At 46.1% G+C, this 72,089-nt stretch overlaps 1 protein-coding gene across 1 annotated transcript; it reads right to left on the reverse strand.

Moving 5' to 3' along the window:
* Window positions 1–4,243: 4,243 nt before the first annotated feature.
* Window positions 4,244–37,073, reverse strand: ENDOD1 (endonuclease domain containing 1). The gene is made up of 2 exons (XM_061143827.1): window positions 36,750–37,073; window positions 4,244–8,413 (listed from the first exon to the last, which is right to left on the reverse strand). Exons 1-2 carry the CDS (start codon window positions 37,047–37,049, stop codon window positions 7,211–7,213), a joined length of 1,503 nt encoding a protein of 500 aa, XP_060999810.1. The 5' UTR covers window positions 37,050–37,073; the 3' UTR covers window positions 4,244–7,210.
* Window positions 37,074–72,089: the final 35,016 nt, after the last annotated feature.

Below are 72,089 nucleotides of genomic sequence, written 5' to 3' on the forward strand. Positions count from 1 at the left end.
AGGAATTAAAGTTCACAGAGATTTGGAGACTTTCCCTAAAGTGTCGTAGGTAGACTAAAAATCGAACCCAGGTATGCAGAATCCAGAGTGCAGGTTTACAAACAAATAAAACAAAACCCCCACGCGCTATACCATAACTCTCGGAAGAAGCACTGTAGTGTTTCAGGGAAATTTGACCTTGAACTCCTTTTTGCTCTTTCAAAGATGATTGAAATCCTGAAGGCTCTTGTAAGGACAAGCCCTTTCCTGTAACACAGAGTCTTCAGGATGGTTCTAAATAGTGATGTTCCAAATCAGAGTAGCATTGATCCATACAGTCCTGGATGGAACTTCTCTTTGCCCCCACAAAGTTAAAAACAAAAACAAAAACAAATACCTCCACTTTTTAAAACTGCTTATTGGTCCACCTTAGCAAGTGCGCCCTTCTCTATTTGAAACATAAAGAAATATTCCCCAAGGGACTCGACTCCTGCTGTCAAAGGCTAAATGACTGTGGATATACCTGTCAATACTCTGGTGTGTGCAGTGTTCAGGAAGATCAGATGAATTGCTCCAGATGAAAGTACTCTGCAAACTCTAGGGTTCTATGTGGGTGAGTTTCCCACCTTCAGATGAAAAGAAAGCCAATAAACTTGTTCAGATGGGCAAGGAGTGGCCAAACTTATACTTGTATTTAGGAAGAACTTATAGACATACATGAGAATCTTAACGAGAACTAGCTTGAAATACCTCTAGGTATCACCTTGCCTACAAATTATACCCCCATCACAAATTATTTTCTTTATTCTCAATAATGCTTTTTATTAAGCACCAGGGCTTCCCTGGTGGCTCAGCTGGTAAAGAATCTGCCTGCAGTGTGGGAGACCTGGGTTCAATCCCTGGGTTGGGACAATCCCCTGGAGAAGGGGAAAGGCTACCCACTCCAGTATTCTGGCCTGGAGAATTCCATGGACTGTATAGTCTATGAGGTTGCCAAAGAATTGGACACAACTGAGTGAATTAAGCATGAATTATATTTTCTATACTTTTTATTTCTCAAAGCTATGCTTTATTCTGTACACATTTCCACTGTACATCACACATTCTCCTCTTGCTTTCACGGTAAACAAATGTACAGCAGTCCTTTGGCTCAGGTTTTACAGGTCTTCCCTGGAGAAGGGTGTCAGGCCAGTTAGACACATATAACTCTGGGCCAGGCTGGTCCCACTGCCCAGGAGCCTTCAGGTCATGTGTAAGTGCCCAGCAGGCTGGACCCCTGCAGATGCAGCTGCCTGAGCAAATGTCCAGAGGAAGGGGCTCTGGCTGGAAAAGTGATCTCTCTGGGGAGGTAACTAGATCAAGATAAAAAGAGGCAGAACTTGTCCTGAAAGGTCAAATCTTAGAAACCAGGAAGGTACCTAATCAGTGCTTCAGTTACAGTGGTAGGCAGAGGGATGAACAGATGCTGGACAAAGTGGTCAAGAAGTGGGACTTGCCAATGAAAAGGGTTGTTTAAGAGCTAAGTCCACGAGCTCTGGGCATCCACCAGCATGACTAATTTTAATGTTTGAATCAGAGTGATCCACTAAGAGGGTCAAGTTAGGACACGGAAGATACGTAGACCTCTTACAATTTCTTAGTTATTCATCAAAATTATCTCTTGGTTCGTCTGATTAGTATGGATTCTTCTTTATAAAAATAATCTCTTATTTTTAAAAGGTGTGTGATCTTCAGTGATAGCAGGCGGTTGTATAGCCTACTCAAGCCTCCAAAGTCCAAATGTGTTATCAAGCATCCACTTTGGATGGGATGCGATCACCCGAGGATGGCACTTCAGCTGACAGGCCAGGCCTCTTGGAGGTTGTTCCTGGTTCGTGTGAGTTGGTGGGGAGGATGGGCTGCTCATTCTAGGGTAAGATCTAAGGATTAACTGAGGGTATCCAGCGATCCTACCTAATCAATACTCCAGAATCAATTAATCTTTGGGGACAAATGCATAATGCTTTAACTCACAAGAGGCTGACTATAAATAAGGTTGACTATTTACAGGGAAGGTCATCATCCTTTTCAGCCTTAATGTGTACACACTCTCTGGTTAACTCTCTTCGAAGTAACAGGGTTCCTGAGAAACTGAATCTGTTATAAAAGTATGGACTTAGGAAGGAAGGGTCTGGAGGGGATATACTTCTGTAGTCCAGAGACCAGAGATGCTCACGCCTCCCTTCCTGAGCACACGCGCTGTCGTGTCCAACTCTCCGACCCCAGGGACTTCAGCCTGCCAGGCTCCTCTGTCCGTGGGATTCTCCAGGCAACAACACTGGAGTGGGTTGCTGTGCCTGCCTCCAGGGGGATCTTCCTGACCAAGGGATCGAACCCTCATCTCTTCTGTCTCCTGCATTGTCAAGCAGATTCCTTACCACTGAGCAACCTGAGGATCGCTTTCTTAATAGGTGCTAAAAACAAGTGAGTTCTTGTTCTCAGAATCCCCTTTCTAGACTCTAGACCTCGCCAGTCTCTGCAGATACACTGACACCACCAATGAGGCTCTGGATTCCTTCCTTCTCATTCCCGACCTCAACTCCCAGGCTGTACTTTAACCCTCCGCTTCCCAGCTCTGATCCAGAAACGTCCTGATGTCTAAGGCAACTTCGTCATTTCACTCAAGATGTAGAGATATTGTGACCAACAATAGCATTAACATTTACTGGGCACTCACCATGTGACAGACATGGGGATGATGCTTCATCGTCATTAACTCATTGAATTCTCATAACAATTCTCTGAGGTAGGTAGTGATAACTAGCCCCATTGTATAGACAAGGAAGCTGAGGCTTTGGGGAACTTCCCCAGGATCCCCTTCACTTCCAGCAGTGAAGCCTGGACCGTAGCCTCAGTCATTCTGACTCCAAGGTCTGGGCTTACATTAGGCAACACGCCCTCCAGGAGTGACCTTGATCCTCTGCCGAGAGCCTCTCATTATGAACACCGACTGGATGGTACACATTCAATGAAGACAAGTGGTCTCAGTGCTTTCTGGGTTGAAATTTAGGCTTAAAAATAATATTTTATTTAAAATGGATTACCAATAAGGACGCACTGTGTAGCACAGGGAACTCTGCTTAATGTTATGTGATAGCCCGCGTGGGAGGGGAGTTTAGGGGAGAATGGGTACGTGTGTATGTATGGCTGAGTCCCTTTGCTGTCCTCCTGGAACTATCCCAATATTTACTTACTCATTTATTTTCAGCTGTGCTGGGTCCTCTTTGCTGTGAGGGCTTTTCTCTAGCTGTGGCAGCAGGAGCTCCCCTGTAGTTGTGGTGTGCGGGCTTCTCATCGTGGGGGTTCAGTAGGGCAAGAGCTTCAGTAGCTGCAGCTCATGGGCTCAGCAGTTGCGGTTCCCGGGCTCTAGAGCGCAGGCTCAGGAGTTGTGGTAGAAAGGATTTGTCGCTCCGTGGCAAGTGGGAGCTTCCCAGATCAGGGGTCAAACTCACATCTCCTGCATTGGCAGGCGGACTCTTTACCACTGAGCCACCAGGCAAGCCCCCTATCACAACACTGTTAATGAGCTATACTCCAAATTAAAAAAAAAAAATAGGTTTGAAATGTAATTATTAGAAATCAAGCCATGATCTGGGAGAATATACTTAGAGAGAGAAACAATGAGAATCCTGAGAACCCATTTATGAAGGCCAAGGAGTCCACACTATGTGGCTCCTAGTGTAACATTTTGAAAACTCAGTGTGTGACAAGTTTAGGTGAAATGCTGAAAAAGACACCAAATCACACATAAGACCCTGCCCACACTGAGAAGGCAGTCAAGAGCTACTGCCATCCCCACCCTAGCACTGGGTGCCCACTGAAGGCCACAGAAGATCACCTCCCTCCAAAGACTGTGTTGTTTCTCACACTGGGGGGCAGGGGGTTCCTAATGAATAAAAAATTTATAGTGTTCCTGTAACTTCCTATGTGATTCAGAATCAGTGAAGCAGGAGGTTCCTGGGTGCTTCAAATATTTCATGTCCCAAATAGCTTTTCAAAGACATAACATGGAAAAGAAGTTCCAGGGCCTATTTCACTGACCTAACCTCGCTGTTTTCTCATGTATGATTAAAACATTTTAAAAAAAAATCCAGATGGGAGTGGAAATGGTTTGAGTTAATGTCAATCAAGAAGAAAATGGAAAAAAAATAAAAATCAAAGACAACCCCCCAAACCTCATTCCAGGATTCTCCCCCTTTATATATTTTCCAGAAGAGCTGACGAGTTGTCAACAATTATTTTATTGAGCATTGCAAGGTGCACAGCATTGTACATAGCTTGAAAATGTCAAATTGACTCATCACACCCTTTATAAAGGCTTCCCCAACGTCCATGTTTTGTGGGTTTTCCTACTGTGCTCCAGGGATGCTAGTACCATTGCAGGCTTACCACGATGTGGTCCATGGATCAGCTGCACCACGTCCACCCCACTAGATATCTGAACTCCTCAAAGATGGGATGCACATATTGTCGATCTCTGCAACTCTGATGTTCAAATACACACTGGATGGATGAATGACCAGTGTTTCACTCTAGTTCCTTCTCCAGATCCCTTCATCTGCATTCAGGGGCAAGTGCTGATGCTGAGTGAGAAGCGAACACCCAAAAGGCACAGTGGAACAGAGGAGTGTCCGAAGGCGTGGCTGATCCAGACTAGAAAATCAGCTCCACAATGATGAAGAGCTGGCTGACCTCTCCAAGGGCCTAAGAACATAGCAGAGCCACAGAAAAATCTTCAAGCCAGAGATGGAGCTCATCAACTCAAAATCCCACCCCAAAGGCCAAAGGGGCTCACTGGGACAGACCAGCGGTCTGGCCACCTGCCGGAGCCGGTGAACCAGAAGCACAAAGGCCAGCAGTCCAGAGTGGAGGCTCTCAGCCACCTACTAACCTTGGGGATTAGCTTTCCCTTTATCATCCCTTTCCAGATTTCAAAAAAGGCCACACCATAATAAATAAATAAGACACTAAACAACTAGAACTGAAAAGGAAGACATTTTCGAATGGTTCTCGAGAAAAGTTCAGATGCCCTGCTCCTTGCATGGTGCCAAGAGGCTCAAGCTGCCATGGATGGCCCCCATGGGCCTTTCGGGATGCAGATAGGTACTCTGAGGGGACACAGTTCCTCGGGAGGCAGAAAGCATACTGGTGAGCATGGACAGCTAGTTGCTTCATCACATGGGCCAAACCCATTTAATTCATCAGAGTCCAGTTTGTTCAATGGATGATGGAAAAAACCCGGCCCTAGACCAGGGAGGCACAGATCTGACATCTGAGGTGTGAAGGGACCCGAGCAGAAGACCTTGGCTCCTGGTAGACCTAGGGTCAACCATCAGTTAGCATCAGGTGTCAGCTTCCTCATCAGAGGCGGCTTTGGTCAGGCCGAGCTTATCTCCAGTCAGACCATCTCTCTGGTCCCCTCTGAAATTCCTTTTCTTTCATCTGGCAGGATTCTACCTGACCCATCAGTACCAAAGCAAACCCTTCTCCTCCATGGCTCCTCACACTACTGAAATGAAGGAACGCCTGACTGCAGATTTTTATGGTCACCAACAGAAGTGTTGGTAAAATACTGCTTTAGAGTCTTAGATAATCTAGTGCACTGCTTGCTATGACAGGTTCATGGTCTGGTGTCCTACTACCCTGCCTCACGTAACAAACTGATCAGGATGGCAGCTTGCTGGCTGCCCTGCTACTTCGGGTCCAACTCCATTATTTTTCTGCAAAAAGTAACTCTCATCACGCTCACATTTCTTGGGCATCAACTTGATGCCAACAGTTCACCCATCCTTCTCTCCTTGCTGCCTTTCTGGACCCCAGGTCTCTGCACTGAACTTTCAGATGCACGGTGGCCTGCACCCCCAAATCAGTAGCTTACACTGGGTCCTATTCTACCTCACACGAACTCTTTAGAACACTCAGAAAAATCCAGGTGACTCCCTCTGAGCTCTGGAAGGCAGAGCAAAGTTTGAGAACTTCAGCTTCCTCCTGTTATCATTTTTCAGTGCAAGGATTAACATGACAAGTGCTTGATCAAAGAATTGGAGATTAGCTCCCATAAATTACTTGCTTTAATGGGATAGTTATGTTTTTTAGCATCAAACACACTATAAAAATAATTTCCTGAGATAATGATTCTTAATCAAGATTATATACATATAAACTTAGATATATATGTCTATGGATTTTGTTTTCCAAGATGGCCAGAAAAGTTATAATTTTCTGACTATTTTTTATACCTTTATACTAAAACCACCATTTAAGGACAGAAGTCAGAGCATTTTACTGTATTGGGTACTTGCTGGAAGTATAAGAAAGACTGATCTAGTATTTTGCAGAATATGAATTTCTGTATTAGCTTAACATGTAGGTCTTTGAGCTCCATCTTCTCAGCCAGAGATTTAATATATGTCAAGTTAATCCAAGCTTAGCTAAGGATATCCTCAGACCTATGGCACCTATTCAGAGCAGAGGTCTGATCTTTGCACTCCCTTTTTTATACCTGGGTAGCATTCAAGGGGCAAACAATCTTAGTCCTTGCATTCAGAATTTGTTATGCCATATTTGCATATAATGTTTACCATTAACTCAAAGGAAAAATGCAGCAAAATTCAACTTTGGAGAAACAAAACAACCTTACAGATCCTCAGGAGTCATGGAAAGCTAAGGGATAAACAGATTCTATATCCTAAGAGAGCTATTTCAACAAGGAAATGGTCTGCACCTCACCAAGTCAAGCTGAGTTGGGCAGAAAGAGAAGCAAAATGATAACAAATTGGCCAGGAATACTTATATCAGTTTTGTCTTGAGTCTCAGAGAGTAATAGCAGGAATAAATTCCTTTCTACTTTTCTCAGAAACAGTTGGGTTTAAAGTGGTCCTCCTCCAGATTCTCTTTCTGTTATTTTTACTGATCACAAATGAACACCAGCATCTCTCACATGGTCTCCTGTATCAGAGTGACTGACTGAAGTGGACGGCTTGGAAGTTCACCCACATCTGAGCAGGCAACCTACACATAATCCCACCCTGAACATGTCTCTTGGGTCAAGTTGAAACAGGCAGACACCCCCACCAAAGGCCAAAATATAACTGACGTGAACAGAAACCCATAGTATAGACAAAATATTCCAGCTTTCTCTATTAAAAAAAAATCAAATTCACTGGGACCAGGCACTCATTATTTTTTTTTTCTATAACTCCCCAGGATTGTCAAAAGTAATCTTGTAGCCAACCCGCTTGCAGACAGTAAAAATGACCTGAAATAGACCACCCATGGTGCCAAAAGCCGTGTCAAAGAGCAGAGAGAGGATGCCACCAAGGCCCATGGCAATGTCCCTGCAGACGATTGGAACTGCGCCTATGGTGTACACGGGGAACGTGGCCACGTCCACAAGCACCCGGACAGGGACCCCCACGACACGGCAGACCACCTTCAGCAGGCAGCAGAGGATCCGGAGCACAGCCCTGGTGATCCTGACCGTGACTTTGAGGACCTTCCAGGGAATGCTGCCCAGCTCCTCCCCGATGGTCAAGAAGTAGGTGATGGTGGCTGACCCCAGGCGATAAAGGCAACTTTCTAGACCGTTAATCACCTGCTTCGTGACATACCACAGGACATACACAGTGTACTTCAGGATCCCGAAGGCAAGGTAATAAATTAACTGGCAGAGCTTGATGAGTGGGGTAGCGACAAAGCCCAGGAGTCTTCCCAGAAGGCTACTCCCTTCCCCAGATGTCTCGGGAGGTGGCAGGGCGGACCTGGCGCCCCTCATGCCAGAGAGGGTCCCCGAGCCCCTCTCAGAGTCCAGCCTCCGCTCCTCATCCTGGACTTGGTTAACCACTTCCAGGATTTTTTTCATCTTCTCTGTGTCTTGGTCGGTCTCCCCACAGTTGTTCTGGAACAGCTGAAGGGGGAACGGAAGCAGCTTCTCCAGGTCCCTCAGCATCACATCCTCGATGACCTCCCGGTCACCGGTGTGCTTGACAAAGCCCATGGCCCAGCCTCCCGCAGGGACTGCACAGCAGGCCGCCAGCCAGACGAACTCCGGGATGCTCACTCTGTCTTTGACCTTGAGGTCCGAGGGCACGGCGCCCGTGATGATGTAGAGATCATCCCCGCTGCCACACTGCAGGGTCAGAGCTCGCTCCATCAGGCTGTTGAGGTTCACATACCACCTTTCCTGGAAGGACGTGGTCATCGGAGCCGCGTTTGTGAGTGTGAAGGTGGCCGAGTGGGGGTCACTGCTGAGGGAGAAGGGGTAGAGCTGCCCGGTCCGGTAATCAGAACCCAAGAAATCTGCATTCAAGGCTTGGTTGCTCCCCAGTTTGTTCACAGACCTGACGGCCTCGGCCTCATCCGTCACCTCCTCCAGGCTGCTGTTGGGGTCATCAATCTGAAAGGAGAGAGCAAGGTTGAGATGCGTCCCTGTTCACAGCAGACCGGGGACCCTCGGACCGTTCTGCCCAGACTCTAGTGAAGTCCCGACTATACACACAGTTCCAACACTTTCGTTTGAAAGCACATTCACACTTCATCCTAATACCCCACAACCCTAGTGTCTGAAAGCATCTTTCAAGCCAGCTATATCCTCTTCCACTCTCTGTATATTCCACTCCTGTCCTATAGTAATGACCTATCACACACTCACACAAATTGAGAACACCACTTTTCAATCTGCTGTGGGTTTATAAATGTCATATCCTTTTCCAGGAATGTTTTCCCGTGAGATTCAAACTGACTGTAAAAACGAAAGCAAGGGGAAAAGTAAATCTCAGCAGGCCCGTAAAAATCAGAACTGGAATTCAGATAATCAGCCACCAATGTGAGCTGCAATTTAAAGAACGTAGTCTTAAGTGGATGTTGCATATTTTGGGATATACAAAGAGCAATCAACTCTAATCAGAGAATTTAAATCAAATAGGGGGACATGTATAGATTATTGTCAGTTATATTAGATACTTCCCAGGCCAAGATAAAATTAGACCAGCTGCTCTTCAAACTTCATCTCCTCATAATATTTGCAATTATTAACAATGCATTTCCTGTCTAGGCCAATTGTTGAATATCAATAATGACATATATATCTATATCTATATATATCCCTCTTAGTTCTGCTCTTATTCATTTTAAATTCAGCAGTATAATATATATTTCACTTTGCCAATCTGAATAGGTGAAAGCAAAGAGCTCAGGATTGACCCAAAACTCTGTTTTTAGCTCCCAAATTACACTATAAATTCCTTGACACCATGGACCCTGTACATAGGACCCAGTCAAGGACTGACACATACTAGAATCTCAACTTGTTGTTTTTTAGTCACTAAGTCATGTCCAACTCTTTGTGACCCATGGACTATAGTCTGCCTGGCTCTGTCCATGGGATTTTCCAGGCAAGAATATTGGAATAAGCTTCCATTTCCTTTTCCAGGGGATCTTCCCAACCCAGGAATCAAACCCATGAGTCCTGCACTGGCAGGCGGATTCTTTACTACTTGAGACTCTCAAGTCACTCTTTGTTAATCTGAGATCAGTATTAACTGATCACTGCAGTATTTATAATAGCAGGAAGTTGAGCCAACCTACATTTTCAAAAACTGGGAACAGTTAAATAAATGGTGTTATATCCATCAAGGAAATATCTCAAAGCCATTAAAAAGCACTTGTAATGATAGGGAAATATGTGCTATAATTATGAAAGGAAAAGGCAGATTGTAAAATTAAATGATAACAATTTTTTAAGCCTAAAAATGAGCAAGAAAAACGTTTGAAACATGAAAAAGTCCACTATGGCTGATCGACTCCCAAGGATACAAGTGATACATTTTTTCCCCTTGTTTTCTTGTTTCTCTTGGTGCAACTGTTACCTACATCAACCCACAAATTATTTATATGTTACTTTCAAAAGGACAAAAAGCAATGAATTAAAATAAGTAAATTCTTACTAATTGATTCCCTAGAGTTGGTGCCACTTGCTAAACCCAAGAGGGTCAAGGCCATGTGGACTGCTGTACCTCACGTGGGGAGGGCAACCCACTCTGCATTTCTCCAGCTCTGCAACTGCAAATGCAGGCATGCTCATGCACACATGTGTAGCATTAGTGAGGGCAACGGATGAGCAAGGTGGTGTGAAAGCAGGAATAGTCATGAAAGCTAATGGAGTATTCCACAGCCTCACCTTTTAAGGTCGTGCCGTCCCTGCCCCCAGACTTCAAATTAGAAATGATCCTGGATGGTCCCCACTCCCACCACACCCCTACAGGACAGAGATAAAAAGCTCATCCATTTTGCAAAGCTGCCCTTGCTCTCCTATAGCCAGAAGATACAACCCATGGAAATATCTGCCTCATTCCTGAATCATGAGATCAAGATACCACAGAGCCAAGATTGTAGGGTCTTGGGTGGAAGGCCAGGAATTTTAGGGTGCCTGCTTATTCTCCCTGCTTACTAGGGTACTGTTTCTGCATTTAGCCTGGTGTAGCTTCTTTATCCCATCTAGAGGAAGCCTGGAGCTGGGTTTTTTTTTTACTGGTAGCCATGTGACAGAGCATAGGGCAACACACTGGTTCATCTTCTGTCCAAGAGCCACCCAGGGATGAAATAATGCCTCCAAGGACAGAGGGCAGGCTGGAACACAGAGAAGAGAGATTCTTAGATAAAGAAGGGGAAGGAACCAAAAAGGGCCAGGCAGGAAAAGAAAAGGGGAGGGACCCAGAGGGATCGGGTAGAGAGGGAGGTGGGAGGGGGGATCGGGATGGGAAATACATGTAAATCCATGGCTGATTCATGTCAATGTATGACAAAACCCACTACAATAAAAAAATAAATAAATAAAATAAAATAAATTAAAAAAAAAAAAGAAAAGGGGAGGGATAAAAGAGAGAGGGAAGTAAAGAAGAGAGTGAGACTGGGGCGGTGGGGGGGGGGGGGGCGGTGGGCAGTGTGAGCATACATGGAAGAGACAACCTACAACATCGTACTCTTAGACAGAAATCAGGATTGTGGGTTGATTTACTCCCAAACTTCAGATCATGGTCTTCCGTGGCTAAGGTCAGAGGATACTAAGCTGGTTGCTTCCTAGTCCTCTCAGGCCACTTGAGTTCAATGGGCTCCAGATATCTGCAATAATGGAGTCTCTTTTGCCCACAGCTCGCAGGTCCACGGAAGTGGGCCAGGATGAACCGAGGCAACTGCCGAGCACGTCTTCCTTTCCCTTTTCCTGGCCTTCTTCAGAACCCCACATCCATGGTCACTGTATGGTTATGAACCCCAAATTGGCCCCATGGTTTGATGACAAGGTAGAATATAGTGTTTGAAATCAAGGTGGAATGTCTGCATCTGGTACCTATATAGTAATACAGAGGAGGTCAAGGATGAATTTTTCTTAACTACCAATTAAATGATTTCAATATAATGTTACAGAAGGTCTTTTTTTCCTACCTGATTTTACAGGTGGGGAAACTAAAACACAGAAAGGTGAATTTTTCCAAAGTCATCCAATAATTAGCAGGACAGAATCTGAACTGAGGTCAGTCATTTTATTCCTAAGGCACACATTCCTTATGATTAAGCCATGTTTCCCCATTTAACGGACACTGCTCTACCAGTGTTCTATACTAGAGAGTAGAAAACCTAACAAAAAGAGAAATCACAGTCCCCTTTTCTCTCTGTGACGTGGAATAAATGAAATTCCTTAAATCTACAGGGAGAGAAGCCGATGTCTGAGTGCCCTGGCGCTGCAGTCCCCAGAAAGAAGGGAGAGCGGAAAGGAGAGGGTGAATGGGCACGCGTGCAGACCGGCCCTCATGCTCCCTTTCCGCTTTGCCCAGAGCACATGGAGGCAGAGCCTCCAGCCTCACAAGCCAAGGAAGGTGGCCGCTCAGGCAGCAGCAACTGGCCAGAGGAGTTTCCAGCTTGCACCCTTGCGCTTAGTCGCTCAGTCGTGTCTGACTCTTGTGACTCCATATACTGTAGCCTGCCAGGCTCCTCTGTCCGTGGGATTCTCCAGGCAGGAATACTGGAGGGGGTTGCCATTTCCTTCTCCAGGGGATCTTCCTGACCCAGGGATCAAACCCACAACTCTTGCATTGCAGTCAGACTCTTTACCGACTGAGCTATGAGGGAAGCATACTACTACCCTTAGAAACTGGGCAGCTGGCTGGTCTCCCAGAGACACTGGTTCTATTAGCACCTTACTTGGCTACTTGCTTTTTTTCTCTACACCAGCAGCTGTAACAGAGAACAGTGAGCACAGTAAAACTCCACTGAGAAAAACTGCCAGGCATTCTAGGATTGTCTTGCCTGGTCACAGTTCAGTACAGTGTTGTATATAATGTACATAAATCAGTGTGGATGCTACCAGTCAAAATTAAAACAGAAAATAAATAATAGATTTCTCAAGGCTTATCTAACCTAGTCTTATGAGGGAAGTTGCTAAATTGTACCTGACTCTTTGCAATCCCATGGACTATAGCCTACCAGGCTCCTCCATCCATGGAATTTTCCAAGCAAGAGTACTGGAGTGGGTTGCCATTCCCTCCTCCAGAGGATCTTCCCGATCCAGGGATCGAAGCCAGGTCTCCCACATTGCAGGCAGATGCTTTACGTCTGAGCCTCCGGGGAACACAGCCTTAAATCTCTGACCAAAATACCAAAGAATGTTATATGAGAGCATATACTGATCTTCAATGAACTCTCTGTTCTCTCCTCTGAGGATCCAATCACATCAAAGCCTCTCTTTCTATCCTCTCTATCTTTTTTGTGACTTATGTTCTTTTTCATAGTGTTGTGCATTAGTCATTCTGTCATGTCCAACTCTTTGAGATCCCATGTACTGTAGCCCTCCTCCATCTATGGACGCCTCCAGGCAAAAATACTGGAGTGGGTAGCCATTCCCTTCTCCAGAGGATCTTCCCAACCAGGGATTGAAGCCAGGTCTCTTGCATTGCAGCCGGATTCTTTACCATCTGAGCCATTTATATCTTATTAACTCTCTATATTGCATTCCAGGTGAGTCCCTAGATCTGTCTTCCAAGTCACTAAGTCTCTCCTTAGCTATGTTTAGTTTACTACCTACTTTGTTGAGGTTTTTTTCTTTTTTCTTTTTGTTTCTCATTTCAGTGACTCTTCTTTCTTTCCCAGCCTTTCTATTTGGTTCTATTGAAAATTCTGTTGTTTTTCCTACTCTTGAGAAATTCTTTTTTAAAAATCTTCCCGTAGTTTAGAAATTCTTAAATTCCCTTTAAGATCTGTTGTCTATTTTATTCTGCTTTTCAGTTTACTTTGTTGCTCCTATTGGTTGACTTTGGGGTGGTATGTATACTTAAGTGCTCTGCAATTTTTGCCCAGGAGCTTGTCTTCATAAAAGGTCCATGATGGTCTGTTGAAAAAAAAAAGACAAAAATGGAAACAAAAACAAATCTAATAGGACTGCATTTGCAGTTGCCTCTGCTGGAGCTCTAAAGAGTTCATTGATTCTGGACTAGCTTCTGAGTTATTTTCACAGGCTAGGGTTTCCACATGGAGAAAGCAGTGCAAATTTGGACCCATACAAAGGAAAAATGACAGCTTCAAGCTTACTTCTGGAGGTTGACTGTTTCCACTAATGACATGGTGTAGGCAGCTACTTCCTATAATAACTTGCAGGTGGCTTTCCTGCCTGGTTCACCGAAGCTGCGACAGTTTGCTAGCCCCGAGCTTTACCTGGAGAGCTTAGCTCCAGACCCACGTCATGAATGGGTTATGCAACCGTGACTTCTGTCCACAGGCAGTTTAGAGCCCTAGCCCCTAGCTTCCACGTGTCCTCCCACACACAGCTTTGGCTATTGATTTCTTATATATTTCTGGCCCCTGAAAATTCCTTCTTACTTTTTTGCTGAAATATGAATTTAATTTAAATATATAGATAATATTTTTAAAATTCAATATTTCTATGTGATTGCAGTGGAAGGAGAGGAGCCGCACAGCTGCCCAGGAACTTTGTCTAAGGTTATAAAGTTTCTGCTAAAGCATGCCTTGTTTACTTTCATAACTCACTATAGATTTATCATCTCCAAATGTACTTATTTTGCTTAAATCTCCTTTTTTTCTTTTTTGGCCACCTCCTGTTTGGTTTAAGTAGAACAGTACCTTCCAAGACCTTTCTCTGGTGTGTCAAGAACTCACTTTACAGGCTGAAGTCTCTCACTAAGAATAAGACACAAGGACTCCCAGCCCTTTGCCAAAACACACCAGCCAGCTTACAACCTGTTTGGTTTTTATTTATTTTTTTTACTAATTCTTTTGCTTTATCTATTAGCTATAATTCTCTCATCTCTTCGTGTAGATATTTCTCTTATTCAAATTCATTTCCATTGATTTTGTATTAGCAATTTTTGGTTTTTATTTATTTTTTTACTAATTCTTTTGCTTTATCTATTAGCTATAATTCTCTCATCTCTTCGTGTAGGTATTTCTGTCTTATTCAAATTCATTTCCGTTGATTTTGTATTTGCAATTTGGAGTCATTAAAAATGGATATTCCATTATGAAATCACTCTACCATCTCATCATAAAACATATTAAATCCCAGGGCCTTATAACAGTCTGCTAACTGACCTCCACTGGGAGAAACGTCCATCACGATTTCTACTTCCTGTCTTAAAACCTCTTTTTAAACTTATGACAAAACTTTGTTTTGATCTCAAGATGATACAGTTCTAACGTCATTTGTTAAAGAATCATCTGAAAGTTTAAATAGAACCAGTTAAAATAGCTCCCCCCATCATCAAGCTTATTAAACTCTACAGAACAACCATTATGTCTTAGTAGGCTCTCACTTTCTGAAGAAACAGCCAAGTGTGTGTGTAACTAAAATATCTGACTCATGTATGGAAAACTGTACTGAAAACAATAAGAATATTTAAAAGTCGAATGCATTCTTTGAGACACTGTCACATAAAGGGCAGGTGTTTTTTGTTTTTTTCCAGGCTCTCTGCAGACATAGTTTAATGAGCTGGTTACTGCAATTACACTAAATTACCAACAACACTGCTCCCTAAAGACAAAAATACAGCTATGATGTAAGAGGTAATTTCAGATTACAGTTTTTGGGTTGCCCTTGCCCTTTTGCAAGCACCACTAATCTTTCTCTTTGGTTTCTCAGCAGACTCTCTGGGTGAAGGGACAGGTACAAAGCTTTCTGTGTAATTTCCCTCCCTGTTGACGGGTCCTCCTGGGCTGCCAGTGTAATTTGATACAGTTCCTGGGTTTAATGGAAAATCTTTTTTTTCCCCTAATTGCAACTTGTTAGGTAAGTTTTAGAAGAATGAGCACTCCCCAGCCACCAGCATCTTGCCCCATAAATAAGTTTATAATAAATTCCTTTTCAAATTTAATACCAAGAAAAAAACCTGTTTCTCTCAATGAGTTGGTCTGTTTATGTTAGCAGACAGCCAGAGCTACTTAAACCCATGGGATTTTCTTCCCCCTCCTTTGGAATTAAATAAAAGGAGACTTTCAATTTTCCTGCTAATATGCATGGAAGAAAAGTAGACTAAGAGAAAACTGAGAAGGATAATTGGAGGGGAAATAGGCATCCATTCAACAATATGTACTGAGCCTATTTAGGTGTGAGCGCTACTGTAGGAGAAAGCAAGAGAAATGATAATAAGAACAACAACCAGCAACACTTACTGAGTACTACATGGCAGGCACTGTTCTAAGAATTTCACATGTACTAAATCAGTAAGTAGCTCCACTAAGTACTCACTCATCTAAACCCACAAAAACTAGGTACTATTATCATTTTTTGACAGGTGGAGAAACTGAGGCACATCAAGATTAAGTAGCATAGTCAAGGTCACACAGTTGGTGAATGGTGATGTCACAGCGTGAACTCAAGAAGACCAGTTCCACAGCTGCTGCTCTGAATCCCTGCTTCATATGCCTACAAATGGCATCAAGAGACTCACCATCTACTTAGGGAAGCAAGACACAGACACACACAAAACTAAATAGGAAACCAAGGAAAAACCACGATGTACTGCAGATAAAGTTAAGTACCAAATACATGTTTTGATGAAAAAGAGCAATCAGATTCCAGAGGAAGGAAGGACACCATAAACAGTCAGAAAAGATAAGATATCTTTAGCTTTTGGAGAAAACAAAAGCTGAGGCAGGATGAGAAGGATATGCAAGGTTTTGATAAACTTAGAGAAACAGAAAGGTCAGTAGGGCTTAAGAAGGCATCTGCACAAAGGCTTGAGAGATGGGGAGTCTGTGAAAATGGGACTCTGGGTAAGGAAAAGTTTTAATTGGGAGGGATAGCAGGGGACCAGATTATAAATGATCTGATACACAGATAACTCGTCATAGAATAATCACAACTAAAGCTCACCGAGTGCTCTCTAGGTAGTGGGCACCATGAAAGGGTGTTACAGGACATGCCTTCTTTAATCCTAACAGGATCCCTACGTCCTCCTCTGCAGAAAGCGTAACGTAGGCTCAGTCACTGAGTAGCGTGTGGATGTCACGCTGTCGGTGAGGGAGGCTGAGTTTGCAAACCCACGTGGTCTGACTTCAGCGACCATAAAGCACTCCAGCTCCACTCTGCTCTCTGGGTCCTTTCAATGCTGCGTTTCCGAGTCTGGACTTGATCTGTACACAGTGGACATTCCCTGAGGCCAGAGCATCATTAGGAACGTGTAATTCCAGGGAAATAGACACCTGCCCACACTGGGCAGGAAAGCCTGGACCATGAGGGAGCTGAGGGAATGGAAAGGAAAGGACATGCGTGTAACTCGGGAAGGAAGGTGCCCCAGGATGTGGAGGCGGACCCGGCAGGGTCCCTGGAAGGTGAAAGATGACGTCCAACTCTGGAGCCCAGGCCACCTGAAATGAGGTGCAATGGAGGAAAAGTGAACAGGCTGACCTCTAAAAGGGACCAAACTGACAGGCAGAAACATTTCATAGCAGCTGGAGATACAGGAGTGGAGCTCGGGCACTAAAGCAAGGCTGGCCAGAGAGGGATAACATCAATAAAGGTCATCCTGGTGCACATGCATTCTGGGGTCGGGGCGCTGTGCATGACTCACGTAAGATTCGCAGGAGAGTGCACGTAACTCTGTGGTTTCCTGTGGACAGCGAGAAGTGAACCAACGGATGCTTCTATTTTAACAGCTGTGCATTCATGTTTAATTTCTCCTGGGAAGATATAACCAGTAATTCCTACACACAACTTCACGGATATGATTATTTAGGACAAGACTAAATTTGTTTTCCAATGACTTGATTTAAAGTCAATATAAAGACCAAATCTCAAGTAAATAGCAGGACAAGTGGGACTCTGGTGAAGCAGGGGTGCAAATGACTATCATTTAGAAAACACCGAAGTGCAGCAACCCATTCAGTTCACTTCAGTCGCTCAGTCATGTCCGACTCTGCGACCCCATGAACCACAGCACGCCAGGCCTCCCCGTCCATCACCAACTCCCGGAGTCCACCCAAACCCATGTCCATTGAGTTGGTGATGCCATCCAACCATTCATCCTCTGTCGTCCCCTTCTCCTCTAGCCTCAATCTTTTCCAGCATCAGGGTCTTTTCAAATGGGTCAGCAACCCACTGACTCTCCACAAAACCCTACCAGGTAACTAGTATCATCATCTCCACTTTACACACAGGAAAACTAAAACTCGGGTAAGGGGCAGGAACAAGGCCACTCAATTTGTCAATGGCACAGCCAAGGCCATGCCCGGCATTATCAGATTCAAAAGCTCCTAGCCCCACCACAGCAGCAGCCCAGCCTCTAGGTGAGCAAGGGAGGAACTAGAGGATGGGGTTGGGGGGTGGGCAGGAGGGGCAACTGGGAAACTGCTGGAGCCGCGCGAGAATTAATTGTCCAGTATCAGGTCGAAGTCAAGGGAGGACAGACCTTTGGCGAGAGGAGGATCAGAGGAAAAGGAAGCCTGGAGACAAGGGCCGAGGGCTGTGATGATGAGAGAGCCATTCATGAGGCTTCAGAGGGCACTTTCTCCAGCGGGCTCGGGAAGGGAGACAGGTGGTGGGCGTGACTGGGTTTGGGCAAGAAGAGGCTGCAGATAGACCTGCATTTGAGCAGGCTTCCCTGGTGGCTCAGAGGGTACAGCGCAGGAGACCTGGGTTCGATCCCTGGGTTGGGAAGTTCCCCTGGAGGAGGGAATGGCAACCCACTCCAGTACTCTTGCCTGGAGAATCCCATGGATGGAGGAGCCTGGTGGGTCACAGTCCATGGGGTCGCAAAGAGTCGGACACAACTGAGTGATTTCACTTTACATAAAGGCAGAGGAGGAACACGGCCTCAGCAGGAGAAGCAGAGAAGCAGGGCCCACAGGGGTAAGCAAAGATGCTCCACCAGCCCCCCACAAGCCCCCAAGGAAGAAGGGGCCCTGGGAGGGTGGGACAGCTTAGGTCTCCGGACATGCAGCACTGGGGAGCATCTCAGGGGGACAATGAGCATCTCAGGGAAGTGATGGGGTAGAGGGGAGGGCGTCCCTGAGCAGGGCCCCTGTCCCAGAGGGCTCCGGAGCTGCGAAATCCAGACAAGCCTCAGGGCCCAGGGCCACTCTTGCAGATTCGTCACCGGGGAAGGTCTTTCCTGAGGGGAGGAGCCGCTGGCGGAGATAGGGCGCGCTCTGCGGGACCCAGACGGGAAGCTCTGGCTCTTGTTGGCATCCAGGCGGGCAGGGCCAAGAGCCACAGGTGACCGCCTATGGCACCTCCGCTGGGAGGGCAAAAGCAGGAGCAGAGAGGAGCGGGGTGGGCTCGGGGACTGGGCAGCTGGCAAGGGGAGGGGGCTGGCCGGAGTACAGACATGGCTGAGGGGTGCGGGAGATGAGGGAACCCGGTGCTGGGCAGGCCGACCCCAAAGGCAATGTGGGGAAGGGTCAGCGCAGGACACCGGGGAGACAATTTCAACAGGCTGAAAGAATGATCTCCCATGAGAGCCACAGTAACCTTCAGATGCGCATAGGATGTCCTTGCAGACCAGGAAAGAGGGGCTCCGGGGAGAACGGACAGGCCTCTATCACTGCTGCAGGATTTCTCCCTGGGCAAGCTGGTGGTGGAGAAGGATGATCAAAAGGTTGCTGGAGCTTTGCCCTGATTCGCCCTAGGAAGGGTGGAGTCTCCTTCCCCGGCACAGTCTTAGTCTCCATAAGCACGGGCTGATAATGATTCACACCAGACCCTGTGGTCGCAAGCAACCTTGCCAACTCCTATCTAACTGTGGCCATGGGGACAGGATGTTTCCTCTGGGGGTTGGTCTGTTTTTCAACCACAGTCAAGTCCATGGATGAGTTGACAGCGGGGAACTGTGATGCATAAACAAATTAAAGAAACCCGGTCACCCCATGGCCCATCAGCACGTGGGTGGGAGGGCCCCCTCGCAAGGAACCGAGAGGGCAGCTGACCATCGGAACATCAGATAACCTTATCAGAGCTGGAGCTGGAGGCTGCGGGCCAGCCCTCTGCACGCTCCCAGCGTCAGAATGAACTAGATCTGAGGACTCACCACGGAAAACACCCAGGTATCAGAAAAGCTGTGTTTCAAAAAAGAAGCGGAGGCCAGCGGGCCCACAAGAGGCAAGGAAGGGCTTTTGAGGAGAAATAAACCGCCAGGCCTTTCAGCTCTCAGCAAAGGCATGAACAGAGCTCTGACCCACCCACTGCAGGAAAAAAAGAAATAAATCCTCCCTGCTTGGCACCAAAAATCTTCCTTATCCTCTTGGGAGTAAAAACAGCTTTAAAAGAATCAGAAGGATGCTTTTTTGTTTTTTTTTTTTTTAGGGGATGAGAAATGCAGGGATTTTTGTTTCCTGAACAGCCTTCCTGCCCTGAGTCACCCTTCCTCCAGGCTGCCCCCACTGCCCCCCGCCTCCGGGAGGAGCTGCCCCGGTACCGGGCACTCGGTAGGCGCCTGGCCGGCATCTGCAACACCGCAGCCGTGCAGATGCAAAGACACGCGACCGAGGCGTTCTCCCCTCCTCGGTCAGAAGACGGCGGGACAGGAGAGGGGAGGAAACGATGGCGCCCTTCCGAGTGAGACCTTCCTTTGTCTTCAACATCCGAACAAATGCAAATGAAAGGGGAGGGGTGAAAAACTGATCCAATCCCGAATTTGCCTAATGACCCAGGGAACTCAAATGGGGGGCTCTGTAATAGTCTAGAGGGGCGGGAAACGGTGGAAGTCGGAAGAGAGATTCAAGAGGGAGGGGACCTAGGTACACTTGTGGTGAATTCATGTTGATGTGTGACAGAGATCAAACCAATATTGTGATCAACAATCAAGTAAAACTAAATAAATATTTTTTTTTAAAAAAGGAAAGATAAAGTGAAAGAAAAAAAGAGAAAGTGGAAGAAAAAGAAAAAAGACCCAATCCTAAATTGGCATTGGGTGAGGGCAAGGGAGGCCTTGAGGGCAGACAAACTCCCGTGGGACATCTCCCGCCACTTCCCCAGGAGCCTGAGACAGTCCCCGGCGCCTTTAAGGCCTCTCTGGACCTGTGATACCCTCTCGGATTACAACACTCCTGGTCCTATTCCTCCTTACTCACTGAAGCCAGTTTTCCACTCTACTGTTGCTTTCTTTTCCAGAGCAATTATTTTTAGCATTTGACTATGTGCTACAGAATTCAGAAAAGTCAGTTAAATTGAGACATCGCTGTTTCTAATTTTTCCCCCCTTCTGTGTGCAGACAAGATCAGAGGTTCTTAGAATCACCTGTGTATACTCAGTTGTGTTCGACTCCTTTCAACCCCATGGACTGTAGCCCACCAGGTTCCTCTGCCCATGGGACTTCCCAGGCAAGAAGACTGGAGTGGGCTACCATTTCCTTCTGTGTCTCCAGAGGATCTTCCTGACCCCGAGATGGAACCTGTGGCTCCGGTATTGGCAAGCAGATTCTTTACCACTAACGCCGCCTGGAAGCTTCAAAAAGCTTGAGTGGGGGGTGGTGCTTGGAGAGCAGTTCAGGATTTTTTCTTTAAAAGTTCTCCAGGTGATTCTAAATGGAGAACCCCTGTGCTAGATCACTATCAGATTCATCTTTGGTCTTTAGTGGAAATAAGCCCCTCCCTGGGCAGCTTCCACAGGAAATTAGTGATGTTCCCTTAAATCAATACTTCTCAAAATTCAGTCTGTTTTAGGAGCAACTTAATCTTGTTAAAAATGCAGATTCCTGTGCTCCACACCGGAGATGCTTTCAGAAGGCCTCTGGTGGTTTCAAGAGTGCATTTTTAACCACCACCCCCAGCAATGCTCATGCCGGGGCGGGGGTCCATGGACAACTCTGAAGCACAAACGCTGATGGGGTCAGCTCCGGTGGTAGCCCCGCTGGGCTTGAATTTTTCACAGCCTATTAATACTCTGTGAGAGGTGTCATCCTCAAATTGCAAGAGCTGGGATGGTAAAGCCGAGAAAGAGAATAAAGCATTACAGGGCCATTCGGATCCTCCACTCATCAGGGCAGCTAATGTTCTGATCACAAAAACGGGTACTCATAGATTTCCCACCTTACATGTGAAGTGAGAAGCCTCTCTTTGCTATTTGTACTTTTTGGATCATATCTCAGTACTCTTTCTAACATCTTCAATATCATCCTGTACTTGCAGGCCAAGTGACAAACTGGCACAGTCATGGCCACCCTCCCCCCGCCAATGCCTCCAATGCCTTCTGTCAAAGCTTCTCATTCATCAACCAGAAAAGTACAATCTCGTCGCCCAGCTGAGTCAGTTACCTGGTTACTATGGAAACGCTGCCCTGCTTACCTCTGTGCTGCGGCCCATGTCAGCACTGGCTGGAGTGCCTTCACCAATCCTCTCTGCTACTTATGTCCTATCTGGGGGCCCAGGCCTGGCTCTAACCTCAGCTCCCGTGTGGGGTGCTCTTCTTTGGCCTCCCAGATCCATTCTCCACCCTCTTCCATGCCCTGCTCTGTGTCCCAGGGGCCTGATTTCCAGGGACCACACCATCTGAGCTCTCCTGCCCTCTGGCTTCAGACTGGAGCAGCCAACGGGAGGAGAGAAGACACCCGATTTATCCCCTCGCTCCCTCCAAACTCCGGGAGGTGGTGAAGGACAGGGAAGCCTGGCTTGCTGCAGTCCACGGGGATGCAAGGAGCGGGACACAACTGAGCGACTGAACAACCACCTCCCCAGCTGGCTGTTGCAGTTCTGACTCCGGCTGAGTTTATCTGCAGTCACAGCTCACAGCTCTTACCAGGCTCCCTGCAGGCCCCGCAGGCCTGGGATAGTGAAAGCTTCCTACAGTAGCCAGGCCCTGGGTACTTGAGCATCTTATTGACTTCTTTGCATGCACATGTGCATGCTTAGTTGCTCAGTTGTGTCTTCCTCTGTGATCCACAGACTGCAGCCCTCCAGGCTCCTCTGTCCAGGGGATTTCCCAGGCAAGAATACTGGTGTGTGTAGCCACTGCCTTCTCCAGGGGATCTTCCTGACCCAGGGATTGAACCCGGGTCTCCTGAATTGGAGGCAGATTCTTTACCATCTGAGCCACCAGGGAACCACCAGCCTGTTGACTCCCTTAATTCTCTATAGTTTCTTCATTCAATTCTTACAGTTAAACTACTTTAGAAGTTCCGTCTGTTTCCTTCTCAGACCCTGGCTGATACAGCCTCAGTAAGATCTTTCCCAAGACCCCAACTCACCCAGTCCTGGGAGATCACACCCACCTCAAGGTCTTTTGTAGCATGAATCACACACATGGTTGGTACACAGGCCAGGCTGCATTGAGTAATGAGGGTCCCTGGAGTAGTCTAATCTGGCTGCCCACCCTACACTCTCCCAGGCAACCACTAGCTCTGCCAACTATGTCAGCCAATGCGCCACACTCAACTCTTACGTCTAACTTAACCTAGTACTTCTGACCCTGTCCCTAAAGGGGCAGTGTTTCTCATCACATGACCTCTCCCACCCACCTCCTTCCCAGGCATAACTAAACGATAGCCAGTCTGGCGGGCAGCCTACCAGATGGCTCTCTCGGATTCTCCATCCAAGAAGCTCAGAGCCTGACATTGTCAGGGTTGGGAGGTTGCTAGATGGCCTTCAGGCCTGGCAGCCAGGCTGACCCATGGGAAATGGAAGAGTTGGTTAAGAGCAAAAAGACAGAGGAGGGTGGGAGAGAGATCTGGAAGGCTCTGTGGGACTGCTGTCTTTCCAGAAGTTTCCCTGTTCCGGATCCTTTAAGGCCTATGTGTACCTCTCTTCCTGTGCCTGTGAATTTACCAGTGATTTCTTACAACCGGCCTGCCCTTCCCCCGCACAAGCTTGGGTACGTTTATGATTCATGCAGCAACAAGCCTGAAACCCCGGGAGTCCTACTCTTATGGGAACCCAGGAGAATTGAGGCAGGGACCTTGCAGACCAGGAACTTTCTAGATACCTGGATTAAATCTTGGGCACAAAGGAAGAGACATTCCTTGGTTGCAGAAGTCTGGGAACGGATAAGAGGGGCACCCCGGGGACTGAGAGAAGGCACTCCTACTACATTCCTCAGCAGAGGAGAGCATCAGTGGGCAGGGGAACCCAGACGACAGAGTGGGAGCGGCTGAACCCAGAGGAAAAGCTGAGACCAGTCATGGGCAAGGCGGCAATGAAGCAGGGCAGAGGGAGAAAGGGCATTTCAGCAGGAACACTGAGACGTGTTACTGAAACGTCTGACCTCAGGGTCAGACCTAAGGGGATGGGAACCCCCATCGTGGTTGTCTCCAAGGAAGGCATGGTCTGGGAAGCAAAGGCTCCTTATTCATCCCACATGCCTAACATACGTGTATTGAGTATGCAGACACAATGCAGTCATCCTGAACCTCCCAAACTCATCCACAGGGTGGGAGTCTTAGGCACTCAGCCGTGTCCGACTCTGCAACCTCATAACCTGCCAGGCTCCTCTGTCCATGGAATTCTCCAGCCAAGAACACTGGAGTGGGTTGCCATTTCCTTCTCCAGGGGATCTTCCCCACTCAGGGATCGAACCCAGGTCTCCTGCATTGCAGGCAGATCTTTTTACTGACTGAGCTATCAGGGAAGCCTCATCCATAGGGTAGGGGTGATTTATGAGTTCTGGGCCACAGATGGAGACTTGAGCTCTGTGAGATTCAGTCACCCAGTCAGTAACTAACAGAGTGAGCTGTTGTTGTTAAGCTGTGTTGCTAAGTCATGTCCGACTCTTTGCCACGCCCTGGATGGCAGCAGGCCAGGCCTCCCTGTCCCCCCTATCTCCTGGACTTTGCCCAAGTTCATATCCATTGAGTTTGTGATGCTGGGACAGAGCTGGGACTCAGCCCAAATCATCTCACTACAAAACCCATCTTCTGAATGACTCCATATGCCCAGTCCTTGCCCCTTCCAGTGGGGCATTTCTTGTGTCTGATCCACCGTCTTCACTAGGTAAAAAGACACCTGAGGGCAGGGACTAAGTCTTGTCCCAGGCCCACGTCATGGACTCCTATTTCTGGGCTTAGACCCCAAAACTCAATAAATGGTTGTGACACTAACGATAATAAAGATACTACTAGAGGAATCAATCAGCAGCCTGATGTCTGGGGACTCTTCCATCAGAGAAGCTAACATTCTTCCCTTGCTGCCCAGGAGTGAAGAGATGAAGGTACAGATAATAAACAGGGTGAGCCTATTTCTGCCACTGAAAGAAAGTGAAAGTAAAGTCGGTCAGTCGTGTCTGATTCTTTGTGACCTCATGGACTGTAGCCTACCAGGTTCCTCCGTCCATGGGATTTTCTAGGCAAGAATACTGGAGTGGGTTGTCATTTCCTTCTCCAAGCAATATTCCCGACCTGGGTCTCCCGAATTGTCCATATAAACCCCAATTTATTCACAGAAAACAAACTGAAGATAATCTTTCATCTATGATTAGCTGTGACCACATTTATTATGCAAATGAGTGACAGGAAACTCCCAGGCTCTGACTGGCCTGGGACAGGAATGGAGGAGCAGAAGGCCATCCAATATTGACAGCAGAAAAGCAAGAGCAGCGACAAGCCGGGTCAATGAGCTCCCTGGGTGCAGAATTGCAGCCTGCAAGGTCCCACTGTCAACTCAATAATGTGTCACCTTCATCTGAAAACTAGGGAAGGCTCACAGCCAGTCTCCACGCAAGACTGTAACTAACTATGAGATGGCCAAGCTCCAAAGCTAACAGGCAAAGTGCTATCTTTATCTTCAAGTTCATGAGGGAGGGGGACCTGACAGCCCTTGGGTCCTTTGCAACAACATCACAGCTCTCACATCAGTTCAGTCCAGTTGCTCAGTCATGTCTGACTCTTTGTGACCCTATGGACTGCAGCACACCAGGCCTCCCTGTCCTTCACCAACTCCCAGAGTTCACCCAAACTCATGTCTATTGAGTCAGTGATGCCATCCAACCATCTCATCCTCTGTTGTCCCCTTCTCTTCCTGCTCTCAATCTTCCCCAGCATCAGGGTCTTTTCAAATGAGTCAGCTCTTCGCATCAGGTGGCCAAAGTACCAGAGTTCAGCTTCAACATCAGTCCTTCCAGTGAACACCCAGGACTGATCTCCTTTAGGATAGACTGGCTGGATCTCTTTGTAGTCCAGGGGACTCTCAAGAGTCTTCTCTAACACCACACTTCAAAAGCATCAATTCTTTGGCACTCAGCCTTCTTTATAGTCCAACTCTCACATCCACACATGATCACTGGAAAAACCATAGCTTGGACTAGACAGACCTTTGTTGGTAAAGTAATGTCTCTGCTTTTTAATATGCTGTCTAGGTTGGTCATAACTTTTCTTCCAAGGAGCAAGCGTCTTTTAATTTCAAGGCTGCAGTCACCATCTGCAGTGATTTTGGAGCCCAAAAAAATAAAGTCTCTCACTGTTTCTATTGTTTCCCCATCTATTTGCCATGAAGTGATGGGACCAGATGCCATGATCTTAGCTTTCTGAATGTTGAGTTTTAAGCCAGCTTTTTCACTCTCCTCTGTCACTCATCAAGAGGTTCTTTAGTTCTTCTTCACTTTCTGCCCTAAGGGTGGTGTCATCTGCATATCTGAGGTTATTGATATTTCTCCTGGCAATCTTGATTCCAGCTTGTGCTTCATCCAGCCCAGCATTTCTCACGATGTACTCTGCATATAAGTTAAATAAGCAGGGTGACAATACACAGCCTTGACATACACCTTTCCTGATTTGGAACCAGTTTGTTGTTCCACGTCCAGTTCTAACTGTTGCTTCTTGACCTGCATACAGATTTCACAGGAGACAGGTCAGGTGGTCTGGTATTCCCATCTCTTTAAGAATTTTTCATAGTTTGTTGTGATCCACACAGTCAAAGGTTTTGGCATAGTCAATAAGGCAGAAATAGATGTTTTTTCTGGAACTCTCTTGAGTTTTTGATGATCCAGCAAGATGTTGGCAATTTGATCTCTGGTTCCTCTGCCTTTTCTAAAACAAGCTTGAACAGCTGGAAGTTCACAGTTCACGTACTGTTGAAATCTGGCTTGGAGAATTTTGAGCATTACTTTACTAGCGTGTGAGACGAGAGCAATTTTGTGGTAGTTTCAGCATTCTTTGGGATTGCCTTTCTTTGGGATTGGAATGAAAACAGACCTTTTCTAGTCCTGTGGCCACTGCTGAGTTTTCTAAATTTGTTGCCATATTGAGTGCAGCACTTTCACAGCATCATCTTTTAGAATTTGAAGTAGCTCAACTGGAATCCCATCACCTTCACTAGTTTTGTTCGCAGTGATGCTCCTAAGGCCCACTTGGCTTTGCATTCTAGGATGCCTGGCTCTAGATCTCATATCAGGAAATGTTTTATTTGCATCCAACCTCAATCCTTCTCGAGCTGTTGAAGCTTAAGACCTCTTGTCTTTAGCACAAAAGGCAGCATCTGCTTCTCCATGTTTTGTCACCAACAGCCTCTGAGGTTAGTAAATCCGCCCCCAGGCAAATCACTTCCCTTTCTTTGACCTCTCCTCCAGGCTTTTGCGAATGTGCTTTTCTTCCAGCTCCTCTAAAGGTGAGACTATTTGGCAGCAGTGATGGAACACCAGGTTGGAAATGAGATGCCATCAGCTCTGTCACTTACTGGCCTTGTGACTTCGGGCAGCCCAGGGTCAACCCAGGCCCACTCTCTTCTTAATGTAGAGGAGGATGACACCTCCTCTACTCAGGAGGGCAAAGAGGGTCGTTATTTCAGGCCACCTGTCAGTTATACATGATTTTAAAGTTGTGAAAGAAAAAGGTGATGAAATAGACTTTGCATTTCAAGTCCTCAGGCCTTCTAAATATTTATTGCATGAAAGTGCTTCACGAGACAAACTGTTTATGCCTCTGTGCAAATTTGCTCATCAAAAGTCCCTTCCCTCTCCCACTCCACGGGGGTGCTGATTGTTTGAGAGGCTAGTTAGACATGGCTTCACAGAATCCAAAAGGATGCTAATGCTTGACCAGAAGAAAGGATATGAGTGCGCACAGGTCTCTCTGTATGTGATAGAAATTTCTGGAATGTTACACACACACACTCATACTCACACCCATACACACAAACTGTGAAGACTGGCTATCTGTTAGAAGTGGGATCTTTTTCTTTATATACTTCCAAAATGCTCAGAAATCTTTTTTGTTAACCATAAGCACATGATTACTTTTATCATCCTAAAAAGGCCTAAATATAAAGAACTACCACCACCACCACATTAAAAAAGTTCACGGAAATTGACTGTAGGTCTCAATCTAGGGCTGCCATGCCCTAAGAGGAATAAGACTGCACAGCTTTCAGATTTCACTGCCAACGCTCAACCCGTACCTAGTGAGTGCTCAATATTCAACAAGATTTACTAATAAGCACACACTCAGGGCTGGCATCGCGCTAGACCAGAAGCTGGCCAGCCGCAGCCTGTGCACCAAATCCAGCCCACCACCTGTTTCATAAATAAAGTTTTCTTGGAACACAGCCACGCTTACTCATTTACGCATTGTCTGTGGCTGCTTTGTGCTAGAACACCCGAGCTGAATACTTGCAACAGAGACCAAATGGCCCCACAGTCTAAACTATTTACTCTGTGGCCCTTTACAGAAAAGGTCGCCAGCCTCTGTGTTAGGATGGTGAGTGTGACAGGCCCGTATCCTGCATGCATGGGACTCGGAGAGTAGTCAGGGGGACTCAGTCACACAAATAAATGTACATTTGCACCACGTTAGCAAAGAAAGGTGTCTTTGGTGCCTTTAGAGAGTATAATTGGCAGCTGACGGCTTCCCTGGTGGCTCAGATGGTAAAGAATCTGCCTGCAATGCAGATCTGGGTTCGATCCCTGGGTTGGGAAGATTCCCCTGGAGAAGGAAATGGCAACCCCCTCCAGTATTCTTGCCTGAAGAATTCCATGGACAGAGAAGCCTGGCAGGCTAGCGTCCATGGAGTCACAAAGAGTTGGACATGACTGAGTGACTAGCATCTCATTGGCAGCTGATGTAGTTGGGAATGTCATGGAAGACAAAAAAGTCCAGCAGATACAAAGACCCTATGATGCGAGAGAACACAGAAATTAAAAACAACAACCAAAACAAAACAGGAAGAAGCCAAAGTGGACAGAGGTTAAGGCCTGGCAACATGTGACAGCCGATAAGGCTGGGAGGGGACTGGGAGGCCAACCACACAGGACTCTGGAGACCCTGATAAGGACTGTATCTGAGGAGAAATGGGGAGCCCTTGAAGGGTTTCCAGTGGGGTCACTGGAGACAGGGTGAATGTTTTGAAAGACTTTGACTTCCAGGGGGAGGAAGGCTAAAGGAGACCCAGGCAGGATGGGTCAGCCAGTTGGGCAGCTGTTTTGCAGAGGCCTGGATGAAGATGGTGGCATCTTGAACCCCAGGGTACAGATGGTGGGGCTTAGAGGGGTGAAATCTGTCTAGTGAGGCACAGAAGCAAGGCCATCCACCATTCCAAACGGTCCCACCTGGCCATGAAGGAGGCATCCAAGGTCACCACGGGTTCCATGGTTTCAGATACAACAGACATATTCAAGAATGAGAAAAGATCTTTCTATGGTTCATAAGCCCAGCTTTCCTTTCTCTGTGCTTCCTGTGTGTTCTGAGACTGTGGTGGATGCCCAGTATTTCAGATACATAAATAGTGGCCATTTCCTCACATGGTCCCTGTTCCATCATGCCTCCTGGACAATTCAATCACCCCTAAAATGAAGGTAGAAGTCAACTGGAACATGTAATTTAATTTATGTCTTCAAGCCCTAGTTCAGTCATCTATTTCCTGTGAAAAAGAAGTACTCATTTTTCAATTTTGATTAAAAGTATAAAATGCCCTCCTTTGACCTCCTGTGAATGAGCCATACGTCTGTCAGGCACTGGGTCAATAAAAGCATGACTGGAATACTAAATGGTGCTTCTATTTTGGGTTCACTTGATGAGTTGGTTTCTTTCTTATGTCTCCTTCCTTTCAATGGACAAATAGCATATGTGTCAGGTTCTGTGGAACCAAAAGGCTACGGGACCACTCAGAAGATATGATATGCAACATGAAGGAAAAGACACTGTTGACCAAACAGGAATTCTGGGAGCAAGACCAGATCACTGGCAATGAATACTACTGGCAAGTGGGAGTATTTATCTTCTCATATTTCCACTTGTAGAGTTGTCAGTTTGAAAGGAAGAGGAATTTGAAACCCAACAAATAAAATCTTTATTCCTCGAGGCGAGCCCCATTCAATCATCATGAATTGTAACTGAGATTTCCAGAACAGTGTGTTAGAAGCCCAGCCAGACATCATCCAAAGAACTGGATTAATTCAGTAAAATGAAAATAACACATCAGTCCGTTAAGAATCTGGAGAGAAAATACTGACATTGTCACTGGAAAGCAGCATGACAGAGCAAAAAGAAAGCTAAGAGCTTTGGAGTGAGGCAGCATAAGCAGCTGGCAGAGATAACCTTGGATAAGCTATTTAATGCTTCTGAACGTCAGTTTCCTAAACCACGAACCATGGATTATAAGACCTAGAGTTGTTCTATGAATGAGCTAATTTGTGAAGATCCTTGCACACAGTAAGGGATTAATAAATGATAGTTCCTTTCCCTAAACTGCTCAAATTTAAGTCTGGACTGAAAGAATGGTGTACAGATCCATCACACTAGATAATTCCAGGACAAAGAGTCACTCAAATGTTCTGCCAGTCCAGGGCAAGTACCCTAACTTGCTCCTGAGAGCGACCACGAATCCGATGGAGACACTCAATTCAAATATGAAGAAAAAGGCAGCAAGGGGGAGAATGTGTGACTCCTGTTTTTACTACCTGCTAAGGAGAAATTGTGAGCAGATGACTGTGGAAGCTGCCCTTGAGTCAGGCGCTGCCGGGCGCCCCTCAGGCTCGGCACAGGAGCCTGGAATGCAGTTGCTCACTGTTTGCTTTACGACAATCCATCTCCTGGTTGCTCAGGACAGGGCAGGTGCAGGCAGCTCTGGCCCCTGCTTTGTTCTGGTTTTTCCAATCACCTATACCCGTCCGCCCATCCATCCATCTTCCATCCACTGTCTCTCACCATATACCTTCTGAGCATCCATCATGTGACTGTGGGACACAGACCAAGCATTTGAGAAGATACACAGATGGATGTTTTAGGACAGACAAGCAGGGTTGCAGGAGTTACCTATCTAATCCAGCATTCCATTCGTGTGTGTGTGTGCGTGTCTGTCTAACACCTATTAAAGGAAGACCTTACCAGTGTACACATTACTATTAAGACCTCACCATATTACAGGTTCTATGCTACACGCTTATATGTGTTATCTTGTTTGTCACAACTACTTTATGAGGTCAACATTGTTATTATCTTTAATGAACAGATCAGAAAAATAGGACTGGAAGAATTTGATTACACAGCTTGTAAGTGGCAAAGCAGGGATCCGAAGTCAGGTTTCGTAACGAGGAAGAAAGAATCAGAAATGTCCCATTTGCTGAGCCCCTTACCCTGAGATGTCAGTGTATGATATCTTCTTTGTATCTGTTCTCTGACACAATAAAAAGAGGGCTGGTGTTAGAATGAATGAAACAGTGCGTCTAACAGCTTCAGAAGATACAAGCAAGAAGGTACTGATGGAGATGAAAGATCAAAGACTTAACTGAGGTTCTAGCCATGACAACTGTTCACGTATATTTACTAAGATCTGAAACATGACTTCACTGGGCCCTTTAGGAAAATACTTTTGCCATTGACCAAAATATCTGCTTTACTCTGGAGTCACCGACACCTAAACAACATTCACATGGCCAGATACGTGCCCCCACTTGTCCTGTGACTGTGGAGAAAGAGAAATGGGGTAGAAATTAAGATTCCCATATGAAAGATGTACTGCCGGCTCAAGTCAATAAAGAATCTGCCTGCAATGCAGGAGACCCAGGTTCGATGCCTGGGTTGGGAAGATCCCCTGGAGAAGGGTATGGCTCCCCACTTCGGTATTCTTGTCTGGACAACCCCACGGACAGAGAAGCCTGGCGGGCTACAGTCCACAGGGTCGCAAAGAGTCAGACACAACTGAGCGACCACACTTTCCCTTTTCATGAAAGATGAGAATTAAAGTCCTAAGACCACTAATGCAGTGGAACCATGGGAGGTCAAAAATCTCCACAGTAAAACGAAAGAGCTCCGGACTAGGAGTAACTACTCATGAGTTCCAATCCAAGCTATGTGACCTTGGGCACGACAATTAATTAATCCCTCTGAGCCAGTTGCCTCATAGCTACAGTGAGGAGAATAAGATCTACCTCACAGTATTTTTGCAAGGCTAAATAAGTTTAGGCAGACTGTAAAGCCAGTTCCTTCCAACAGTCACATGTGTAAAATGACAAAGGCTTGGTGACTTCCCTTGTGGTCCAATGGTCATTCTGTGCCCCCACTGCAGGGGCATGGGTTCGATCCCTAGTCAGGGAACTAACATCCCACATGTCGCATGTCCAAAAAAAAATTTTTTTAAAGAAAATGACAGGATCTTATACATTGACTTCTAGTGTGAATTGACAAAATCCTTTGCAAAGACATCACTAGTACATTATCCAAAAATTCTTCCATTAAATGGAAATAAGTTGAGTGACTTAAAGGTCGAGGTTCCCTGTACTAAACCAGAACCCAGTCCTCAGTTCTGACAGCAAACCCTTCAGACCATTTCCATCCTGCTAACAGGGACACACGCTACCCCATCTCTTTCTTACCTTCTCCCCATTCTCAATTTTAAGGTGACCATGTTCCACATAAAACCCACAACACCCCTCTGTCTTCTCGGCTTCCTTTTGAAGTTCTCATTGTGTCCCTCAGAAGCCCCCTCAAATGTGGGGACCTGTTATATGACAGTGGTGGTCGTGGTGGTTTAGTCGCTAAGGCGTGTCCCAGTCCTTGTGACCCCATGGACTGTAGTCCACCAGGCTCCCCTCTGTACATGGGATTTCCCAGGCAAGAATACTGGAGTGGGTTGCCATTTCCTTCTCCAGTTACATGACGCTAAAGAGAGCTAAATCATTTGAGGTAGTTCCAAACACCAGAGCTAGAACTGGTGGGGTGGATTTAGAGGAAGGTTCCAGCTCTGCATATGGAATATGCTTGGAACAGTGGCGGCTGGCCAGCTGGGAGGCGAGCTTCTAAAGCAGGCAGCTCTCCACCAAGAAAGCTCAAGCAGAATATCTCACCTCCTGCTGCTGGATTGAACCACTGAACATCATATGATTTTATCCAGAACTTACTGAGTGCTTTCCAATGTCCTAGGCCTTAGAAAGGCTAGTATGAGTAAAATGAGGCCCTCAGCTCTCAAAAGCTCACACTGGAGAGACAAACTCATGAGCAGGTAGTTATAAAGCAGCGTGTGTGTGTGTGTGTGAGCGCACGCACACGCGTGTGCATGCATGTGTAAGCGCTCAGGCATGTCCAACTCTTTGCGACCTTAAGAACTGTAGCCTTCCAGGTTCCTCTGTCCATGGAATTTTCTAGGCAAGAATACTGAGTGGATTGCCACTTCCTTCTCCAGGGGATCTTCCCAACCCAGGGATCAAACCTATGTCTCCTATATTAGCAGGTGAATTATTTCCCACTGAGCCACCTGGGAAAGTGAAAATGAAAGTCGTTCAGTCATGTCTGCCTCTTTGCCACCCCATGGACTGCACAGTCCATGGAATTCTCCAGGCCAGAATACTGAAGTGGGTAGCCTTTCCCTTCTCCAGGGGGTCTTCCCAACCCAGGGATCGAACCCAGGTCTCCTGCACTGCAGGTGATTCTTTACCAGCTGAGCCACGAGGGAAGCCCAAGCCACCTTTATAAAACAATGTGGTAAGAACAAAAATAGAGAAATTACAGGGAATGCTGCGGGGTGGTCTAACTCAGGAGGTCTAACTCAGCCTCACTCAGGTGGGCTGTTCTTTCTGGAGGAGGTGACACCTGGACAGTCTTAAAGGATGGAGTAGGGGAAGCAGTGAAGGGTGAGATGGGGGCAGTGTAGGACGGGTGTTCAGGGTGAAAGGACTGAGCGTGAGCAAAGGGACAACCGTGACCCACAGAATGGTGTATGAGAGGCCCTCCAGGCAGCTGGATAATGCTAGAACAGTCCACGGGGGTGGGAGGCAGGCTGGAGCTGCAGACAGGAGCCTGGGGAAAGGGGACCCTGTAACCTGCATTCTGCAGCGTGAACTTTGTCCTGGAGGCACTGGGCAGCCAACACCCTAAGGGTTCTAAGTACACAGGTGACTAAGTTTCCATCTCCTTGGATTTAGAAAGTTTTCTTTTCTTTTCCCAAAGGGAGACTGCAGGCCAGCTTTGAGAACCGCTGACTTGAACTCGGGAGCCCCAGGGTCAGAACAGCCCTGCCTGACTCACCACCGAAGGCAAACACCCAGTTCCTTAGGTCCCTACCTCTTTCTCTTCTGTCTCCCGGGCCTCTCGGTAATGCTGACCTCACAAAAAAGTGATGTGGGCACCAGGTGACTCAGCATTACAGAGGGCTTGGAAGTGGCCGAAGTCCACGCTGAACCCTGAGCATCTTTCTGCAGCAGGCGCGCTGGCGGGGAGGCAGGTTTGCTGCAGTGAGCTCCAGGGCCCGCCAGCCTTGTGATCTGGCAGCTTCTCCTCCCTCTCACCTTCCTTGCCTTCCACTTAAATACCCGCTGGCTCCTGGCTGACTCGGTCAGACACCGGGGTGGGAAGGGACAGCCAGCACAAGCCCACCTTGCAGACGAAAGCATCCTTCTGCCTGGGCTCAGCCACCGGACCACTGCCAGCTTCCCAGGAGGGACGCCTGGCCTCCTGGGCTTTTCTGAACCGCTGCACCTCCTAGCTCTCGAGCTGCCCCCTCCTCAACCCAGGGCTTCCCTGACGGCTCAGCAGGTAAAGAATCTGCCTGCCAATGCAGGAGACACGGGTTCCATCCCTGGGTCACGCAGATTTCCCTGGAGAAGGGAATGGCAGCCCACTCCAATATTCCTGCCTGGGAAATCCCAAGGACAGAGGAGCCTAACGGGCTCCAGTTCAAGGAGCTGCTAAGAGTTGGACACAACTTTGTGACTAAACAACAACAACAACAACCTCCTACCCCACTGGCTCCTTCCTCCTCCCCCATCCTATTTTACCCCCCAGACCTATTCCTCACTTCTCAGGGCCCAGAGTCTCCACTGCCTCCCTGAAAATCCTGTCCCTCTCTTCTCTCCTGAATGAGTCATGCTCCTTCGGGCTCCTTCAGTAAGTGCCTAAATGCTCCCCACCCCTCCCACTTCCTTGATCACTCCATTCCCAACCCCGCCCTTCCACCACTCCCCTGCAGTCTGAGCACGAGTTGACCATCATCTACCTCCTGGTACTGGTTCAGCTGCTCCGACCATTCCCTCCACACGAATCCCTGAATCAGCCACACACGTCCCACTAAGCATATTCCCTCTGCTGGGAATGTCCTCATCCCTGTCCCCTTCTGAACATCCTTCCGGGCACAGCACAAATGTCACCCTGACCCAAAGGCTCTCTCCTCTCACCTCCAAGACTGATTAAATCTAGTAGGACTTTGTTTACCTTTTTAAACAGAGGGTGTTTGGCTTATGTTACAATAACAGCTAGGGCTGATGTATCAGGCACTCCTCAGAGAACCTTGTATAAAGTAACTCATTTAATTCTCAGAATCACCCTGTTATTACCTCTAAGTCAACCTGCCCAAGTTTACAGTGAGCCAGTGGGAGAAAGATTCTTTACTGTCTTAGCCATCAGGGAAGCCCCAGTGTATGCCTAAGCGTATCTAATTTACCAAGGCTTTTTCACAAGCCTGAGCTCATCAGCTGGATGTGGAGAAGGTAAAGAGGACAGAGGTGCAGATGGCCTGAGATCTGGTCAAGGTCTTAGAGCTAGAAATAGCTGAGTGAGATGATAGAAATTAGAACCCAGGGCTCTGAATAAAACAACAGAAAGTCAGTCCCCTGCTCATGGTGTGGTCCTGGGCAGCTGTGGCCATCAAGAAGGGGTAGGCTGATGTAAATCAACTATACATCAATGAAAACATTGGGGGAAAAAAATAAGAAAAATATCAAAGTCAGCCAGTTCTTTAAAAGGAAAAAAAAGTGGGGGGGGGGGGGTGCTGCATGTTCAGCTGCCCCCTCCCCCTATGGATGAAGTGCCCTTGGTTGTCGGGCAGGGGAGCCTGACCCAAACTTCTAGACAGAAGCTGGCTGAGCTGACTAGGGCAGAGTGTGTTAAGGCAGGTTCAGCAGGACCTCTGGGGACCTCTCGGAATGTTTGGTCACTCTCACCAGACAGAACCCAAACCCCCTGAGAGACCACATGATTTTCCAAGCGGTCTGATAATATATCAATAGATATTAAGAAAGAGTCAGGAAAAACCGGTTTGTCCCTCCCATTAGCTGGGGGCAGTCAATGATTCCCTACTACTTGTACCTATCCCATCCCATTTCTAAAACATCTGTATCTTTATTTCATTGACCTAAGCTCAGGGGGTGAAGAATCCTCCTGCAATGCAGGTGGCACAGGTGACGCGGGTTCGATCCCTGGGTCGGGATCGACCCTGGTGAAGGAAATGACAACCCACTCCAGTATTCTTGCCTGGGAAAATTCCATGGACAGAGGAGCCTGGCGGGCTACCGTCCATGGGGTCGCAGAGTCGGGCACGACCGAGTGCATGGCACAACCCAACACAACTTCAGATGGGATTTACTCAATGCCTTGTGCAGAAGGGACGGCTTTTGCAGCTCAGGTGGCTTCCGCAGAAGAAAGGCTTTTCCCTAGTAGGAAGACCGACCGCATCTTTCCACAAGTTTGGCGGCCTCTCTGAGCCTTCATCTACCCACCCATCCTGCAGAATCGTGGCAACAACTTGTGAGCTCCCAGCCCCCGCGTCCTGCAGATCCGACTGATCTCCTGGGTCACCGTCTCACGCTCCTCACAATTCAGGAAATGAATGAGACACTGCAGATGTCTACGCTGTAACCGCCTACTGGGAACCTCGGACCCTCGTAGCTTCATCTCAGGCTCGCAGATGGCCGAGCTCCGGCCCGGGGTGTTGACCCGGGTCTAGGCAGGCTGTAATTCCGGGGGCGCGGCGGGGAAGGTCGGAAACCCGGGTCTCCGGACTCGGGCATCGAAGCCCGGGGCCGCCGTTCCCCTCCCGACCGCTCGCGGGGGGGCTGCCAAGCGCCCTGCGAGGCCAGCCCGGCGACGGGGCTCGGGAAGCGCCTGGCTTACCTGCGGCTCCACCAGCCCGCGCGGCTCCGCGCCCAGGGGCGCCGAGCGCGCGGCGCGGAAGGCCGAGTACACGGGGATGCGGTGCTGGGTGCTGTACAAGGTGGCGAAGCGCTCGGCGCCCTCGGATCGCTGACAGATCTTCACGTGGGCAGCGGCTGCCGGCCCCGCGGGCGGGGTCCCGGCGTAGAAGAAGCGGTCGCATTCGCCGAAGCCGGCCTCCTCCTGGCGCACCAGCCGGGCCTCCAGCAGCCCGGCCAGGGCGAGGAGGCCGCCCAGCGCCAGGCAGCGCTCGGGGCCCATGGCGCGTCTGCGGGCCGGGCGGACGGAGCGCGAGGCCGCTCAGCTTGGCAGCCGGGAAGTCGGAAGCCGGGCGCGGCGCGGGTGGGGCGCGCTTGGCCGGCCTGGCTGGGCGGCCCCGGCGGCGGGGGCGGGCCCGCGTTCCGAGGCCGCGCCCACCTCGCGCCGGCCCCTCCGAAGACGCCCGCTCCCGTCCGCCCGGGGCTGGGCGCGCGGCTGCAGGGATGCCGGCCGCGTCCCCCCGGGGTGCCCCGCACCTGGCACCGCCTGGGCTCCGCCGTCCGAGTTCCCAGGTTCGGGGACGCGCGCTGCCCAGGCGGAAAGGGCTGAACCAGGTCGGCTTCATCCGGGGGCACCGTCCCCGGGGAGCGAGCCTAGAAGCCTCCGGAGACAGCGCGCCCCAGGGATCCTTAAGGATGACAAGAGGCGGCGTGAGATGCCCACAGCAACTGTGGCTCTTTGGGGCGGATGGGCAGAGACTACCCGCCCCCCCCCCCGGTGAAATCCGATACAAATCAGTCTCCCCCCTTCCCAATGGAAGTCTTAGCATCCGCCTGCACATGGACATAACTCCGTTGAAGTTTTAGCAGGTCAGAAGCGGGGACACCCAAGTTAAGAAATCCTGTTGTAGGAAATTCCTAAACTAGGTAGACTGTTCAGCTCTGTGGTTTACTTGGAATCAAAACCAAAACCAAGAAAGGAACGAGACCGGCCGATCTCACTGGTTGGTAGGTCGGTTGGTTCATTATTCTCTCCCGAGTGTCTGTGTGCCAAGCTGGGTTCGGTGACAGCGTACAGTGGTAAACAAGAATAGGATCCCTGCGGTCCAGATGACGAAACCTAGTGGGAAAGCTTGTCCTTAATCAAAGAAGCAGTCTATTAAAGGAATAATGGAACGTGGAGCATGGAGCTGTGAGAAACTCCCTAGGGGAGGCAGGGTCTGTTTGCGTGAAGAGTGTTGTCTGAAGTGAGACCAAGGGGATGTTAGCAATGAGGCAAAAGATGAAAGTACCGTGTACTACGGGGGTCTCCCAGCAGAAAGGATATGTTGGAGGGATTTAAGGAGGGTGGGTGTGGGTAGAGAACAGTGAACTAGAAGACTGTGAGAAATAGGGTTAAAGGAGGCAGGGGACATAGCAATCAGAGTGTCGTAGGCTGGAGGCTGTCAAACATTTTCCGCCAGGATCCATATTGAGAAAAAAAAAAAAAAAAAGCTGGGACTTCCCTGGTGGCTCAGATGGTAAAGAATGTGCTTCCAGGGCGGGAGACCTGGGGTTCAATCCCTGGGTCAGGAAGATCCCCTGGAGGAGGGCATGGTAACCCTCTCCAGTATTCTTGGCTGGAGAATCCCCATGGACAGAAGAGCCTGGCAGGCTACAGTCCCTGGGGTCACAAAGAGTCGGACGTGACTGAGTAACTTAGCACACAGATGAGAGATGGCAGCTGGGACTGGGCTAGTTCTCGAGACAGAGTCAGAATGCCTACCAGGGCGCCTCCACTCACATATTATGTTTAATCTTAGTTCCTAAGTGTGACACAGGGGAACTGGACCAGAGTGTTCTGACGCTTGCCTATGATGGCTCAGTTTGTGAGTGCAGAGACAGGTTTGGTCCAGGCCCGTTTGCTTCCTAAGCCTGGCCTTTCCTCTAAGTCACAGTACATTGGTAACGTGAGCCTGTAAAATAGGAGACAGGTTGTCAGGAGGACACATTTTGGAGCTTCTTAAGCTGTTGTTCTTAACAAATCCCTTATGGGCTTCAATATCTGAAAATGTTAACTAGGTTTGGTCCCTGACATGAAACCTAAACTTGTTTCTTACTTTAAAAAAAAAAAAAAACAAAACCTTTAATGTGATGTCACAGAAATGGCTAGACTTGAAATCCCCTTTGATATGGAGTAATAGGCTTCATGGGATTTTTTAATATTTATATTATTATATAGGATTATTCATGTTCCCCAATGGCAGTTTGTGTTGTCAACTCTAAACACAATTAAACAACTAGAAATCGGTCCCTCTCCTCTCTGTGTTCCCTGTACGTGCTCACTATGCTACTTATCACATTAGACCAGCTGTCCCCAACCTTTTGGTACCAGGGACCGATTTTGTGGAAGACAATTTTTCCATGGGTTTGGGGCGTTAGTTTCAGGATGATTCAAGTGCATTACGCTTATTGTGCATGCATACAGGCCTACGAAGTCACTTCAGTCGTGTGCGACTCTTTGCGACCCTATGGACCGTAGTCCATTAGGCCCCTCTGTCCGTGGGGTTCTCCAGGCAAGAATACTGGAGTGGGTTGCCATGCCCTCCCCCAGGGGATCTTCCCTACCCAGGGATCGAACCCGCATCTCTTATATCTCCTGCATTGGCAGGCGGGCTCTATTATCATTACATCAGTCCCACCTCTGATCATCAGGGATTAGATCCCAGAGGCTGGGGACCCTGGATGTTAGGGTATTAATCAGTCTGTCTTCTCTACTAGTCAGGTACTCCTGGGGACAGGCTTGTCCCTTCTTAGTCTCTGGGTCTCACTGGCTACCAGAGAGTCTGGAATAATAGATGTAATATGTGATTTTGTTGTATTTGAATAAATGCAGAATATAAAAATAAATTCTCAGTTTTATGACTAAGGCATTTATATGACCTTAATTCACTGTTTCTCAAACTTTCTTGATTCTTCCCCCTAGCCCCCCCAAGCATAACTATCTCTGCCACTACTCCTCCACACCCTACAGCAGATTCTAGTTTTCCTCCAGGCCCCAGTCAGGAACCAACACACATATACACAGAATATTTGCATATCCCACAGCTGGGGTAATTCTGTCTACTTTAGTATCTTTTAGTTTTATAGTATAAACAAGAGAGCTTCTTTTTGTTTGCCTGCTTTCCAAAGATAGAGTATACTATGATATTGAGTTTACTTTTGCAAATTACAAATGTCCACATGCCAAGATTCTGGAACATACTACATGGTGGGAGTACCTTGGTCTAATAAAAGTTTTTGCTGACAGCACATTCCAGGGGAAGAGTGTCTTTCACAGTGTCTTTATGAGTGATAATTCACTCTCTCCACCGAGGTCTGTTTTCTTTGCCACTGACTCTTCTCACCGGGGTGAGGTTTCACAGCAGATAGTCTTAGACCTCAGCACTCACACCAGTGCCAATCCAGCATCTGTCAATGCGTGTTAGTTGCTCAGTCATGTCCGACTCTATAACTCCATGGACTGTAGCCCTCCAGGCTCTTTTGTCCATGGAATTCTCCAGGCAAGAATACTGGAGTGGGTTGCCATGCCCTCCTCCAAGGGATCTTCCCAACCCAGGGATCAAACCCGGGTCTCCTGCATTGCAGGCAGGTTCTTTACCATGTCAGTCACCAGGGAAGCCCTGTCAATAGCCTCCAGAAAGGCCCAAAGAGGAAGAGTAATGGTCGATGTGGAATAAAATAACATTCTACTTGGACTTCAGTGGTTCGGTTGATTCTGTTCCAGGCTGTCTGAAAACATAGACCCTTCTCCAACTTTGCAGCCCGTACCACCTCACCTCTCATACCCAGTTATTAATCTCTTCACCTCCTCCAATTCATTCTGCAGCTGGAGTGGCTTCCTAAAAATAGACCTGATGGTGTTATCCCATTCTCACAGCCCATCACTCACTCTCCAGCTGCCTTGGGGTGAAGCCTGACTCCCTACCTGACAGCTGAGACCACTGAGATCTGCCCCTCGGGTCTCACCTCTGACAGGGGCCACTGGCCTCTGTGCTCCGAGCAGTGCTATTCAGCTTCCTGCAGTTCCTGCAGCAGAGTTCCTCTCTCTAATCCCTGAGACTCTGCATCATAAAATACTTCCCTTGGCCTGGAATTCTCCCCTTATATTCCCATCCCTTCATCTCTTTCATCTAGCTTTTTTTTTTTTTTTAACACAATCCAGCTAAACATTAGTTCTCCAGTCACCCGTCTTTCTAACAAGCGTGTCTTCACCCCTTGCCCTCCTGCTGTGCTATGCCCAGTTACAGGCCCTTTCTGATTGTGCCTTTCCTTTTTTCGGTCACACCATACAGCTTGCAGGATCTTAGTTCCCAATCAGGGACTGAACCCTGCAGTGGAAGCTCAGAGTCCTAACCCCTGGGCCACCAGGAAATTCCCTGATTATGCCTCTTAAACCTAGTTTTTCCCCCTGTATCTAACTACTACCTCCCCACTCAGACATAAATACAGTGCCTGCTATACAGTGGGTATTCAATACAATGAGTGAGTAAATGAAAGAGGAAAAATCCCTCATGAAATTCCATTTGGAGTCTCGTGGCTCTAATTCATTCATTCATTTTCAAACTGTTTTTAAAATATCTGCCATGAAGATGAATGGATAAGGAAGTTGTGGTACATATACACAATGGAATATTACTCAGCTATAAAAAGGAACACATTTGAGTCAGTTCTAATGAGGTAGATGAACCTATTAGAGCCAGTTATACAGAATAAAGTTAAGTCAGAAAGAGAAAGACAAACACTGTATATGAACACATACTTATGGAATCTAGAAAGATGGCACTGACTATCCTAAGTGCAAGGCAGCAAAGCAAACACAGGTGTAAAGAAGACACAGGCTTCTGGACTCACTAGGAGAAGGAGAGGGTGGGATGATTTGAGAGAATAGCACTGAAACATTTATACTGCCATATGTAAAATAGATGAGGAGTGTGAGTATGATCTAGGACGCAGGGTGTGCAAAGCTGGTGCTCTGTGACATCCTGGAGGGATAGGGCGGGGAGGGAGCTGGGAGGAGGGCTCAGGATGGAGGAGACACGTGTCTACCTATGGCCAGTTCATACTGGTGTATGGTAAAAGCCATCACAATACTGTAAAGTAATTATCCTCCAAGTAAAATGATTAATTTTTTAAAAATCTGCCTTGAGAGCTGGCTAGATGCCAAGAATTCATGGAGGATCAAAGTTAGACTTGGTCCCTGCTCTCACGCCAGCTTCTCGAAGGGCTCCATGGGTAACCAGAGCAGAAGGCAGAAGGTAACTGACGCTCTGCTTTAGACAGGGAAGGCAGTGCTGGGGCTTCCACGCCACTAATGAGTTCTGTAATGTAGACTTCATGCTGGGTCAGCTCTAGTCCAGGGCAAGACTGACACAGATCTTTGCACCACAGAACTCAAAGTAGGTAGGGAAGACAGACAAGCAATTACAATAAAGTGTGAGAGGTGCTCTTTAAGGGAGCTGTGTGCTATGAGGGCAGAGAAGGGTCACTGAAACTAATCTGGGAGAAGAACCTCCATAAAGACAGTAGCAACGAGGTAAAATCACACTTGAAGATATGTGTTGAAGCTGTGGCTCGTAAATTAGAATATAACTAAATTTCTGGGTCTCTGAAGCTACTTCTTCACCTCTCTTCTCTGCTGATTGTCCAACACGTGTATGAAACTGACAAGAAATAAGAAAATTAATCCCACTTGGATTATAAGGAGAGGTGAGGAGGCTGAGGAGTAGCTCCTATTTGGATGAGAATGCTTGAGTTATTTTCCTAATCATCACTAAACGTAAGAAAGCATGCCCCACTCAACCCTCAAGTTGAGAGTCAGAAGGACTCTGAGTCAAAAGTGGTGAACACCCAAGCCAGTCTGAGGCTGAGTCATGCTCTCTTGAAACTGTGGGCAGAACAGTCTTGTTTCTAGCAAAGTTAAACCTTGGATGAGGTCTAGAAATAACACTAGAAACCTTATGGAAGAAGCCATGTGTCCACATGCATACTCTCACCCCATGAGCCTGCAGTAAAAAAAGACACATGGTCCATAGAACTCTGAGCACTTCCAGATTGCTCAGCCATCTTTTGGATACTGGAATAGAAGATTAGAGATACCAAGGGAAAATTTCATGCAAAGATGAGCTCAATAAAGGACAGAAATGGTATGGGTCATTTCTGAACCTATAGCAGAAACGGTATGGAAGATATTAAGAAGAGGTGGCAAGAATACACAGAAGAACTGTACAAAAAAGATCTTCACGACCCAGATAATCACGATGGTGTGATCACTCACCTAGAGCCAGACATCCTGGAATGTGAAGTCAAGTGGGCCTTAGAAAGCATCAGTACAAACAAAGCTAGTGGAGGTGATGGAATTCCAGTTGAGCTATTTCAAATCCTGAAAGATGATGCTGTGAAAGTGCTGCACTCAATATGCCAACAAATTTGGAAAACTCAGCAGTGGCCACAGGACTGGAAAAGGTCAGTTTTCATTCCAATCCCAAAGAAAGGCAATGCCAAAGAATGCTCAAACTACCGCATAATTGCACTCACTTCACACACTAGTAAAGTAATGCTCAAAATTCTCCATGCCAAGCTTCAGCAATACATGAACTGTGAACTTCCAGATGTTCAAGCTGGTTTTAGAAAAGGCAGAGGAACTAAAGATCAAATTGCCACCATCCGCTGGATCATCGAAAAAGCAAGAGAGTTCCAGAAAAACATCTATTTCTGCTTTATTGACTATGAGAAAGCCTTTGACTGTGTGGACCACAACAAACTCTGGAAAATTCTGAAAGAGATGGGAATACCAGACCACCTGACCTGCCTCTTGAGAAACCTGTGTGCAGGTCAGGAAGCAACAGTTAGAACTGGACATGGAACAACAGACTGGTTCCAAATAGGAAAAGGAGTACATCAAGGCTGTATATTGTCACCCTGCTTATTTAACTTATATGCAGAGTACGTCATGTGAAACGCTGGACTGGAAGAAGCACAAGCTGGAATCAAGATTCCTGGGAGAAATATCAATAACCTCAGATATGCAGATGACACCACCCTTATGGCAGAAAGTGAAGAGGAACTAAAAAACCTCTTGATGAAAGTGAAAGAGGAGAGTGAAAAAGTTGGCTCAAAGCTCAACATTCAGAAAACTAAGATCATGGCACACGGTCCCATCACTTCTTGGCAAATAGATGGGGAAACAGTGGAAGTAGTGTCAGACTTTATTTTTTTGGGCTCCAAAATCACTGCAGATGGTGACTGCAGCCATGAAATTAAAAGACACTTACTCCTTGGAAGGAAAGTTATGACCAACCTAGACAGCATATTAAAAAGCAGAGACATAACTTTGCCAACAACGTCTGGTCAAGGCTATGGTTTTTCCAGTAGTCATGTATGGATGTGAGAGTTGGACTGTGAAGAAAGCTGAGCACTGAAGAATTGATGCTTTTGAACTGTGGTGTTGGAGCAGACTCTTGAGAGTCCCTTGGACTGCAAGGAGATCCAACCAGTCCATCCTAAAGGAGATAAGTCCTGGGTGTTCATTGGAAGGACTGATGCTGAAGCTGAAACTCCAATACTTGGGCCACCTCATGTGAAGAGTTGACTCATTGGAAAAGACCCTGATGCTGGGAGAGATTGAGGGCAGGAGGAGAAGGGTATGACAGAGGATGAGATGGCTGGATGGCATCACTGACTTGATGGAGATGGGTTTGAGTAAACTCCGGGAGTTGGTGATGGATAGGGAGGCCTGGCATGCTGCGATTCATGGGGTCGCAAAGAGTTGGACACAACTGAGCAACTGAACTGAACTGATAAACAGTTTAACTGCAGGATTCAACTTGATAATCCAATTTTCCAAATCAAGATAGCACCCTTAGAGCACAGAGCTTTCTAGCACAACTCTCCTGAGATCAAAAAATGCTTGATTGACTGGCCTTGACCATGTTTCAGGAAGACTTCCCCAGCACTAGCGCTGGGATCACTATGGGCAGAAAAGGCTCATTAGGACAATGCCTGTGAGTGTGTGAGTCTGTGTAGCAGGTAAGACAGTCAGTCAGACGCAATCCCCACCTCACTGTGCAACAGTAATTCCCTAAGGGTTCGGGCATCGAACTAAAAATCTTGGGGGAAAAAACCATATCCAGTAAATATTAAAAAAAAAAAAATACAACACAAGATAAGGGAGAGTTGGATTGGGAGTTTGGGATTAGCAGATGCTAACTTTATACATAGAATGGATCAACAACAAGGTCCTATAGTTCCCTATAGCACAGGGAACTATATTCAACCTCCTGGGATAAACCATGATAGAAAAGAACACAAAAAGAATATATATATAACTGGATCACTTTGCTACATAACAGAAACTAGCACAACATTGTAAACCAACTGTACTTCAATAAAATAAATTGAAACCACAACACAAATTTTCTTTCCATAAAAAGATGAGGGAGGAGAAAAGAAAGTCTCAGGGGTCCACGCTAAGCCCGGGAGGTGCACGGTAGATAAACGCCCTCCTCTGATCTGTCCTAAAAGGTGTTATTGAGATCAACTGGAAAGAAGCAAGAACATCATCACTGGCTACATTCAAATGAACTATCTACTGTCTCCCTGGAGTTGCTATTAATATTTGTTGCCCCTGGCTCTTCATTCTGTTCATCAATGGTGACTTGATGACGTGTCATTTTAACCACGTGAAGATATGACCTCTGGATGATTTATGCCCCCTGCCCGTTTCCCCCCAGAGCTCTGCCTGCGGTTCTCGTGGTATCTGGACTGTGGTCCTAATTCCTGGGACTCTCACAGACCTGTCCCCTCACACGGTACGATCCTCTCGTCCCTTGCAGCAAATCCTGCTCTTAAAGTCTCTGAGCATTTGAGGGTTTGTCTTTGCCTCATGAATGTGCTCCACATGGACCCCGGGCCCAACAATGCGGGCGTCTGTTGCGGATCTAATATTAGCAGCCAACACAAGTCACATCATCTTATATAAAGAGAATATTGAGGGAGAAACAGTCACTGGCAGAGGAACAGCAGCATCAAACAAGGGGACCCTGTCACACGCTGGGGCTGCCTCTCACTCGGGGAGGGCGGAGCAGGGAGGGAAAAGATTGGGGGCGTAAACCCGCGTTTGTTTCCTTCTGTTCTGCTGTCCTAGGGGAATACAACAACCACACACAACTCCTCCCATATCTGGCCCAGGTCAGGCAGAGAGGTCCCTTGCACCCCTAGATGATACACACAGGTCTCAGAGGGTGAGCGTCAGATGGCTACGCTCGGGCCTACGGAAGGTGTGACTTCAGCCACGTGCGTGCCCAGCCGCTCAGTCATGTCTGACACTTTGCGACCCCATGGACTGTAGCCCACCAAGGTGCCTCCATCCATGGGATTCTCCAGGCAAGAACACTGGAGTGGGTTGCCATGCCCTCCTCCAGAGGAGCTTTCCCACCCAGGGATCGAACCTGCATCTCCTGCAGTGCAGGTGGATTCTTTACCCACTGAGCCACCTGGGAAGCCAGGCTTCAGCAGGGGGGCCACCAAACTAACAAGTCATCAAATTAAAAACTTTTGGCCACGTGGCCTAGGTGACTCCAAGTACCTCCCCTTTTCTACCAGCTTCAAAGGTACAGCAAGATCATTTGGATTAGTCACCAGGGCTTGTGGAATCTTCATGACCCAAATGAAGTGCTTGGAACAGGAGGGAACTCTGAGCTCTGGAAATGTTTTATGTGGCCATCAGCACTTTCAAGTCAACATGTAAATTTTTTTCATAAAATTTTAAGTTTTTAGCTCCTCTGGAAAATTCCAAAAATGACAACTCCATGCCCTTCATTTCCACAAAGCAATAGTAGACTGGCCCCCAGGAGTCCTTGGCCTTACAATGGGGCATGAGCCACCCTCCTGAAAGCAAAAGCCACTTAGATAACCAGCCTGAGCCTGGTGGGAATGGGACTTTTCCACCAGGCATCAAGGGGCTCAGAGGAAAGGTCAGCATCCTCTGGCCGCTTAGGCAGGAGTGGCCGAAGGAAGGAGATAAACCCTGTTTCAAGGAAATGCAAATTCCCACCACCAAAAAGGCAAGCCCCCAGGCACACAGGGTTGAGAGAGAGAGAGAGACTGCCAACCAGCCCTGCCTGGACAAACGGTGACCCACAACCAGAGAAACAGAAACACGGGCCAAGAAGCCTTCTCAGAGCCTTTCACATGGCCTTAGCTGTAATGAAGACTGGGAATGGCAGAGGCGGGAAAGAATGTGTCTCTCCGTGCCGCTCCATCCTTCCACTGGGCTTGACAAGAAGGAAAATAAAGCTGAATTCTCACAGGCACTTGCTGAAGAAACTAAACTCCCATCAACCCTTGCAGCCTAATTCCCCATGGACCAAAAGCTAGATGGGTGGGTGTCAATCATGACTGCGCATCAGTCTTAACATTAGTACTTCAGCCAAGGGAACTGGAATTTTGGGGGTGGTAGGAGAGGGGAGGAGGATCTAGGCATCCGTATGTTCTAGATGTGATTCCAGGGGGTGGAGGACCAGTGGAGCAGTGCTCCTCCACACCGTCTGTGCCCCTGTCTCACCTGGGATCTAGTCAAAAATGAAGATTCTGAGTTGTAGGTCTGTGCCGAAGTCTGAGCTCTTGCACTTCACCCAGGTCCAAGGAGACGTCTATGCAGAGGATCCTGGTCACTCTTTGAGTCACAAAAAGCTACAATCTTTCCCAAGAGGCACTTGAACAGATGTTTCGCATCATTAATTACTAGAGAAAGGCAAATCAAATCTATAACAAGATATCATCTTACACCCGTCAGAATAGCTATCATCAAAACGTCCACAAACAGTAAATGCTGGAGAGGCTGTGGAGAAAAGGGAACCCTCCTACACTGTTAGTGGGAATGTAAATTGGTACCACCACTGTGGGGAACAGTATGAAGGTTCCTTAAAAAACGAAAAATAGAGCTACCATATGATCATGCAGTCCCACTCCTGGGGATATATCCAGGGAAAAAATATGGTCCGAAAGGACACATGCACTCCGATGTTCATTGCAGTGCCATTTACAATAGCCAAGACATGGAAGCACCCTAAATGTCCATCAACAGAGGAATGAATAAAGATGTGGTACATATGCACAACGGAATATTACTCAGCAGTCAAGAAGAATGAAATAATGCCATTTGCAGCAACGTGAATGGACCTAGAGAGTGTCATACTGAGTAAAGTAAGTCAGACAGAGAAACAGAAACATCTTATGACAGCCTTATATGTGGAATTGAAAAAGACATGATATAAACAAACTCCTTTACAAAACAGAAATAGACTCACAGATTTACAGAAGGAACCAAGGGGGAAGGAGTGGGAGAGGGTTTGGGATTGACATATACACATTGCTGTATTTAAAATGAATAACTAACATCAATTTTTAAAAAGAAAAAAAGAAAAATCTAATATACGTAGCCATCAAAGACCTACTGTTTATCATAGAGACCTCTGCTCAATATTATGTAACAACCTAAATGGGAAATGTAACAACCTAAATGGGAAAAGAATTTGGAAAAGGATAGATACATGTGTATATATACATACCTGAATCACTTTGGTGTGCACCTGAAACTAACAGTGTTGTAAATCACCTGTACTCTAATATAAACAGTGTTTTTTAAAAAGGGACTTCCCTGGTGGTCCAATAGCTAAGACTGCACTCCCAGTGCAGAGGACCTGGGTTCAATCCCTGGTTAAGGAACTAGATCCCACATGTTGCAACTAAGAGCAAAGATCCTGCATGCTGCAACTAGGATCTGGTGCAGCCAAATAAATAAACAAATACTTTAAAAGAAGAAGAAGCAGCAACTACAGGCTTTCCCTTTGTCATTCTCCTTTCAAGTACTTCAGCAGGGACAACCCCAGGTCTGTTACCTCTAAGTCCAAAAGTAGTAATTGTAATGAATAATGCAATTAAAGTAAGCAAAGTAAGTAATTAATAGTAGTATCAGTAATAGCTAGGTTTTGTTGCACGGCTCTCACCACTGTGCTAAAATCGCACCTTTTATTTTATTTTTTTTTTAGTTTTCTTTTTTTAAATATAAATATATTTATTTTAATTGGAAGCTAGTTACTTTACAATATTGTAGTGGTTTTGCCATACATTGACATGGATCCGCCACAGGTGTACATGTGTTCCCCATCCTGACCCTCCCTCCCACCTCCCTCCCCATCCCACCCCTCAGGGTCATCCCAGTGCACCAGCCCCGAGCACCCTGTCTCATGCATCGAACCTGGACTGGTGATTCATTTCACATATGATAAAATCACACTTTTTAAAAAATATCCAACCAGATGTGAAATAATAGCTTGTTTTCACTTCAGACTGGTTACTACTCTAAGTTTCTTATTTACATTGAGTCGGTTGAGCTTCCACAACCACGCTGTTGTCGTGAGTACTGTTGTTGTCATGCCCAGAGGCAGCTCACTGAGGTCATGTGGTTCATGAGCGCCAGGCGGGCGTGTGACACAGGTGTGTGCTGGCCCCCGCTGGCTCCCCCTGGAGCTGGGGCGTCTGAGTGCTGAGTCACTTGCCGGTCATCCTAGCAAAAGGCATCGCTGGGCTTCCAAACTGCATCCGGCTGACTCCACAGACTGAGCTGTTGGAAGGAAAGTGAACGATGTCTAAAACCTGGAAGTCGGGATTGTTGGCACGTTGTAGACTCTCATGACATGGTAATCATGTTTCCTGTCTCTGGACTCCTTGTTTCCCCCTTACTCCTAGAATAAGCAGTGTGAACTATAGACAAGTTGTTAGGCAGTGTCTTTGCCCATTTGGGCTGCTATCACAAAACACTAAAAGCTGGGGGGCTTGAACAGTACTTTTTTTCGTAGTTCTGGAGGCAGGAAGTTCAACACCAGGGTATCAGCACTATCAAGTCCTTGGTTAGGGCTCTCTTCCTAGTTTATAAAACAGCCACCTTCTGGCCGCATTCTCTGGCCGCATTCTCTGCATTCTTCTGGCTGCATACGTGGGGAACAGAGTAATCATCTCTTTTTTTGAAGGGCATTAATCTCATTCATGAAGGCTCCACCCTCATGACCTAATTACTTCCCAAAGGCCCCGCCTGCAAATCCATAATTGGAGATTATGGTGTCAGCATACAAATTTTAGGAGGACATATTCGGTCCATTGGAGAAGAAAATCCCAACCCATTCCAGCGCTCTTGCCTGGAGAATCCCATGGACATAGGAGCCTGGCAGGCAACAGTCCTCAGGGTCACAGCTGAGTGACTAAGCGCAGCACAACAAAGGGGAGAGATGGTGGGAAGACAGACGAGAACACGGGAAATGGAGTTTAGATGACCCAGCTCCCTAAAGGAGCCAACGAATGTCAGCGTCATGGGTGGAGGAAGGGAAGAATTTGACAAAAGCCACAAGTATTTCCTAGAGAGAAGCAGCCAGTGAGGACATTCAAAGCCCAGCCCCAACCTCCTGCAGACTTGGCAGGAAAGAAATGCCTGAGCAGCCATCATACTCCCAAAAAGGTGACCGGTGTCCATTTGTCAGATGTGATTGAGAAAAGTGATCAAAAGGCCTGCTGTGAGTCGGAGAATGGACTGAAACAGCTCTGAGAGTCTCCCTGGGCTTTGGCCCTGAACTTGAGGCTGACTGTTTCCAGTTAGAGATACATTTCTTCAGGGGTTCTAAAACCTGCAGTTTGGGGAAGAACCTGGCTATGATTATGATTGCTGGGAAGAAACTGTGGCATGGTGAAGCTGCCTAGTTGCTTGTCTGTCTCCAGGCGGATCACAAACTTCATGTTTCTTTAGTACTTAGTACTAGCCTGACACAATGAGGGAGCTTAACAACATTTGTTGAGTGAGTGAATGAAGGTCTTACATGGGAAATGAGAAATAGAGGTTATTCTTTGGCTCTGTAAGTTATTTCAACCCACAGCTTAGAACTGGATGCCTTATTTTAAAAGACAATTAACATGAAGGCAATAATGTTATAACAGGAACTATTCATTTATTTTAGCTGTTTCTTATGATTCGAATTCTTTTGTTTCTATTAGTGGTTCCAGGTCATTCACCTAATTGACAATATTCATTGAGTCCTCACTATACAGAGACAATCAAGAGAGATAATTACCAGTTGTACTAATCTGGTTCACTCCATGAGCTAACCACAAGTCAGCAAAGTACTCAGGGTCCCGGAGGGTCATGGTGATAAGTACAGTCAAGGTGATAAACCTTGAAAGGTTTATCACAAGAGAGGTGAAATTAGGACACCTGGTTACTAAGGAATGTCTCAGGAAAAAGACACTTAAGCAGTAAGCCCTTGACATTCACAGGGAGTGGACTCTGAGCACTTTCTTTGCACGTTCTCAATCCTAGTGCTTTCCTAAAATTGATCCTTTCCTGAAGCCAGGATTTCTCATGCCTGGCCATGAACTCTGAATCTACTACTGCCTGTTCAACTCTCACCCCTGATCTCTAACCTGATAGCTGTTTTTCCAGAGAATTTCTTCTGAGGCCTCCTGAGGAGCTTCTTTCATAGTCCTAACCTTCATATTATCCATGTATGGGCCTCAGCACAGTTCTAAAACACTGACCACACGCCATTGATTTGGGGTCTCTCATAAACAGCCCAAATGGCTGCTGCCAACTCAGTGAATGTCAGAGACCTGCTGGGTTTGCTCGAGTCCCATCGTGTTCTCTGTGGGTCAGACACAGGCCACGTCGGCTGATACAGCAGGAAAGCAGGACAACCAGACCTCCTGCTTCCGGGATTCGCATCTGGGAGGAAAAACAGAGCAGTGTTCAGAGACAGGTATAAATGGCGAGTGCTTCCAGAGGCTCTGGGCCCCCAAACGCCTCCCGCCCCAGCTCACCTAAAACACCAACGGCCCCAGTCCCTCAGTGGCAGGAGTTTTCATGAACTGAGTTAAGACGCTTTGTTCTCCCACCAACCAGACCCCTGTCTCAGCCCCCACTGCCTCTCTCACAGCCACTCTGCTCACCTGGGAGCACCTAAGAGTGCCCGCACCTAGGGTATCTGCACGTGTCGCCCCTCGGACTGGAATGATGCCCCCTCCCGTGTCCACAGGCTGCACTCAAAAACCACACCTTCACGAGCCCATGGTCCCCAGTACAGCCGCCCTGTCACTCCCTAATTCTGCTTCATTGTTCTCTCATAGTTCTTATGACTGCTTGACTCTCTATGTCTCTCTTTATAAGGAGAATAGAGGCTCCAGGAGAACTGGAATGTTGCCTTTCTCACAGTGTGTCTCCAACTCCAAGAACACTGCCCGGCACACAGTTAGTGCTCAGCAAAGCACATGCTGAATGAATGAAGGAGTGAATGGGCCCTGAAAGACAAAGACTCCACGTGAATCCTTTGAGAAGAGGCACCGAGAGATTGGACAGGGAAAAGATGCTCCCTGAGGTCTACAAGCCTGCATGTAGCCCTCTTTAGCTCTCCCTAAGATAGCTTATTAAAAAGCAGAGACATTACTTTGCCAACAAAGGTCCGTCTAGTCAAGGCTATGGTTTTTCCAGTGGTCATGTATGGGTGTGAGAGTTGGACTGTGAAGAAAGCTGAGCACCGAAAAATCGATGCTTTTGAACTGTGATGTTGGAGAAGACTCTTGAGAGTCCCTTGGACTTCAAGGAGATCCAACCAGTCCATCCTAAAGGAGATCAGTCCTGGGTGTTCACTGGAAGGACTGATGCTGAAGCTGCAGCTCCAATACTTTGGCCACCTGATGCGAAGAGTTGAATCATTGGAAAAGACCCTGATGCTGGGAGGGACTGGGGGCAGGAGGAGAAGGGGACGACAGAGGATGAGATGGCTGGATGGCATCACCAACTCAATGAACATGAGTTTGAGTAAACTCCGGGAGTTGGTGATGGACAGGGAGACCTGGTGTGCTGCAATTCACGGGGTCGCAAAGAGTCAGACACAACTGAGTGACTGAACTGAACTGAACTGAAGAGTCAGAAAGTGAAAGTCGTCAGTCATGTCCAACTCTTTGCAACCCCATGGATTATACAGTCCATGGAATTCTCCAGGCCAGAATACTGGAGTGGGTAGCCTTTGCCTTCTTCAGGGGATCTTCCCAACCCAGGGCTCAAACCCAGGTCTCCCGAACTGCAGGCAGATTCTTTACCAACTGAGCTATCAGGGAAGCTCTCTAATAGGCAGAGGGGCCTGACAATTAGGGCTCAAGGATGCTGAATGCCAGGGACCAGATCCAGAAACCCAGTCACACAAATACTCCTTTTTAGTAGGGTGGCACCTCCAACATATTCCCCATGCGTAGCAGGGCTCAGCTCTGCCATCCTCCGTCCTCCCTGGGATTGCTAATCCCCATAACACCCACCACTCTCTGAGGACCAGTGAGAAGGGTCTCACTATTACCCTGTAGTCTGTGCAGGTCAGTGACAAGAAGCTGGTGAGACCATTTCAGTTTGAGAGGCTGGTGAGCAGAGAGCGATGGGAAAGTGCAGTTCCTCACAAGGGTCTGTTCAGTTCAGATCAGTGTCCTTTCCACTTATCTCTGAAGCCAATTCCTAGCAACGGTTTGCAGTTTCCTATTTAACGTGGTGGAAGGTAACACAAACCCTGGGGGGAAAGGCAACTTCAAAACCCACATACAGCCACAGTCTCATGACATAAATATCAAGGTGAAGTTATTTCTAAATATCTGAAAAGGACTCCTTACACACACAGACACTGAATTGGTACAACAGCCAATCTCTATGAACAATTCAGCATAGCCAGATAGTCAGACAAATTCATGACTGAAGCTTTTTATAAATCTTAAGAGTCCCAAGAACTGACACTGACCTCTGTAAGTTACTTTTAAGTACAGGTTCTAATGTCTGTCTTACAAGTTCTGGCTTCTAAGTAACAGTGATGCTAGCTAATATTTACTTAGCATGAATTATGTTTGTCCTGGTCCAAACCCGTTACATGCAAACTTTAGCACAGGTGCAGTGTGGTTAAGGGCTCTTTTTGCCTAAACTGAAAAGTGGAGAGCCAGCAAAAAGACCTGATTTGTCGAAAGACTACCCAACAATCAGTGTAGGAGTCTGAAAAAAGGCTGGCTCCTCTGGCTGTTGACTGACTGTGAAACCTTGACCTTGCCTTGGGACCACAACAAAGATAAACATGACAAGGGGTGGAAATCACAAATAGGAGCATGTGACCTTTTGTCCAAATATGTGGTAGATCATGAAAGAAAAAAAAAAAAACAGTTTTCTACTGGTAACAATCATTTGTAATTGTGGCTCAGCTGGTTAAGAATCCACCTGCAATGCAGGAGACCTGGGTTCGATCCCTGGGTTGGAAAGATCCCCTGGAGAAGGGAAAGGCTACTCACTCCAGTATTCTGGCCTGGAGAATTCCATGGACTGTACAGTCCATGGGGTTGCAAAGAGTCAGACACAGCTGGGTGACTTTCACTTTCACAAAACTAAATATAGTCTTACAATGCAATCCAGCAATTGTCCTCTTTGGTGTTTACTCAGATGAGTTGAAACTTATATTCACACCAAAACCTGCATGCAAATGTTTGTAGCAGTTTTATTCATAACTGCAAAAAAAGAAAAAAAAACAACTTGGAAGCAACTAGGAGAGTAAACTATGGTACATCATGCAATGGAATATTATTCAGCAATAAAAAGAAAACCACAAAGGCATGGAGGAAACTTAAAAGCACATGACTAACTGAAAGAAGCCATTCAGAAAAGGCTACACACTGTAGGATTCCAGCTAATGACATTCTGGAAAAAACCAAACTATGGTGATGTAAAAAAGATCAGTGATTGTCAGGGACTTGAGAGGAGGGAGAGATGGAGAGGCAGAACACAGAGGATTTTTAGGTAATGAAACTATTCTGTATGGTACTCTAAGCATAGATACTATACATGTCATTATACAATTGTCAGATCCACAGAATAGACACCACCAAGAGTTGAATCATAAATTAACCTAGGACTCTGGGTGACAATGAGGTGTCAACACAGCTTTCTCAGTTGTAACAAATGTTTCTCTCCCGTGTGGATGCTGGTGGAGGAGCCTGGGGAGGAGCATGTGGAAATTCTCTGTAGTTTCCCCTAATTTTGCTGTGAACAACTCTGAAAAATGAAGTCTATTAATTAAATGAAAAGCAGTAGGTAAGCCTTTGTGGATGGTGAGGAAAACAACAGTAGAACTGAGCATCCGAGAAAGAATATGAGCATATATCCTTAGCCTAGGGCTTGCTTGAAATCGGGAGAGTGTGCAAGGATACACAAGCCTCCATGTCCATCACGTTCACATGTGCCAGTATCTTCACAAACTCTTGCGCTGTGATTTGGCTTCAGAGAAAATCAATGATTTCTTGTTGAAGGTCCCACAACTACAGAGTGGCAAAGTGCCAGTCTGAATGCCCTTCTGCTGGCTCTAGTCCAGCTCTCCCCTTTAAGGAACTGCTGGAGAGGTCAAAGCAGTGACTACAGAAAGGTTTGCTTTACTAAATCCGTTATGTATCAGAATCAACTTTGCACATATGCATACAGAGCAAGTCATCGATGGACGGAGTCTGAAGATAGAGGGAACGCACGAAACACCACCAACAGCATCACGTTTATTGACTTCACCATTAAAGGAAAAGAGGAGGCTGCAGGGGAGGTGATAGGGAAATGATGAACAGAGAACCATTATTACTCTCCAGAGTAACAGCTTTTCTGGAATTTCCCATACCAAGGACACAGATTCCTAAAGGACAGAGTCAGGCTTTCTCGGGAGTCACCCTCTCTGCCTCGGTGAGGAAGGAAGAAAAGCTTCAGCAGCTCTGGAAATGAGCTAGGGGAGGTGGCCCTGCAGCCTGTTGACAAGGCAGGGCTCCCCAAGTCTCCTTGCTTCTCCACAGTGCGTCCCTGACACCCCAGCCACCTCTCTCATCTCTTCACGGACACATGCATCTTATTCTCGTACCGCCAGGTCTGGCTGGAAAGGAAGACAAAATCTCCCATCTCCCTACTTCCTTGCTGCTCCAAGAAAACAAAGTCTTTATCCCTTATTGCTGCTGGAAAACAGAAAGCACTCTCCCCCCCACCCCAATCCCTACGCCACCTCCAGCCCAACCAGGCGCTTTCAGTTCAGTTCAGTTCAGTCACTCAGTCATGTTCAACTCTTGATGACCCTATGGACTGCAGCATGCCAGGCCTCCATGTCCATCACCAACTCCTGGAGTTCACTCAAACTCATGTCCATTGAGTCAGTGATGCCATCAAACTGTCTCATCCTCTGTCGTTCCCTTCTCTTCCCACCTTTAATCTTTCCCAGCATCAGGGTCTTTTCCAATGAGTCAGCTCTTCCCATCAGGTGGCCAAAGTTTTGGACTTTCAGCTTCAGCATCAGTCCTTCCAATGAACACTCAGGACTGATCTCCTTTAGGATGGACTGGTTGGATCTCCTTGCAGTCCAAGGGACTCTCAAGAGTCTTCTCCAACATCACAGTTCAAAAGCAGCAATTCTTCAGTGCTCAGCTTTCTTTATAGTCCAACTCTCACATCCATACATGACCACTGGAAAAACCATAGCCTTGACTAGAGGGACCTTTGTTGGCAAAGTAATGTCTCTGCTTTTTAATATGCTGTTTAGGTTGGTCATAACTTTCCTTCCAAGGAGTAAGCGTCTTTTAATTTTATGGGCCCAGTGACTATCTGCAGTGATTTTGGAGCCCAGAAAAATAAAGGTTGCCACTGTTTCCACTGTTTCCCCATCAGGCACTTTCAGTACCTTACAAAGTTCTACTGTTAACGTTACAAGCTTAACATCAGACTCCCTTCCCAGCTGATAATTACAGGTATCCATTTGACTTTCCCCTCAATCTTCAATCTCTTAAGGGTGCTCTCCTGAAATCACCCTTATTCTGACCCAGATTTCCCCCAAAGGTCATGCAAAGTCCCATTCCTAGGCCGCTTTGCCATAATCGACCCAGCGCGGGGTGGCGAAGTTGATGGCCTCGGCGCAGTTGAAGCCGTGGTTGAAGCCCGAGTGGTAGCCGTAGGGGAAGGTGACCATGAACTCGCCCGCCTCCTGCGTGACCCGACCGAACGGGATGCCGTTGTCCCGGAGCACCGTGGGCGAGATGAGCGCCGCCTTGTGCCGCAGGAAGGCCTCGCAGCCCCGCGAGCTGCCCGGGAAGAGCTCGCCGGCCAGGCGTTCCAGGCGCCGGCCGTGCTCGGGCGGCACCGCGTACCAGGTCTTGGGCTCCCCGAAGTGCAGGAAGTTGATGCTGTAAAGGTCCATGTCCTCCGTGTGCCAGGCGAAGGCGGTCTTCCACATGCCGAAGTACAGGTAGGGGGTGTTGACGCCCTCGATGACCGCCCCGCACGCCCGCTCCAGCAGCTCCCCAGCGCTGGTTCTCATAGAAGGACTCAGCAGTTTTAACACCATAACGGAGTCATACGTGTGTGTTTCTTCGAATGTTTTCCCTCCAAAATTTCAAAATCCACCTCTGCCCGAGTCTGATACTTTCAGCTCTTTCCTAAACCTGGCGATGCTCGCTCACTGCCAGGGCTTTGCTTTTCTCTCATTTAGGAGACACACCTCCCTCCCTCTCACCCTCTGCTGGACGGAGGGGCAATTACAATTCATATTTTTTCCTTTCTTCACCGGGCCTGGCCCGTGCCTGCCTTAGGATTCCTTGTAAGCAATATATTTGTGAAGTACTTTCCCCGCCCCCCCCCCCCCCCCCACGACTGGACGATATGTCGTTATTTGAAAACTTAGATTCTAGATGTCATGTTCCTCACATGCTATGGTTTTAAATTAATAAGCCTCAAACTCCCAAATCCTAAGTTCTATTCTGCGTATATTCTGACTCATTTGAAAAGACCCTGATGCTGGGAAAGATTGAAGACGGGAGGAGAAGGGGATGACAGAGGATGAGATGGTTGGATGGCATCACCGACTCAATGAACATGAGTTTGAGTAAACTCTGGGAGATGGTGATGGACAGGGAGGCCTGGGGTGCTGCAGTCCATGGGGTTGCAAACAGTTGGACACGACTGAGCGACTGAACTGAGCTGATTGTGCATATAGCTGAAGTTGCTAGAGATCCATGTGAATCATCGTAGAAAACATAAGCATTAAGTACTACAACAGTTGTTTTGCTGAGTCACTAAGTCGTGTCCAACTCTTTGGGGACCTCAAGGACTATAGCCCAGCAGGCTCCTCTGTCCATGGGATTTCCCAGGGAAGAATACTGGCGTGGGTTGCCATTTCCTTCTCCAGCGAGTCTTCCCAACCCAGGGATGAAACCCTCCTCTCCTGTATTGGCAGGCAGATTCTTTACTGCTCAGCCACCAGGGAAACCCTACTACAACCGTAAAACCTCCTAATATGTCACTCACCACTAATAGTTCTCGCCTGAAATCTAAGCAACTAAAGTTATAAAAATACCTCCCAGCTTTCCAGTTCATTCAGGAACTGAATCCTAGAGTCAGCAGTTTCTCTCACAAAGGAAACAGGATTTAAAAAAAAAAAAAAATAGTGAAGTTTTATATTATGGTTATGATTGAGGGAATTATTTCATTCAGTCAGCTCTGATATAATTCCATTGTCAGCAGACCAATCACAGACTCAACACTGTTCTTTTTCTGTTCAGTTCAGTTCAGTTCAGTTGCTCAGTCGTGTCCAACTCTTTGCGACCCCGTGAACCACAGCACGCCAGGTCTCCCTGTTCATCACCAGCTCCCGGAGTTTACTCAAACTCATGTTCATTGAGTCGGTGATGCCATCCAACCATCTCATCCTCTGTTGTCCCCTTCTTCTCCCACCTTCAGTCTTTCCCAGCATTAGGGTCTTTTCCAATGAGTCAGCTCTTCCCATCAGGTGGCCAGAGTATTGGAGTTTCAGCTTCAACATCAGTCCTTCCAATGAACACCCAGGACTGATCTCCTTTAGGATGGACTAGTTGGATCTCCTTGCAGTCCAAGGGTTTCTCAAGAGTCTTATCCAATACCACAGTTCAAAAGCATCAATTCTTCGGTGCTCAGCTTTCCTTATAATCCAACTCTCACATCCATACATGACTACTGGAAAAACCATAGCCTTGACTAGATGGACCTTTGTTGGCAAAGTTATGTCTCTGCTTTTTAATATGCTGTCTAGGTTGGTCATAACTTTCCTTCCAAGGAGTAAGCGTCTTTTAATTTCATGGGTGCAGTCACCGTCTGCAGTGATTTTGGAGCCCCCAAAATAAAGTCTGCCACTGTTTCCACTGTTTCCCCATCTATTTGCCAAGAAGTGATGGGACCAGATGCCATGATTTTAGTTTTCTGAATGTTGAGTTTTAAGCCAGCTTTTTCACTCTCCTCTTTCACTTTCATCAAGAGGCTTTGTAGTTCCTCTTCACTTTCTGCCATAAGGGTGGTGTCATCTGCATATCTGAGGTTATTGATATTTCTCCTGGAAATCTTGATTCCAGCTTGTGCTTCATCCAGTCCAGCATTTTGCATGATGTACTCTGCATATAAGTTAAATAACCAGGGTGACAATTTATAGCCTTGAAGTACTCCCTTCCTGAGTTGGAACCAGTCTGTTGTTTCATGTCCAGTTCTAACTGTTGCTTCTTGACCTGCATACAGATTTCTCAAGAGCCAACTAAGGTTGTCTGGTATTCCCATCTCTTTAAGAATTTTCCAGAGTTTGTTGTGGTCCACACAGTCAAAGGCTTTGGCATAGTCAACAAAGCAGAAGTAGATGTTTTTCTGGAACTCTCTTGCTTTTTGAATGATCCAGCGGATGTTGGCAACTTGATCTCTGGTTCCTCTGCCTTTTCTAAATCCAGCTTGAACATCTGGAAGTTCACAATTCACGTACTGTTGAAACCTGGCTTGGAGAATTTTGAGCATTACTTGCTGGCATGTGAGATGAGTGCAATTGTGTTGCAGTTTGAGCATCCTTTGGCATTACCTTTCTTTGGGATTGGAATGAAAACTGACCTTTTCCAGTCCTGTGGCCACTGCTGAGTTTTCCAAATTTGCTGGCATATTGAGTGCAGCAGTTTCCACTGCTAGCAAGCCCAGTTTGTTATCATTTCACTAAAAGAAAATATTTTGATTGAAAATATTTCTTTGAAACTGGAACATGAAAAGTTCACTTGATAAAAGTTTTAAAAATGTAATCACCAAGATAAAAAGTAAAGATTTAAAAAATTTTAATGGCACCACAGACTCAATAGACATTAGTTTGAGCAAACCCCAGAGGGTTGCAGAGTTGGACACGACTTAGTGACTGAACAACAACAGTGAAAGTGTTAGTCATGTCCAACTCTTTGTGACCCCATGGACTGTAGCCCGCCAGTCTCCTCTGACCCTGGAATTCTCCAGGCAAGAATACTAGAGTGGGTTGCCATTTCCTTCTGCAGGGAATCTTCCCGACCCAGGGATTGAACCTATGTCTTCTGCGTCTCCTGCGTTGCAGGCAGATTCTTTACTGTCTGAAGCACCAGGAAAGCCCAACAAAAACTCCATGTCAAAAGTAAAGAGTTCTTGCCTTAATCTCTTTTACATACTTTTTATTTAAATAAGAAACAAGAGTGGAGGACTAAACAGGCAATTGTTCAATAAACGTGAAATCCTAACTTCACATGAACATTTTCAAGAGCCAGAAATATGCTTTCCCCTTTGGACTTAACCTGAGAATGAAGCAACATGGACTGATGGTCTGGATCTGTGTCCCATCAAAAATTGGATTCACTCAGCACCATTCCTTTCCAGTGCCTCAGCATCTTCCAAAACCATTCAACTCTAACTCTGGCCTACTCCTTCAGTTTCCCATAAGAAGAAAATAGTTTGCCTGATACAAATCTGTTTTAAAACATTTCACTTGACAACATAGCAAAACTAGCTATCACTCATGAGACAATAACCATATGTTACATACACATTTATGTATATTCATATGTAAATAATATGTATTTGGGGTTTTCATGTATATTTATACATATATAATCTTTTTCAATCTAGGAGAAATAAGAACTCCATTTATCACAGCTTCTGGTGTAGAAATGATAAAAGATGTTCCCACAACTGAAAAACAAACGCTTTAAACTTTTAACAGAAAAGCTTCTCCCTATCAATTTCACACATTTAGCAAGAAAATAAGAATTCAATTAGGCAGCATATCTTCCACTACGCTCAAATCCTAATGTCAAATGAGACACTCCCATCTCCATAAAACGTTTTCTCCCAGTCCCGCAAAACGTTTTCTCGTTGGTGTTTCATTTGTGCTCAGTTGCTAAGTCCTGTCCGACTCTTTGTGACCCCATGGACTGTAGCCCGCCAGGCTCCTCTGTCCATGGGATTTCTCAGGCAAGAACACCAGAATGGATTGCCATTTCCTCCCCCAGGGGATCTTCCCAACTGAGGGATGGAACCTGAGTCTCCTGATTGGCAGGCAGGTTCTTTACCACTGAGCCACATTGCAGCTATCCTCAAAATAAAAGAGAATGAGCTGATAGGCCAAAATATTTTAATTCAATCAGGCATATCCTAATCCAATTTCATGACTTCTCACTAAAATTCAACATAGAATTAATCCTAAAATTGAAAGCCACAGAATGACTGAAAGGTGAGGACTCAGAGAAACGTTTAGTAAGGAGAGAAAAAGATAAGAAATGTTAGCTAGATGATTTAACGTAATCATTTATTCAAATAAATATGAACCGAGTGACTACTATGCTTAAGGTAACACAACGGGCTCAACGGGGAATATAAAAATCAATCAAGACTTAGACCTCCCTGAAAAGAGGTTTATTTCCATAGGGAAGATAATTCTAATGTGGAATTAGCCTTAATCAATAAGCTGGATTTGAATATTCAGCCCAACATTTACTACATGGTGACCTTAAGTATTTTATTCAATTTTTCTATGTTCTATATCTTCATCTCTTTAAAGAGAATATTAGAAGTTTCTACTTCATAGAGTGAGTTTCTACGTTGTGCTGATCTTGAAGCTTGGTGTGGTGCCCGGTATATTGTCTGTGCTCAGTGAAATAATATTATATCGATAGTGTACTACCCAAAATCAGGGAGGAGTGGGACAATGAGGGAGTCTTGCCCAGTCAGTAAGAGTCATTATCACCTGCCCAAAGAGAAAGAAGTGATAAAACGGAAGTTCCAGGAAAGGTAGAAAGTTTGAAGCAGTGACTGTGTATGGGTGACCATTGACACAAGCAAGAAAAACATGGACGTTCTCTATAGACGTTTCTTATGTTGTTCGGCAAGGTGACCTCTGTTTCTTTACCTCCTCTCCTTTCTTAAATGATTATCCTCCTCACCCCAACTAAGTCACCCTTGTCACCTGACCTTTTCTGAAACTTTGACTTTAGGAATCTTACTCTGGAACCAACTCTGACTACCTTTTGCACACAGTAGTGCCCAACGACTTACCCAAATGAGACTTTCTGAATGTCTGGCCCTTCTTTCCTTTTATTTTTACTCATTTTAGATGGACAAAAAAGTTCTGAGTTCTGGTTCAATCCCATCACCCTCTTGATTTAGGAAGATTAATGTCTGCCTCTTCCATGCAGAAGTGCCCTTCATCATTGGTAAAAAGTCCCAAAAAGTAAAATCTAGGCAGCAATGAGCCCTGCTAGGGTCAAGAGTAGGAGAAAAAAAGATAGGTGTAAGTAGCCACTTTCTTGAGTTTTCCGGGAACCAAGATTTTCATACCAATTTTAATAAAAGGAAATATTGTTTCTTCCTTTTCATAACTTATAACTCTAATATTTTGCATTGGTTAATACCTCCAATTCTAATTACTGGCAGAAATGTCTCAATTATTTCCCGCTTAACCAAAATGCTGGCTTTGGAGATAAAATATTTAACTAGATAAATACAGGAGGTGTTTTCAGTTTAAGGAAATATCCACTGGGGCCATGTCTTGAACAGAATTGAGTGTTGAATTCTGTCATATGTCCATTTGAATTTATGAATGCGATCATATAACTTTCCTTCTTGGATCTATTAGTCATATTACCAGGTTTCCTTATTCTAAACCGTCATTGTTTCCCTGCAATAAACATTTAATCATTGTTATTCTCTAAATAGGGGCTTCTTAGGTGTTGAAGTGGTAAAGAATGAGCCTACCAATGCAGGCCTCACAGGAGACATGGGTTCAACATGGGGTCAGGAAGATCCCCTGGAGGAGGAAATGGCAACCCACTCCAGTATTCTTGCCTGAAAAATCCCATGGACAAAGGAACCTGGTGGGCTAATGTCCACTGGGTTGCAAAGAGTTGGACACAACTGAGCTAATTTTAATTTAAAACCTGGTGGCTCAACCGGTAAAGAATCTGCCTGCAATGCAGGAGACCTGAGTTCAGTCGCTGGGTTGGGAAGATCCCTTGGAGAAGGGAATGGCTACCCACCCCAGTATTCTGGCCTAGAGAATTCTATGGACAGAGGAGCCTGGTGGGCTACAGTCTATGTGGTCACAAAGAGTCAGACACAACTGAGTGACTTTCACTTTCACTTTTATCTAATTTTAGAGCTTTGGCGGTGGCTCAGTGGTAAAGAATCTAACTGCAAGGCAGAAGAGGCTGGTTTGATCCCTGGTCAGGAAGATCCCCTGGAGGACGGCACGGAGACCCACTCCATTATTCTTGCCTGGAGAATCCCCATGGACAGAGGAGCCTGGTGAGCTACGGTCCATGGGGCCACCAAGGGCCGGAAATGACTGAAGCAATTGAGCACAGTACAGCTAGTTTTAATTTAAAACTTTAACATCGATATTCACAAATAATGTTTGTCTTTACTTTCATTACATAATTTTTCAGGTTTTTCTATCAATATTATGCTTACTTTAAAACTTTGAATTTTTTCTTCTTTTTGAATACCTGTATCGGTTTGAGAAGATTCGTGGGTTAAAGGTTTCACACACTTCCCCCATGAAACTACCTAATAGTAGTGATTTTTGAAGAGGCATATCTTTTGACATCTTTCTGCATGTCTTACTTGGAATTTATATCTTAGGTTTTCTATCTCTTCTGAAATCTGTTTTAGTTAATTAATTTTTCCTTAAAAAGTATCCAGTTGAGCTTTTTGTTGATTTAGTTATTATATTACAATTTTTCTAATTCTTTTATTTCTGCATATATATTTATTTATTCCTTCCAGCTACTTTCTTTCTGTTTGTTTTCCCCTAACTTTGAGACAGGAGCAAAGTCAATTTAATTGCATTCTTTTAATTTTATTGATTAAAAAATGTAAAGCTATAAATTTTCCCCATTACTATTTCAATTGAATCTCTTATATTCTTATGTATTTCATTCATTTTTATATCTAAAAACACTCCAGTCATACTTATTATGTCCCAGGCATCTATCGTGGAACTTACAAATACTGATTCATAGAATTGTATCAGGGAAGTACTATTACTATCTCATTTTACAAGTGAGGAAACTGATTCAGCATGAAGTTAAATAATTCAGGAAGGTCAGTCATACAAACTGGTAAGAGGGAAGCTGGGATTCAAAATCAGGCAGTCTAGTTCCAGAGTTTATATGGTTGCCATGTGCTGTATTTAGTTGCCCAGTCATGTCTGACTCTGCAACCCCAGGGACTGCAGCCCTCCAGACTCCTCTGTCCACAGGGATTCTTCAGGCAAGAATACTGGAGTGGATTGCCATGCCCTCCTCCAGGGAATCTTCCCAACCCAGAGACTGAACCCATGTCTCCCACATGCAGGCAGATTCTTTACTGGCTGAGCTACCAGGGAAGCCCAGTTCTTTACCAGCTGAGCTACCAGGGATGCCCATTTATACAGTTAACAAATATTTATTCTATGTCCTTGTCTCCAGGGAATTTAACTATTGTGGTTTATATCCCTCTAACCTACAGGTCTTTTAGTTGAGAAATTTTAACTTTCCAGGAAAGACCTCTGTCTTTCCTGAATTTTAGAGTTAATTTCTAGTTTTATTGTGTGATAATTAGTTTGACCTTCTTTCTTACTTCAGAATTTATTAGTGTTTTCTATTCACCTAAATGTATTGTCAATTTTTGTGATTGATCCTTTTGCATTGACAAAAGGGAGTCCTCTATTATCAGATACATAAATTCTACCTTATGGTTAATGCTGTTGCAGTTTTCTACATCCTTAAGTCTGTCCATTTTTTTCCTCTCTTGCACAACGTAAGGTGAAACAGGGTTCAAGGCCCTCTCTAGGTGCAATACTGTCCTCAATTCTCTAAAGGTTTACTGACCCGGCAGCTCCGCAAACTTTGTCTTTTTTGATGGGGTTATGGAGGTTTTATTTCATATGCATGATTGATTAAATGATTGGCCATTGGTGATTGGCTCAACTTTCAGCCCCTCCTCCTCCTTGAAAGTCTAGGGTGGGGCTGAAAAATTGCAATCCTCTAATTGCAGGGTTGGTCCCCTAGCAACCAGCCCCCATCCTTAAATGACCTAGGGGCTGTTTAACAGCTACCACAGTAAGGCAACAAAATCATAAAATGTAACTATGTTTACTTAGGAAATTCCAAGGGTTTTAGAAGCTATCAATCAGAAACTGAGATGAGGCCCAAACATATATTTCATATTATAAATCAAAATATCACATTAGGTAATTTAAGTTCTCCTATTTTTAATGTTTCTTCCAACTTGTTTGATGTTCTATAATTTAAACCTTATCAAAGTTGCATGGGCATTCATGACTGTTATACCTTTATGGTGAGATGTAGCCTTTAGAGCCCTTTCATATACCTTTGAGATTCAATTCTACTTTGTCTGATACTAAGATTCATGACTTCTGCTTTCTGTTTGTATTTTTCTTAGTATAATTTTGTTGATTCATTTACTTTTAACTTTTCTGGGTTACTCTGTTTTAGGCTGTTGAAAGATAAACTGAGGCATATTAAAAATGTGAAGAGTTTACTTATGCAAAATACAATTCAAACTTGGCAGCATTCAGTCTAGCAGAAAGCACCAAGAAGCTGTACAAAATAAAAAATATAGGCAGAAGGGAGTGGAAATCAGGAAGCTATACTAGGCAAAAGAGTGGACTAGTTATTGACAGGTCACTTTCCTTTAGGAGATAATGCTGAATTTACAAATATATTTTAAGGATTTTACTTTGTTTTGTGGATATACATCAGGATAACAGCTTTAACAAATATCAATATAGTTACAAAGGGCTTCCCTGGTGGTTCAGACAGTAAAGAATCTGTCTGTGATGCAGGAGGCCCGGGTTCAATTCCTGGGTCAGGAAGATCCGTTGGAGAAGGGACTAGCAACCCACTCCAGTATCCTTGCCTGGAAAATTCCATGGACAGAGGAGCCTGGTGGGCTACAGTCCATGAGGTCACAAAGAGTTGGACAGGACTGAGCAACTAAGCAGACAGACCCAAAGTTAAAAAATATCCCCAAGAGTCGCATTTGGCAAATTCGTCAGTATCATGGGCTCACAGATTGAAGACCATCCATTGGTGGAGAACTCCTCCCAGGACTCAAGAGATGCAAGTGCCTCTAGCTTTAGCCCCAGGGGATCCCAGTCAAGGGTGCTGGAGACTCTGGTCTCTGCAACTGTTGTCAGACTCTTAGAGGCATAAGAGTGGTCCAACCTTACCACCTCACACAAGTTCATGGGGGCCCCGCAGTTCCTAGCAGCGTCTCTGGGGAACGCGGTCAGAGTCTCACTGACGGTGGGAGGAATCAAGGGGGCGCCGTCAAGGACACCGGCTGCAATACCCTCCAGAGATGGCAGGCACGGGCCGGGGTGCATTGGATTTCCAGGATCCAAAGGGGGACCCAAGGGTTGAAGATCAGGAGCACAGCAGCATCCGGAAGGCTTAGCAGGATGCTGGAGCGGAGGGCTCAGCAGGGCAGCGCTGTCCATCCAAGGGGCGTCCGCAAACAGGACCTGAGCTTCGAGCTCCAGAGATGCGTGCGCCGTGTCTGAGGAGAGGCCCCTCCTAACCTGGGCCCGGACCGCCGCTCCCCTGGGCCCCTCTTCCCGAGGACACTGATGAGACCCGCGCCTGCCATTTCCGGGGCGATCCCTGCCGAGTGGGCTTGGGGTCGGCGGTGGAGTCAGGCTCTGCTGCAGGGAGCTGCAGGCGGGGACGGCCTCCGCGGACTGGGGGGCAGAGGAAGAACGTGTGGCCCCCGAGAGGCGCAGAGACCTGGGGCGCTCAGGAGCCCCGCGGCGGGTACGGCGGCCCGAAGCCGAAGCCGCGGGCCCAGCAGGACGCGGGGCGCGGCGCCACCCACGGGGCGCAGCTCCGCAGGGCGCTCCGGCCCCGGGTCCGGCGCTCGGTTTTGCTGTGTCTGAGGGGCAGTGACTCAGACTAGAACCTTTAAACCAATGGGGCGGTATCTTTTCCAGCTTGTTGATCCCGCAGAAGGACAACCCACCCTCGTCTGTATTCTGTAGCCCAAGGAAAGAGGGTGTTTCCCGGAGGGGAAGGCTCCCTGAACCAAGTCCTGCGTCGGCCTGCGGCTCTGTGACTTTCTTTGGTTGGGGGTGTAAGTGCCTCGGAGGCCGCCCCGGATTCACAGGCTTGAGTGCCTGGCAGTTTCTCAGTTCACGGTGGTAAAGTGTCTTCATGGAAGTTTCAAAGCCAAGCCTAAAGAAAATACAGGATATTTGAAGATAAGTAGATGGAAAAGGCAATGGCACCCCACTCCGGTACCCTTGCCTGGAAAATCCCATGGACGGAGGAGCCTGGTAGGCTGCAGTCCATGGGGTCGCTAAGAGTCAGGCACGACTGAGCAACTTCACTTTCACTTTTCACTTTCACACATTGGAGAAGGAAATGGCAGCCCACTCCAGTGTTCTTGCCTGGAGAATCCCAGGGACAGGGGAGCCTGGTGGGCTGCAGTCTATGGGGTCACACAGAGTCGGACATGACTGAAGCAACTTAGCAGCAGATGGCAAAAGGAACTCAAGTTAAAACTGTATAGCAGTCTTAATTTCAAATTTTGAATTTAAGGGGGAAAACGCACACTTTTTGGTAGGAATGTAAATTGGTGCAGCGGTGGTGCCTGCTGGGCTCCCCAGGTGCTGCTAGCGGTAAAGAATCGCCCGTCAATACAGGAGACACAAGAGACTCCTTCCCGTGCAATCCCCTGGAGGAGGGCATGGCAACCCACATCAGTATTCTTGCCTGGAGAATCCCATGGACAGAGGAGCCTGGCGGGCTGCAGTCCATGGGGTCACAAAGAGTCAGACATGACTGAAGCAACTTAGCGCACACATAATGCCGTACTATGGAAAGCTATGGAGGTTCCTCAAAAATTTTAAATAGGACTAGCATATGATCCAGCAATCTCATTTCTGGGTATATATCCAAAGGAAATAAAAACAGAATATCAAAGAGATAGCTGTACGCCCACATTTTTGATATATTACTTACAATAACTAAGATATGCAAACAACCAAAGTGTCCATCAGTGACTGAATGGATACAGATGTGGTGTGTGTGTGTGTGTGTGTGTGTGTGTGTGTGTGTGTGTATAATGATATATATAATGGAATACTACTCAGCAACACACAAAAAAAATGAAATTTTGTCATCTGCAACAACATGGGTGAACTTGGAGGGTATTATTCCAAGTGAAATAAGGCAGAAAAAGACAATATGGCATGGCATCAATTATATGTGGACTTTTTAAAAGTAAATCTTATGGAACCAGAGTAGAAAAGTGGTTGGGAAGGGGGCAGGGAAGGGACAGTAAAGGTGTACAAAAATAAAGTCTGAGGATCGAATGTAAAACATGTGAGTATAGTTGATAACACTGTAATATATAATTGAAATTTTCTAGAAGAGTAGGAGTAAATATTCTTACCAAAAAAAGTAAATAAGACTTCCCAGATGGTGCAGCAGTTAAGACTCCTGGTTTCCAATGCAGGGGGGACGGGTTCAACCACTGGTCAGAGTACTGAGATCCCAGAAAAAGAGAAATATCTCACTGAACTAAAAGGAAGTTAAGCAAGTATGAAAATAATGAGTTAAGCACTCAATTCAAGAAATCAGATAGTTTAACCTGAAACAAATTAGGGAGAGGAAAGTAAAGAGATAAGCTGAAACATTTGCAAAAGAAAACATACACCCAATAGAAAAGATGACTGAAACCAAAAAGCAATCCACAGACCATTAAAAGTGTAAAACCATGAACGTGAAGAACAAATAGAAAAGTACAAGCAAATTGCAGATCATCCTATGGTAAACTAGGGAACACAGCGAACATCTACCATGAATGGAAATGGAAAGAGTGCTTGTGCAAACAAAAGCAGGCACAAAAAGTACAGAACACAAATGTATACATTGTTAACTAGCATTATCCTTAGTGGGTAGACATTTGAAACATTCTAATCAAAATCCAATCAGTAATTTGCTTTGTTAGACAAATTATTAGAAATAAAGAGTTCAATCAAGTTTCTAGATACTGATTAGCATTCAAAATCTATAGATCATATACACCAGTTAATAATCAATTATAAAGTGAAATTGTAAAAAGATTTCAATCCCTTTAATAATAGAAATGCATAACCCCAATGAAGAAATCTAAAAATTACATGCATTTAATACTTGTACTTTAAAAGCATAAATAAATGAGAATTTTATCAGGAAAAAACCTTGCTTTCTGATATAAAATGTCATCTTTTTCATCTTTATTCTTCAGAGGGAAAAAAGAGTCAAAAAAGTGCTTGCTTTCTTCTAGTCTAAAATCTTAACTCCAAATGATGTTACACTACAACCCAGAAAATGTTTTCCTTGAAGGATTCAAACTTTAAATGAAACACACTGAATTCTATATGTCTCACTCCGATTTCAATTCAATCAGCACCACCCTAATTCTAATACCCTCATATACAACCAAACTCTCTAATTTGATCCCACATGTTTTTCAGAAAGTGGTAGTCAATTCAGTCATGTCTGACCCTTTGCGAACCCATAGACTGTAGCCTGCCAGGCTTCTCTGTCCAAGGAGTTCTCCAGGCAAGAATACTGGAGTGGGTAGCCATTGCCTTCTACAGGGGATCTTCCTGACCCAGGGATCAAACCCAGGTTTCCTTCTTACCTTCCTTTCTTCCAGGCGGATTCTTTACTGTCTGAACCAGGGAAACCACATGTTTTTCAAGTCCCTTCCAATTGACTCACCCCTTCCCAGTTCTAGAAACCCTCTTATTCCCATTGGATCACAAAATCAGGTGCTTTTTCCTTAAAATCTTTGCAATTTACTAAGAAAATATTAAGAAGAAAATTAACTCCACAAGTTGGAAAATAGTTTAAACATGAAACTCAAGGAAACAATATCCCAGTGTATAATTCTCTCTCTCCATCTATATGTGTGTGTGTACATGCGTAACTACAGTTGCTTTTTAAAACTTGTGGTAAGAAAATAACTCTTTCCCTCAGAAGCACAAATAACACAAGTAAAGGGACCTACCTTCTACCAACAAAATCCTGATTCCAACTGCAGCTATACGAGGACCCAGAGAGACACTGTTCTCCTGGCAACTGGACTCCAAATGCAGGCCCATGTCCTGATGGCTCTAGCTTTATACCTGGGAAACAGTATAATTTGATCAGCAGCAATCAACAGTAATTATGTGATTAGGGCTCTGATTGGTCAACACCTTTTTCTGCCCCTTTTTGATTTTTAAACCAATCTTACCAGCAACAAAGAAACTTGGTTAAAAGTCAAGCCAAGCAAATATCCTAAGAAAGAGCAAAAAGAAATTAGCAATTGGTCTAGCAGCAATGGAAGAGTACCTTATATTTAGTCCTGCCTGATGACTCATCACATGCTGGAATCCAGATTGCTGGGAGATGTATCAACAACCTCAGATATGTATATAATACTACTCTAATGCAAGAAAGCAAAGAGCAACAAAAAAGGAACAAATGAGGGACCTTGATGACAGTGAAAAAGGAAAGTTTCAAGTTGAGTTTACTCAACATTCTAAAAATAGATCTTGGCATCCTGCCCCATCACCTCATGGCAAATAGATGAGGGAAAAATGGAAGCAGTGACAGATTTAACTTTCTTGGGCTTCAAAATCACTGCAGATAATGACTGCAGCCATGAAATTGAAAGATGCTTGCTCCTTGGAAGAAAAGTTGTGACAAACCTAGAAGAAAAAAGTGAGAGTGTTAGTCACTCGGTCTTGTCCATCTCTTTGTGACCCCATAGACTGTAGCCTGTCAGGCCCCTCTGTCCATGGAATTCTCCAGGCAAGAATGATGGAGTGGGTAGCCATTCCCTTCTCCAGGGGCTCTTCCTTACCCAGGAATCAAACCTGGGTCTTCCGCATTGCAGGCAGATTCTTTACTGTCTGAGCTACCAATGAAGCCCCAGGGTAGGGGCTAGACAGTGTACTAAAAAGCAGAGACATTACTTTGCGAACAAAGGTCCATATAGTCAAAACTATGACTTTTCCAGTAGTCATGTACAGATGTGAGAGTTGGACCATAAACAAGGCTGAGCACCAGAGAACTGATGCTTTCACATTGTGGTGCTGGAGAAGACTGCTGAGAGTCCCTTTGGACAGCTAGGAGATCAAACCAGTCAATCCTAAAGGACGTCAACCCAGATGCCCAGATTGCTGGTAAAGCATCATTTCTGCTGTGTCCACCTGGCTGCCCCAGGAAGAGGTTAGCCTTTGCAGCAGTAGAGTGAGTAAAGATCGCCTTCACCAACAGATGGGACCATGTAAACCACAGAAAGCCTGACTAGAACAAAGCAGAAGGGCAGATTTACTCTCTCTGCTGAGCAGACATATCCATTTGTGGGACACTGGATGTGGGACATCCATTCCTGGTCCCCCAGCTTTTGAACCCAGACCCAGATCATATTCCCGGTACGCCATGTTGCAGATGATCCATCTGACAGGCCAGGGGATGTCTCGTACCGGGTAAACACATTCCTCTAATAAGAGCTATATGTATCTCCCATCAGCTTTACTAATCCGAAGAATCCTGACAAAATGACGTAAAAAAATTAAAAGAAATTACAGTCTAGGAGAAGTTTTTCATCATACATGAAACTGACAATGAATTAGTATTCTGAATATCACATATGTCCTACATAGCAACAACAAAATATAGTCAAACCAAGAAAAAATTGGGCAGAGCCTAAGGTCATTCACAACAGAGGAAATCCAAACGGCCAATCAACACAAGGTGTGCGGTATCACCAGTAGTCAGGAAAAAGCAATGAAACGCTATCTGTTGCCCATTTAGATTGGGTCTGACAGTGTAGAATGTGGGTCAAGATATGGAGAAACCAGAGCCCTCCTGTACT

Source organism: Dama dama, chromosome 1 (genome assembly GCF_033118175.1).
Source record: "Dama dama isolate Ldn47 chromosome 1, ASM3311817v1, whole genome shotgun sequence".
In the NCBI taxonomy this organism is placed as follows: Eukaryota; Metazoa; Chordata; class Mammalia; order Artiodactyla; family Cervidae; genus Dama; species Dama dama.

Excerpts from the sequence above, each read along its gene's own strand:
- ENDOD1 (XM_061143827.1), bottom strand. The coding sequence starts at position 37,049 with ATGGGCCCCGAGCGCTGCCTGGCGCTGGGCGGCCTCCTCGCCCTGGCC. Across the intron at positions 8,414-36,749 it reads GCGGGCTGGTGGAGCCGCAG|ATTGATGACCCCAACAGCAG; the intron begins GTAAGCCAGGCG and ends CTCTCCTTTCAG.